The sequence below is a fragment of the Rattus norvegicus genome, chromosome Y (genome assembly GCF_036323735.1).
Source record: "Rattus norvegicus strain BN/NHsdMcwi chromosome Y, GRCr8, whole genome shotgun sequence".
Lineage (NCBI taxonomy): Eukaryota > Metazoa > Chordata > Mammalia > Rodentia > Muridae > Rattus > Rattus norvegicus.
Window position 1 is genome coordinate 28,254,000 of NC_086040.1, and position 60,763 is coordinate 28,314,762.

General features: G+C 36.3%; 1 long non-coding RNA gene across 13 annotated transcripts; it reads right to left on the bottom strand.

Annotated features, from left to right (window-relative positions):
- Window positions 1–4,369: 4,369 nt before the first annotated feature.
- Window positions 4,370–54,278, bottom strand: LOC134484383 (uncharacterized). Of its 13 annotated transcripts, none has more exons than XR_010061821.1 (6): window positions 51,291–51,588; window positions 30,243–30,307; window positions 25,606–25,665; window positions 12,714–12,785; window positions 11,540–11,653; window positions 4,370–4,967 (listed from the first exon to the last, which is right to left on the bottom strand). It is a non-coding gene; the product is annotated as an uncharacterized LOC134484383 (long non-coding RNA). The 13 variants fall into 13 exon arrangements; XR_010061818.1 differs by lacking the exon at window positions 12,714–12,785 and adding an exon at window positions 24,093–24,223 and having other exon boundaries at window positions 4,380–4,967; window positions 51,291–51,578; XR_010061817.1 differs by lacking the exon at window positions 12,714–12,785 and having other exon boundaries at window positions 4,379–4,967; window positions 51,291–51,573.
- Between the last annotated feature and the right edge of the window lie 6,485 nt (window positions 54,279–60,763).

Sequence of the window (60,763 nt, forward strand, 5' to 3'; positions counted from 1 at the left end):
ATCCTAGTTACGCAAGGTATTTCTTCTTTTCAGGTATTATTAACAAGTGATTAAGTTTGTTTTTAGAAAGAAGAGAGTAGAGAGATTACCTGAATTAGGTGGGGATTTTCATCTACTGCTCAGAACTTAGGGAAAAAATTAGGCACTACCAAGTAGAGAGTTGTGATGAAATGTCTGTAACACCAGGGAAAGTGAATGCAGACATATATTGTAGAAGTTATTAAGGGTAAAGAAAAATCTGTGGCTTCCAGTTAGAGAGCTTAACAGATTGAGATATTTTGGGCAAAAGTCCTGGTTTAAAGTGTTCCTTATTGATATTAGAATTGATAGAAGGTATGAATTACCCCACTATATGGCTCATTGATGACGTCTAGCGATGGTTTTCGGTTACTTTTGATATTTACGACAATAGCAAGCTCAAATTCTCTTAACATGGGCTCCATGGGAATTTTGGGTTTATTTCCTGATATCACCAAGAACGGATTTATATCAGAATCATTTTTACATAAATTCCTTTTTTAAAAATTGTTTAATCTTTATGATGGGTGTGAATTTGAGTTTTATGCTTATATTATTACTCTGGGAGGGAGTGTAAGATACAAGCTTCTCTTGTTTCAGATTAAGTAACAGATTATTTTGGGAGAAAGATTTTGTCCTTGTGTTTTTAAAAATTTTGCTTAGGATTCTGGAAACCTCACAGAGTCATACTGATCAGGTTTGATAGTGGTAGACCGCCTGATAAATATATTCAGGAGAATCAAACAAAAAGATATCTCGATTCTAAACCTTTGTCTTGAGAGTTGTGTTTTGCAGACTGTGACTACTTGGAATCCTGGTCTCAATGACTTTCAGCTGGGACCAGTCAGGACATATCGGCTATTGCATTTGCTTCATTCTTCCTACCCCCTACCCCTAAGGATATCTCAACGCCCATGTACAACTCATTTCCCTGGAATATTTGGGGTGGGGCTGGAAGTGTTTATTCTAAAGTTGTTTTTTATGAAGAATTGAAAAATTGGTTGAAATTTAGCAAGGAGTAATAAGCTAGATTGAGTTATACAGTCATAATCGCCTTTGGTAACTAAGCTTAATCTTTTCTTTGTTTAGGTATAGAAATTATTGGACAGAAAAATTTAAAATTACAAGAGACAGTCCTATTATTGTTTTCATTACAGACTTCTGAGGTGCTTACACCTGTGAGTTAAGATTCAAATAGCGAAGTCATGGCTCTGACTTTGTAAGAGTACTATCAAAACAAAATTAATATATAAAGACAACAGTCCAGATTGTCTTAGATAGATAGATGCTTTTCAAAAATGTCAGAAATCCACAAAATTTGAGATTTAAAGTTATTACTTATCTTTTGTTATTACTTATCTTCTCCTAACTGTTCCCCTTTGGCAGATTTAATGATGAATTTGAACATCTCTACCTCCAAGTGAGGCAATACTTTGTGGCTAGGCAGTCACTGGAAAAAATGCCTGTTTCATCTGCAGATTAATACTATCCAGAAAAGGACAAATTATCCAGAGGATTTGACTGATAAACCCTGCCAATACAGGATAGTGAGCCCTTCCGAGTCTACATTTCAGTAGGCTGTCAGTTGATCTTGTGTCAGAAGGCTGAAGACTTAAACTCACCTGTTGCTAACAGGGGATTGTGCTAGTGGAGATTTGTCTCTACAACCTCTCAGTTCTAGAAGTCCTCTTAGGCTTCCTATGTGTATAGATATTTGGTCATTCTCAGATTTCTGACAGGGTTGGATACTGATTATAGTCTCATTGTTTATCAGGCTGTATAACTCTGACTATACATATTTTATTGGATAGTTATCAGATAGTATATAAGCTAGCCAAGACATAATATAGATTTTAAGCCTTGATGAAGCTGGAATGAAAAACTAAATGTACTTTCTAACTGGTATAGTTTTGGACTGGGTGTTGAGTATATCAAATGCTTTATAAATTGCAGAACGGTAATTATCTTACTAAATTGATATATAAATGACAAGTCTGTTTAACTGGACAAAAAGGGAGAAACGTTGTTTACAGTGAAGTTATCTGTATTTTGATCCTGATCCACTGCTTCAAGGACAGCTGCCTTGTCCTGTACTCAGAACTCAGGTGAATTCCCCAGAACCACTTTCCCATTAAATTTGTGAAGTACAGGTGAGGGGCAGGTACAGGATAGAAGGAGGCCTATCATTGGAGGAAAAGGAAGGATGGGCAGGAAAGAAGTTTGAAGGAAATAGAAGAGACTAGAGGAAAAAGGAGAGACAGGAGGAGAGGTGAGAAGCCATGGCAAGTGAGGTTAGGATTCTGCTCTGGGTATTTACTGGTTGGAATTAATGTTCCTAAGGTATGGATGGTACCAGGTTTTGTATGCTTAAGTAGGGTATTAAATCTTATCAATTGGATCAAAGTTTATTGTGTTGTGTGTTCTTTCATGTGAGGTTTTGAGTGTAAGATCATGTGTGGGACTATGAGACACTGGGCAGCTGAGGAGTGGGGATGTATTCAACCAAGATATTTAGCAGAGACTTGGGAAACTACAGTGCCAGAGATAGCGGAATATAAGACAATTTTTTTTATTTTTATATTTTTGCAACAACACATTCACTTCTGTATTTGACATGCTCTTGGTGTGTCCCTTAGGAAAGATCTATATCTGGTTCCTGACAGAATGTGCTTCTTAAGATCATCAATCTTATCTAGTTTTGGTGGCTGATTATGTCTAGCTACAGGAGGCAGACTCTAGTGGTTCTATCTCTTTGCTGCTTGGTATTTCAACTACCATCATCCCATTAGGTTTATCAGAACCTCTTGCATACCTGGCACCTGTGACTTTTCTGGGGATACCCAAGTTCACCCCCAACCACTTATGTTTATTGTCATTTATTCTACTTTTCCTACAGCTATGAGATTAGATGGAATTTAACATGGACTCTGAGCAGGTATATCAAGAATGTAGAATCCACAAATGGCAATGCCAAATAGACTCGCTCCTGTTCTTATGATACTAATAAAGTTGAGGTTTCATTGGAATTCAAATTCTTCCCTCCCTGGCAATCCTCCTGTATCTTATCTTTGGCCTGAAAAAAGAATCATCTTAAAACATCCAAAATCCTGAAATCTCACCCTTGGAACAAGGGAAGGTAGATTTTACAGAAATGATATCTAATGGGACTACATAGTCCACGCTGTCCTTTGATTTACTCAGGCAGTTATTTTTTTGCATAAAATAAAAATTTGGGAGTTTATCATTTTAAGTAGGTACACAATATTTACACTGTTAAATTCACTTCATAGTTTGGCCATGTTTGTTTCCAAAATCATTGCCAAAAAACTGGGATGTGAAAACAGTATATTTGAGTACACATTCAGGAAAATCTATAAAGTCCCCTTTCAAGGAATGAACAATTAGAAAATGAAATAAAAAATTCACTCAATTAAACATCTGTAGAGAAAAAATAGCCTGTGGGAAACAGGGAAAACCTAGGAAATTGAACTGTTTGTCACAGGAATGGACCTGGGAATAGAATTATTATCCAGAATAATCTCCTACATCCCATGTTTCTAGATCTTTTCTACTCAATACAAGCCCGTAACTGACTTTCTCCATGTAGATCCTGTAACCACTGATGAAGCAAGAGAAGTTTCCAGCTGTAGAGAGGTGTAGTACATAAATGTTACCACTGTGTCACAGTAGACATTCCTGGAAAAGGCAAACTTGAACCTGGTGAATGTAAAGAAAGCTGTTTAGCAGGTAGGTCATGGCAGTTCTAAGTGACATCATCATTTGGCCCTCCCTGAAAAATATCTTGTACCCTGGAGAGCCCTAGCTTTTGTGATGTCACAAAAAAAATGCATAACATATATTCCCGCAGTACCTCTAGGGATTACTAAATGGCCTCTATTTCAGTGCAAACAGCCATTTGGGAAAGAGAACGAAGACGATGTACATAACAAAATGAGTAGAAGAATGTTGGCCTTCTGTTTCAGTTTAAAAAAATGAAGAAATATGTGGAAATATTTGGGAAATACATGGGAAAGCGCAGTGAGTGCTGAGCAGGGTTTGTGAGGGTTCACTGAACACACAACCTTGATTTGAGCCTTTCACATATGGGATTGAGGAAGTGGTAGCCTTTTAGTAGCATCTGGATTTCCTTGTTTGTTATGGTTCCTGGAAGTCAGAGATTTTATTATCATTAATTTCATTATTACAAAAGCCAGGTGTTAGGACGGGTACAGTTTTTTTTTTTTTTTGGTTGTTTTTTTTTGTTTTTGTTTTTGTTTTTTGTTTTTTTTTCTTTCTGAGAGTGCATGAGTTTTATTTTTTCTCCCAGAAGGAAAAAGTCCCAAGGAAAGAGGGAAAGACAAGTATTGTATCCTCAGCTCATAGTAAACTCCTCCATGTTTTTGATTCCTACATCGCAGTTTGTGTCTGACACAGATATCTGGGAGAGAGAAATACTTCTAGTTGAGAGTTCATCATCTCAGTCTTTCCACTAGTGTTATGCTGACTACCATTCCCTGACAGTGTCCCTCTAGATTTATGAATCAATATGTCTGATTACCTTGCAGTTTTATTTACTTTTATTTCTTTCATTTTTTTTTAATTTTAAGCTAATTTTAATACTTTTTGGATATTTCTATATCTATATTTAAATGTTATTTCCATTCCCAGTTTCCTCTCCGTAAGAGACCTAAATGTTTCCTTTCCTTTACACTTAAACCACCCTTACTACCCGTTGAAATTTCCTTGAACTGGGAGTGAAACCTATGGAGAACCAAAGGCCTCTCCTTCCTTTGGTGTCCAACAATGCCATCCTCTGCCACACATGCAGTTGGAGCAATAGGTCTGTCCATGTACAGTCTTTGAATATCTTTATAGTACCAGAAGGTTCTTGTTCATTCGCATTATTCTTCTGATGGGGTTGATAATGTCTTCAGCTCTTGTAATCCTTTCTAAAAATTTAACAACAAGAGGTCCGTTACACTTCTCTGGTTTGCCACTAGCATTCACTTCTGTAATTGACATGCTCTAGCTGTGACTCTCAGGGAAGATATATAACCTGTTACTGGCAGCATGCACTTCTTAGCTTTATTAACCTTAATCGTATCTAGTTTTGGTGTCTGATCTATCTATCTATCTATCTATCTATCTCTGTCTCTGTCTCTGTCTCTGTCTCTAGCTCTATCTCTTCTCTATCTCTATATCGATTTATCTATAATATATATGTATATATATATATATTTGGTGGCTTATACATCTATGAATTTAGTTGAAATTTTAACATGGATTCTGAGGTCCTAGGTCAAGAATGGAGAATCCACAAATGACAATATCAATCCTGGTCTTATGTGCCTATTGAAGTTTAGCTTTTACTGGACCTCAAGCCATTCCTTTCCCTTCCCATCATCCTGTATCTTTAGTATGGCTTGAAGAAAGAATCATGGTAAAACATCCAAAAGCTTGAAGTCTCACCCTTGGAACACAGGAAGGTAGATATTACTGAAATGATATCTAATGGGACTACATAACCGCATTGTATAGTCCATGCTGCCCTTTGATTTACTGATATCAGGTAATTTTTGCATAAAATAAAAATTTGGGAGTTTATCATTTGAAGTAGTACACAATATTTACACTATTACATTCACTTTTTAGCTTGGCCAGCTTTTTTGCAAAAATCATTGCAAAAAACTAGAATTGCAAAACGGAATTTTTGAGGACACATTCAGGAATATCTATAAAGTCCGCTATCAAGGAATGAACAATTAGAAAATGAAATTCAAAATCCACTCAATTAAATATCTGTAGGGAAACAAAGGCCTTTGGGAAACAGATAGAACTTAGGAAATTGAACTGTTTGTCACAGGAATGGAAATGGGAATAAAATTATAATACAGAAGAATCTCCTACGTCCCATGTTCCTAGATATTTTCTACACATGCCATACCCTTTATAGCTTTCTTCATTCAGAGCATGTAACCACTAATAAAGCAAAGAGAACTCTCTAGCTTTAGAGAGATGTTCTACATAAAGTTTTCCACTGTGTCAAAGGACACACCTGGAACATCACCCTAGAATCTGGTCGATATAAAGAAAGCTCTTTAGGAGGTAGGCCATGCCAGTTCTCAGTGACATGATCATTAGGCCATCCCTGAATAATCTCTTGTATACTGGAGAGCCCTAGCTTCTCCTGTGATGTCACTAGTGTTTTCCTGACTGCAACTTCCTCTCAGACATTCATTCAGTACCTCTAGATTTTATTAATAGGCCTTTATTTCAGTGTAAACAGCTATTTGGGAGGGAGAACAAATAGAATGTAGATATCAGAAATGGGGAGAAGGAAGTTGGCCTAGGGTTTTAGTTTAAAAAACGAAAAATATATGGTACATGGAAAAGCACAGTGAGTGCTGTGTAGGGGTTGTGAGGGTTCACTGAACACATAGACTTGATCTGAGCCTTCCACATATGGGATACAGAAGGTGGGACCCTCTCAGTAACATCTGGATTTCCTTGCTTGTTATGGTTCCTGGAAGTCAGAGATTTTTTATCATTAATTTCTTTATTCCAAAAGTCAGGTATTAGGAAGTGTACAGTTGTTTTTCTGATAGCTCATGGCTTTCATTCTTTTTGCCCAGGATAAAAAGGTCCTAAGGAAGGAGGGATGACAAGTATTGTATCCTCAGCTCAATGTAAACTCCGCCTTGATTTGGATTCCTATACTGCACTTTGTTTCTGACACTGATATTTGGGACAGAGATGTGCATCTAGTTAATACATCGTCATCTCAGTCTTTCCACCTGTATTACTCTGATTACCATTCCCTGATACATACCCTATAGATTTCTGCATCAATATGTATGATTCATTGATAGTTTTCTTTTCTTTTACTTCTATCATTTTTTTAGGAATTTTTAATGCTTTTTTAATTGGATACTTCTTTAATTACATTTCAAATGTAATTTCCTTACCCAGTTTCCTGTCCATAAGAGCCCTAACCTGTCCCCTTCCCCTTTTTCTATAACCCATCTTACTGTCTCTTTACATTCCATTGAACTGGGAATCAAACCTAAGGAGGATCAAGGGCCTCTTCTTTCATTGGTGCTCACGAAGGCCATCTTCCGCTTCATATGCAGTTGAAGCCATTGGTCTGTCCATGTGCAGTCTTTGAATATTGATTTAGTACCAGAAAGGTTTCATTCATTGGCATTGTCCTTGTGGGGATTAAAGCCCCATTCAGATCTTGTAATCATTTCCCAACATTTACCACAAGAAGTCCATTTTCATTCAGTTCATGGGTTTGTCACTATCATTTACCTCTGTATTTCACATATTCTAGCTGTGTCTCTCAGGAAATGTCTATATCCGGTTCCTGGCAGAATGCACTTCTTAGCTTCATCAATTTTATATCATTTTGGTGGCAGATGTATATATATACTTTTTGTGGCTCCTACAGCCAGGTGGTTAGTTGGAATGTTAACATAGAATCTGCCCAACTAGGTCAAGAATGTAGAATTCAGAAATGACAATGTCAAATAGACTCCCTCCTGTATTATGAACATATTGAATTTGAGGTTTGACTGATAACCATGCCGTTTTTCTCCCTGCCTATCCTCCGGTATCTAAGGTTTCTACTTAAGAAAGAATAATGATGAAACATCCAAAACCCTTAAGTCTGGCCATAGGGACACAGGAAGATAGGTAGTGCAGAATTGATATCAAATGGGACTATAGAACCGAATTCTGTACCCCATCTTGCCCTTTGCTTTGCTGATGCCTTGTAATTATTACATAAAAGAAGCATTTAGGAGTTTAATATTAGAAGTGAGTACACAGTATTCATACCGTTATGCTCACTCTAAAGATGGGCACACTTTGTTGTCAAAATCATTGCAGAAAATGGAATTGGAAAACAGAATTTTTGAGTACACCTTCAGGAATAATTATGAATTCCCCTGTCAAGGAATGTACAATAAGAAAGTGAAATACAATATTCATTTAATTAAAGGTCTGCACGGAAAATACTGGCCTTTGTGATACATAGATAACGAAGAAAATTGAACTCTATGTCTCAGGAATGAACCTGGGAATAAAAATATTATCTAGAATTATCTCCTACACTACATGTTCCTAAATCTTCTACCCATGGCAAGCCCATGACATACTTTCTCCATCTCAAGTAACAGCTAATAAAGCCAAGAGAAGTCTCTACCTTTAGAGAGAGGGAGTACATAAAGGTTTCCCCTGTGTCACAGGAGACATATGTGGAATGGGCACCTTTGAATCTGGTCAATGTAAGGAAAGCTTTTTAACAGGTAACATCTCAATGACATAATCATGAAGCCCTCCCTGAAACATCTCTTGTAACCTGGAGAGGACTAGCTTCTTCAGTGATGTCACAAGTGTTGTTGTTACTGCAACTCCATCCAGATATCCCTTCAGTACCTCTAGTATTTACTAATTAAACTCTAATTCAGAGTATCCATTGTGGAGTGAGAAGAAAGAGGATGAAGAGACCAGAGATGGGAAGGAGGAAGCTGGTCTTCTGTCTTGGTATAAAAAAGGAAGAAATACACGGTCCTTGGGAAAGGTCAGTGAGTCCTTGGTAGGAGTTCAGTAGGATCACTGAAGAGATAGACTTGTTCTGAGCCTTCCACATATGGGAATCAAAAGCTGTGAGCCTCTCACAAACATCTGGACTTCGCAGTTCTTATGGCTCCTGGAAGTGAGAGATTTTATATCATTCATTTCTTTATTCCAAAGTTTTTGGAAGGTCACAGATGTTTTCCTGAGAGCTCATTGCATTTATTCTTTTTGTCAATTATAAAAATGTCCTAAGTAAGAAATGAAAGACAAGTATTGTGTTGTCTGCTCAGAGTAAACTCCTCCATTCTTTGGATACCAATAGTGCAGTTTCACTCTTACACTAATTTCCTGGAGAGAGAAGTGCTTCTAGTTGAAACATCATCATCTCAGACTTTCCACAATTATTTCCACTGAATAAAACTTTAGATTTCTGAGTCAATTGGTGAGATAAGCTTGCAGTTTTCCTTTATTTCTTTTCTTTCCTATTATTTCTTTCTTTTTTTAAATTTTTTAGCAAAACTCTCAAAACTCATCCTTGGTGATGATGTACATTAGACCCATCAGATGAAATGAATTGAAAAACTCTCTAGGGAATGAGAGTGGTAAGGAAATCACATTGATGTATCATAAATGCAGTGCTAAGAGCAATATTCAGACTAGTCTGTGGAGATGCTGCCTTCATCAGAGACCACAGACCTTTAGTGGAGAATGATTCAGAATTAAACTGGGAAGGGAAAATGATGGTTGATATTGTTCTAGTAGATCTCACAACATTAAATAAGTGTTTCTTCCAGATCACTGAATGATTACTGTAAAGCAAATCCCGGAATGAACTTATGAGACCCACCATCAGACTGTGAAATAATTTGTGAAAGAAGAAATCTGTGTCTCTCCAGGGACAAACTGTTGCTTTCAAACCAACAGTAAAGTGTCCATTCTATGAATGATACATAGATATATACATATTATAGCAGGATGGATACAGAGTTTCTTCAGGTCCATGAATGAAGTATTCAGCAATTGTCCTGGCTCAGCAATAAAGGTAATTTTTGCCAACTCTTGAGAACTGAGCTCCTTCACTAGGAGCCCCATGATTGAAGGAAAGAACAAACCTGAGACAACTTGTTTCAGATTTTTATGTAGTTCAGGTTTCCTGGTCTTGGTCCTCAGAAGGAAGGACATCTTGCTTTCCAATTCTTGTTTATCCTATAATCCTTCTCTCTGCTGCACTCATGCAAATAAATTACTGTGCATTTCTTTAATAGGATACAATGCTCTTTTAATTCGGTTGACAAGAACTATAGAATATAAGTAGGACTGTATCAAAGCAGCGTATGAATATCAGACTAAGGGTATGTGGCCATTGGAAATTTGTAACTGAGCTGAAACTCTTGCTAGACTCAAACTGCAGTAAAAGGTCTTCTCTAGATACCTGGTGTAGTAGTTCGTGTTCCCTAAGAGATAGTAAAGGATGAATCTCTCTGTACAGAGCTATCGAACTAGTCACAATTATCACACACTATGGACCACATACTTTAACACTGGCTGACTATTTTTAAAGTCCTAGAATCCATTATTTTATTAGTTCAAAAGGCTAGATGTCACATCTGGTCATTTGTATATGGATACATCTTCAGTATGCAGGTTCTAATGTCTGTGAGTGTTTGGTAGCATTGTTAGTGCAAAAATGAAAAAGTAAATGCTTCTTTCTTCCATGTTTTCTATAGGGATTCAACTAGAATGCATGGTTTAGAATACATTGGGTTTGCCACTCTCAAACAGACCAGTATCTTCAACTGAACATTCTATTCTGGGAAGCTGCACCCTGTCAGCATGGCTCACGTGTATGTGAACTGCAAGATCTAGTCTGAGAAAGCGGTCCTGTTCATCGATCCCACCTGCCCCTATGAAAGAAATACCCAAGACTTCCTCAATCAACTCCTTTGCAAACATGGTCTTCTGGGATTTGAAGACATTACATCTACTAACAACACCAATGCGATTCAAAATTACTTTCAACAGCTGCCTGGAGTGAGATTTGTTCCTTGGGTCTTTATATGTAGAGAAAGACTGCATAGGCAGACACAGTGATCTAATCTACCTGCAACAGAATTAAGAGATGATGATGTGGCTGAAGCAGATTGGAGCTCTGCAGTTATAAAAGGGATGTCAGTAAAAGCCCATGCTGACAGCAGACATTCAGACATCCTGAAACCATGCTGAGAGTTGATGTTTGTCACAGATGATTTCAGTATTTTCTTATGATTGGGATTTTCAACAAATTGGCTTTTATTCTATTCCTCAGTGCAAAAAATCTGTTGCTGTTGGCCTCAAACCATGGGTTAGGGAAACTTAAGAGACAACAGTGGTTTCATTATCCAGTCTTCATGTGCTGACATGTCTCTACCTCTAAGTCCATGTTTCACAATCCAGTGGATTTAAATCTCCAGGGAATCAGTTACTGTTTTTCTACCATGCTGGTCTGCTGAAGTCATTTTACAGAAGTCTACTTCCTAGTAATTATTAAAGTATTGAATATTGTGAAGTTGTTTATGATTTACACACAGGCCTTTCATGATCCAATCATGTACCATCCCACTTCTGCATTTGCAGCTCTCAGCCAGTGTTCTCAACCTATCCATCCAACGACCCACAGAAGTCCACAGTTGCATGAGGATGCTGTTTGAAAAACAGATGAATAGCTTTAGCATAGTTGCTCTTCACTGTAGCCATATTAACACATACCGCAGAGCACTGATTCATTCAGCTCTGTTTGTAGTATTTAATTGCCCATAAAGCCCCAAACAGTTGTGAGTTGATTTTGTCAGAGTACCAGCAAAGTCAAATATGAAATGCAAAATTTCAGAATTCTCCTTCCAAGGCTGTTTGTGAAAGAAGTTGTTTGCAAAACACTGTACTAATAAATTTATTCCATTCTCACTTTGATATTTTGATTTGATATCTTGAAGTGCCATTTAATTATCATTGAAGTGCAGGTTCCGTCTATTGTCTCCTGAGAAGGATTCATTCCTCAAAAGGTAGTATCTGCAGATGCCTGAAAAAATAAATATAAAGACGAGATATTGATGAAGTTCTAGGTTAAAGAAGCAACATCCCACCCCAAAGATCCATATAAGAAATACATTTTACATTGACCTTATATTATGCAGAAATTATTCACATATTCCCTCTATCTATGGGGTTTAATTAATCTCAGATGAATAGTTGACAACCAAGAGTAGCCTTTAGTATCATTTTACCCTCTTCACTAATAATTTTGAGCAAATGGAACACTAAAAGATCACAAAGAAGAAATGGTTATATCAAAAGATACATGTGGGTCAGCTTTAACTCTCATGGTCAAGGTGACTTTGGACACGGTCGTTATGGTCATGGATTGCTCTCATAAGACTCTGCAGAAATTGTTCCTACTGCCTCACTTTAAGCTCAAGGAAGTCCAAGCTCCCAGAGCTGATCAGGTTCCCTTATAATGCACTTGAAAGCCAAATACGCTTAAGAACATTTGATGTGCTTTAGCTCTATTTTCAGGATTTTTAAGCCTCTACCAAATAGCAAACTGTCCTTTTTACTCCCTTCTCAACACCTCTAAATCTGCCCTATCTCAATTGCTCAGTTGTCATTAGTCATAGCGCAGCACCCCAAATATGAGCTTATCTTACTGTGTTTTTAACATCCTGCCTGCTACACCAATGGCCACTCCATACTAGATCTCACATGACTGGTAGCTCTTACTCCACCCTTAAATCCTTTCTCCACCCTTGTGTCTACTTGCCTGTTTGCAGGAATACTAGATATCCTCACAACTGGTTGGCCAAGAGCATCTTTATTGAACTATAGAGAATCAATTTGGGAACAGGACCTTCAGTGTTTGCAGGAAGATTCCCGATCTAAGAATCAAAACGTGACCAAACAAGACTCAATCCATGTCTCTGGTTTTGTGTGGGAGATAGAGGAATTAGAATTTCAGAGTTGAAATTCAAATAATTGTAATATACATGTAGTATTAATTATGCCAGGATAAAAGGATCCAAAAAGTGGAAATGGGCAATATGAAAGGCAAGAGAAAAATCCCTAGTACAGCAAACAATGTGGACCTGTTAGAGAGACTGGGCTCTTTCCAGCCATCTGAATTTGTACTTGAAATTCTTCTGACCACTTCTTGATCTCTGCATGTAGAAAAGAACAAAAAGAAAAAGAAAACATAATAAAACAAAAAAAAATCACCAAAATGAAACTAAAAGCAAAAGCAAAAGCGAATCAACCCCAATCCTAAAAGAAGAGGACCAAGTGAAGATTGCTTGAGGTCCTCATTTTTAACTACAACTACAAGCGACCAATAGCTTTCAATTCAAAATTTTTTTCATTATTTTATTTGAAACTTCTCTGTGGGTCAAAGAAACAAGGTTTATAAGCTGCAAAAACAGGAAACAGAAACAAACCATACTATAGAGCTCACCACTGGTATTACTATGGTGACTGTGGGCAATGCGGAGAATACTGCTGTTTGACAATGGGTCTTTTGGTTTTATATATGCTGGCAATATCTATGATTCTGAAATGAATTAGAGTCATCACCGAATCATGACTAAATCAACTGTTCCTTTTCTTTGGATAACAAGATATGGCAAACTGTTGACTGACTATCATTTGTATTTTGGACCTAGCCTCTGTGGTAAAGCTAAGGTTTTTGATGGAAAATCCTCCACCAAAACACTGTTTTGTCAATGGTGCTGCCAGCCAAAAACCATTTCCTGAGGCTAATCTGCAATCTCCAGAAGAGGAGATTTTATTTCTAATAATAATCTTCTACCAGAGAAGCTTTCTTCAAATCCCAGACATACAAGAGAGAAAAATTTAAAGCAGGTCCACTACAAGCAGCAAGAAGACAAGAATATACACTGGTTTCACAACTATGTATTACAGTATTTGGAATTTTAGCTAGAGGAATATGACAACCGAAGATGATCCAGGGAATACAAATGAAAAATTAAGAAATCAAAATGTTCTCGTTTGCAGATGTCATGACACCATTTTAAAAACTCTAAAAATGTATCAGTCTCTTAAGACTGAAAAAATACGGTCATAAAATCAGAATATCATACGAACACACAAAATTCCTTAGCCTTCCTTTATTAATTAATCAAAAATTGACATTATTATACTATCTACTTATTCTTAAAACTATAAAAGTTTGATTTATTCAAGTCTTTAAGGTCCTTCAGAACATCAGCTGGAATGTTCTTATATGTTTTCTGGATGGATCATTGTTACTTCGTATGTCTTCTCATAGTATGCTTTATATCTATGCGAATTCAGGGTATTTTGTTATATATTTTAAGAGTGTTTCAAGTGGAATACTTCCCTTGTTTCTCTCCCATGGTTTGAAATTGGAAAACAAAAACGATAACGTGTTTTGAGTTTTCACTTTGAATTGTGAATATATTTTCAGCTTTAAGAAACTTAAACTTTTAAATAACAATTGTCTCTATTCAGGATCACGTCTAGCTAATTCATAGTGGTCTTTGCATTTTTAATATTTTCATCCACAATATTTTATTTTATATATTCAGATTATTGTGAGGGGAATTTGACCCATATTTCCTCAAAGTATGGTTTGGATTGGCATAAAGGAAGGCTAAGGAATTTTGTGTGTTCGTATGATATTCTGCTTTTATGACCGTATTTTTCAGTCTTACGAGACTGATACATTTTTAGAGTTTTTAAAATGGTGTCATGACATCTGCAAACGAGAACATTTTGATTTCTTAATTTTTCATTTGTATTCCCTGGATCTTCTTCGGTTGTCATATTCCTCCAGCTAAAATTCCAAATACTGTAATACATAGTTGTGAAACGAGTGTATATTCTTGTCTTCTTGTTGCTTGTAGTGGACCTGTTTAAATTTTTCTCTCTTGTATGTCTGGGATTTGAAGAAAGCTTATCTGGTAGAAGATTATTTTTAATGTTGACTTGAATCTGTTCACAAGTATTTTATTGAGAATATGTGTGTATAGGTTTAAATTAGTGTGTAAAATACTCCCTCTTCCTCTCTTTGTGTCAGTGGTCCGTACCTCTTTCTCCGTCTCTCATTACCTTCCCTTTTGCCAGATTGTCCCCCTGTCTCACTCTCTCTCCTTATTTTCTCTATCATTGTTAGATAATACCAGATTCAAAATAGAATTTTAATGTATTAAATCCTTTTGTCTACTTTATGAAATAGTCCTAAAAACTTTAAATGCTATTTAAATGTATATTCATTTCTTTTCAACTGAATACATGTGAATCTATGATATTTGAGGTGGAAGAAATTAAATACCTGATTCTATGTAATTATTTAGTATAGAGCTGTTTTAATTATGCAAAGTGAGCTGATTTAATATTGCTATACCCAATACATCTAGTATATACTCTCACTTCCAACCCCGACCAGCAGGAAAGGAGCAACACCACACGTTCTTCTCAAAGCAGTTTATTCAGGAACCCTTTTGTCTGCAAGCAGAAACAATGCCTCCATCCAGCCCCCGAGGCCACTCCCTTATATCCTCCCTCAACCACCTCACCAGTCTGTGTAACCTCTGTTCATAGGTCCACGTCATATAATGTTATGGTGTGCCTGCGCAGTTCTCACAATGGGGCATGGGCTTAATTTCAGGTGCTATTCGTGAGACGTGGCAGCAGTCCCGGACTCCATCTTGGGATTGCCACTACGCCAGCTCCCCACAGTAAATCACGAATGCTTTAAAAAATATTCTAGATTTGGGACTGTAAATCTAAATAATCTGTGTTTTCTCCATGTTTCCTTTATTCTCTATCATTTTATTAATTCAACCCTTTCATTACCTAACATGGCCAGAGGTTATGACGATCTTGTTAATACTTTCCAAGAGTGACCCCTTCCTTTCATTCATTATATAGTTGTCTACATTTTACTGATTTCAGCCATGATGAGTTGGATATACATGTTATACACCTTCCACAAGGCCAAAAAGCCATTCTGAAACAAGGTGAAAAGAAACTTTAGGTGTAGAAAATTGTGGGAGGGATCAGACATAAAGTGTGTCTTCTGGATACAAGAAGTATTGCCCTCATGTCACATAGCAGCTGTTGTTTCCTGCACAGCTTCAAACCAGTCAACAGGGAAGAATGCAGGGAAAAGGCCTGAAAACTGCTATACCTATCTGACATACTATGGACAGTTAGTATCTTCAGTTGGAGGATTGAAAATTATTTGTAAGGGTTTATCATAGAGTTATTAAACAGTACTTTAATGTAGAAGATATACACAGGAAGGATTCAAAGAAATAGAGTGATGTGGAAAAAATAAATGGAAAATTATCATCAACATTCATTGGTGGAAATTCTCAAAGAGTAAAATATATAAACTATATTCCTCAGTATAATGTATGTAGAAAATGTTTTATTATATAGGGATATTTCATAAAGCGACCTTATGATTTCAGTTGGTTAAAACAGATCTGCCAATTCTGTGAGTTTAATGAGTGCATTATGTAATTTGATCTTAATGATTTTAAAGTGGCTATTTTCAAAAATAGTAAGCATTATTTCCATGTACATGTTCAAAAACGTGCTTCTATAAATAATATTAGAAAAACTAAAACACTATATATCAAGAAACTAAATTAAATTAGGCTACATATCTAAACAAAATATTCAAAAGTGAAGAAACTCAAGTGACTAAGAATCGAAAGTGAAATATTTATCATACTTATACAATACAGAAATGCAAAACAAAATTATTCTGAGAATTTTTTCCTCCCTTTCAGAAATTTTAGTTTTATAACACATGAGTCAACTTATGTTTGCTGTGTTATGGAGAGAGGGGAACATTACTATTCTCCTGGTTGGAATGCAAACTTCTACAGCACCTTTGGAAATCAGTATGATGTTTCTTCAGGAATCCGGAAATGGATGCGCCTAAAGATATAACTCGAGGAAAATATATCCAAATTTTGATTCATCCTAGTATAGAGACCCTTGAATAATTAGAAATATTCAAGTTGTTCCTTTACAAATGAATGCATAAAGAAAATGTGGTTCTTTTACAGATTGAAAAAGGAAAGCATGTAATTTTCAGGACAATGAATGGATCTTGTGAAAGTCATCATAGATGAGATAATCCATATCAAAAAAGAAAAATGGGAGACATTTTCACTTTAATCTGAATATTAATTCTCCACACTATTTCGGTTTGATTAGTTTAGTGTAAATTCAAGGGATGCGGTCCAGACTGTCCTCACTTTGGGACGTACAAATGAACTTATGGATTGCAGAGGAACACTGTCAAGAACAGGAATGTCAAACGTGAAGAAAGAGGGAAGAGGATGACAATGGAGGGAATATAGAGATGTACAGTTAAGTTGGGAAACATTTGAGGCATGGAAAGGAATCCCAATGCAACAGAAATAAAAAATATTTTTTTTGTAGTGGTAACTAAAGATTTATAGCTATAAGGACAGGAGATAAAACATTGATTGGGTGTATCTATGTGATTTTCAATAGTAAGAAACTCACGAAAATTATGGATTTCAACTCTCAACAAACCTATAGTACAGAAAATGAAATATATAGTCCTTAAGGAGACAGATGTGAATATCTCTGTTGTAAACATAAATGTGTTATATTATACACATTATATGTATAAAATAATATATTTATTTGTTTACATTTCAAATGTCATTTCCCAAACTGGTTTTTCTTTCTTAAATTCCCTAAGCTATTCCGATCCTCATTTTTCTAATATGGTGCTCCCCACTTCGACTTTTGCCCTCTAACATCCCCCTTCTCTTTGATATGACATCTCCACAGGACCAATTGCTTCCCTTCCCAGATATGGCAGTTGAGGCAGTTGTCTTCCCCATATGCTCTGGTATCTATGTAGCAGAAGTCTTGGACTGGCCAAAGCATATACTAGAAGGTGGAAAATTTCCTGAACCTCTGAAGGGTAAGCTTAATTGATACTGTTGTTCTTCATATTGGGTTCCAAATCCCTCCAGATCCTTAAGTCATTCCCCTATCTCTTCCTTTGTGGCTGTCAGGTGCTGTCAAATGCTTAGGTGTTTCTGCATCTGTCACGGTCAGGTGATGGCAGAGCCCCACGGAGGACAGACGTATTAGGCTCTTATCTGCGAGCACATCTTGACCTCAGGAATAGTCTGAGGATTTGGAGTCTCTGGAGGAAATTGTTATTCTGGTCGGGTGGTCTCTGGATTGCCTTTCCTTCAGTCTCTGCTCCATTTTTGTATTTACATTTTTTAGATTGGAGATTTATAGGTAAAAAAAATGTGAGCTGTGTGGGCAGCACCACCCCTTCACTGGGGGGCATGTCTAGCTACAGGAGGAAGTCTCTAGTTGTTCTATCTATTTTCCTGCTCGGTATTTAAACTACCACCATCACAGTAAGTTTCTGGGATACACTTGCATCTCTGGCATCTGGGATTTTCCTGGGGATACCCAAGTTCACCACCCACCACTGACGCTTATTGTTATTTACTCCACGTTTCCTCTGAATTTCTCTCCTGTCTCTTTTAATTGGTGCAACTCCCACCACTTTATCCATCATTTTCCACATCTAGCTAGATTCTTCCACTCCACTGCATTCCATGACTATTTTGTTCTCCCTTCTAAGTGGGTTCCAAGTATCCGCCATTTGGCCTTCTCACATGTTACCCTTCATGTTATAAAAGATTTGTATAGTGGGTATTCTGTTAGCAGGGCTAACATCTACTAGTCACTAAGTCCATCCCATGTTATGTCCTTTTCGATTTCTGTTACTTCACTATTTTCATGTTCCATCATTTGTCTACAGAGTTCTTGGTGTCCTCATATTTAATACCTAAGTAATGTTCCATTGTTTACATATAGCACACTTTCTGTATTTATTCCTGAGTGGAGATGAGGTATATCATGGTTCTTTCCAGCATTCGACTGTTATAAGTAAGACTGCTGTGAATATCTTCAACCACATGTCCACGTTATGTATGGATCAAGTTTGAGTATATGTGTTGAAGTGAGTGGTAAAGCTGGTTTTCAAGTAAAGCTGTTTGCAATTTTCTCTGGACCTCCACACTGATGATATCCAAAGTGGCTATCAGCTACTAATCCCGCAAGCAGTGGAGGAGTATTCCACTTTCCCTACATCCTAGCCCACTCTGCTACTGCATTAGTTTTTTTGTCTTAGCCAATCTGATTGTTTTAAGGAAGACTCTTATGTTCATTTTGATTTGCCTTTATGTGAACTAAGGATGTTAAACATTTCTCGATATGTTTTTCACCTATTGAGATACCTCAGTTGAGAATTCTTGGTTAGCTCTCTAATCCAGTTTAAAAGTTGGGTTCTTTGTTGTATGGGAGTTTACCTTTCTGAGTTCTTATATTTTTAATTTTGGCACTCTCTCAAATGTAGGGTTCGTAAAACTCTTTTCCAAATGTGTAGGTTGTTGTTTTCCTATTGGTAGTGTACTTGGCTTTAAAGAAAGTTTTCAGAATGATGGGATTTTGTAAATTGACTGGTGATCTTAGAGCCTTTGGTGTACTGTTCTGAAAATTTTCTCCTGTGCAAATGTGTTCTAGGCAATTTCTGACACTGCCCCTTCTATTGGCTTCTGCATATGTGATTGTGTGTGGATTTCCTTGATGTGATTTGACTTGAACTTTGAAGAAGGAGATAGAAATTGTTCAATGGGCACACAGCTATATACAGAACAACAGTTAGGGTAACATCATATCTTAGAACGATTTGGTTTATGTATAACCTACTTAGTCATAAAGGAAATGCAAATCAAAACAACCCTGTGATTCTATCTCACATCAGTCAGAATGGCTAAGATCAAAGACTCAGGTGACAGCAGAGGCTGGAAAGGATGTGGAGAAAGAGGAACACTCCTCCATTGTTGTTGGGATTGCAAACTGGTACAACCTCCCTGAAAATCAGACCTGAGTTTCCTCAAAAATTGGTCATTGCACTTGCTGAAGACCCAACTATACCTCCCCTGGACATATACCCAAAAGATGCTCCAACATACAACAAAGACAAATGTTAAACTATGTTCATAGCAGCCTTATTCATAATATCCAGAAGCTGGAATTAACCCAGATGTGCTACACGAGAAGAATGGATACAGAAAATGGCCTATATTTACACAATGGACTAGTACTCATTTATCAAAAATAATGAGTTCATGAAATTCATAGGCAAATGGATGCACCTAGAAAATATCATCCAGAGGGTGGTTACTCAATTACAGAAAAACAAAGTATGCACTCATTTTTAATTGGATATCAGTGCAAATGCTCAAGTTAACTATGATACAAGGCACAGACCACATGAAACTCAAGAAGGAGGACCAAAATGCAGATGATTTACTCCTTCCTTGAAAGAGTAAATAAAATATCCATAAGAGGGGTAGGGAGATATTGTTCTTTGGAGACTGAAGGAATGACCATTCAGAGTCTGCTGGACATGTGACACACACACACACACACACACACACACACACACACACACACACACATATGCACCAAAACTATTTTGGATAAAATAAGGCTTTCAGAGTTTATCATTTGAAGGAGGTACACAATATTTACACAGGGAACTAGGAGAATTCAGCTGAAGGACCTTTTTGTTTTCTGGCTGTACTGAGAGCTGAAAACCAGTTGGTAAGAGTGCCTACACACTTGAAGGCAGAGATAAGACCATCTTTTCTGCTCCAAGTTACCTGTTGTTTGGACTCAAGGACACAATGAGAAGATCGAGTGTTAGAATAAGAAGTATAAAAGAGAGTGAAGAATCCCAACTTATAGGGCCAGTAAATATCTTCAAAAAAATTTGAAGAAATCTTCCCCAACCTAAAGACAGAGATGCCGAAAAACATGCCAGAAGCCAAAAGAGCTCTAAGTAGATCTTACCAGAAAAGAAATTCCTCACATCGCATGATAGTCAAAACACTAAATGCACAAAATAAAGAAAGAAGTTTAAAGGCAATAAGGGAAAAAGGTCAAGTAACATATAAAGTCAGACCTATGAGAATTACACAATGTTTCTCACCAGATACTATGAAAGTCAGAAGATCCTGCAATGATATACTCTAGACCATAAAAGAACACAAAAGCCATTCCAGTCTACTATTGCCAGGAAAATTCTCAATTAACACATATGGAATAACGAAGATATTCCATGACAGAACGAAATTTATACAGTATCTTTCTACAAATCCAGCCCTACGAAAGATAATAGGTAGAAAACTCTAACACAAGGAGGGAGACTACACACTATAAAAAGCAACAAACTAATCTTGCTATGAAACCAAGAGAAAAGAGACACACAAACATGATTTTACCTCTAACAACAAAGATGACAGAAGCAACAATCACTATTCCTTAATATATTTTAACAACAATGGAGTGAATTCCCCAATAGAAAGACGTAGACTAAATGAATGGATACATAAAGAGTACCCAGCATTTTGTTGCATGTAAAAAGCACAACTTAGAGACAAAGACAGACACTACCTGAGAGTATTAGGCTAGAAAACAAATTTTGAAGTAAATGGTCTGATAGACGGAAGCTGGATTTGCCATTCTACTATGGAATATAATCGATTATCAACCAAAAGTTTTCCAAACAGGTGAGGAAGGAAATTTCATATTTATCAAAAGATTATCACAGCAATAGGAACTCTCACTCCTAAATATTTTTGCTCCAAATACATGGGCAACTGCATTCCTAAAGGATACCTTACTAAAGCTCAAAGCACCCAATGTTCCTCACATAATAAGAGTGGGAGATTTCAACACCACGTTCTCTTCAATGGACAGATCATGGAAATAGAAATTAAACAAAGATCTAGACAAACTAACAGAAGTTGTGAACAAAATGGACATTACAGATATTTATAGAATATTTCATCCTAAAACAAAATAATATGCCTTCTTCCCAGCATCTCATAGTATTTTTTCCAAAACTAATCATATAACAAGTCACAAAACAGGCCTCAACAGATCTAAGAAAACTGAAATATGTCCATTTATCCAATCAAACCGTGACAAACAAAGGCTGATCTTCAATATCCACAAAACATCAGCGAGCCCACACATACCTGTAAGTTGAACAGTGCTCCACTCAAAGATAACTTGTCAAGCAAGAAATAAAGAAAGATTAAAGACTTTTTAGAATTTAATAAAAGTGTTGGCACAACATACATATGCTGTACTCAACAATAAAAGAACCTCTGGGAGAATCACCATTCCTTACCTCAAGCAGTATTACAGGGCAATAGTGATTAAAAAGCAAAGGACAACGACAAAAAAGTTGTATTTGTACAGATCTAGGAATGTTGATAAGTGGAATAGAATTGAAGACCCCAAGACAAACACACACACATCAATGGTCACTTGATATTTGACAAAGAGGCCAAAACCATCCAATGAAAAAAAAAATTAGGATTTTCAACAAGTGGAGGGCAGCATGTAGAAGTATGCAAATCGATTCATTTTTATTGGTCTAATCAAACCTTAAGTCTGAGTGGATCAAAAACCTCTACATCAAACCCAATAAACTGAAACTATAAGTAGAGAAGAATCTTGATCACATGGGCACTGGGAAAAATTTCCTGAACTAAACACCACTGGTTTGTTCTATAAGATCAAGAATCAGAAATGAGACTTCATAAAACTGCAAAGATTCTGTAAGTCAAAGGACACTGTTATTAGGAGAAAACAGCAAACAAATGATTGGGAAAAGATCTTTATCAATCCTACACCTGATACAGATCTAATATCCAAAATATACAAATAACTCAAGAAGTTAGACACCAGAGAGCCAAATAATCCTATGAAAAATGGGGTGCAGAGCTAAACAGAGAATTCTCAACTAAGGAATAACAAATAGCTGAGAAGTGTGTCAAGAAATGTTCAACATCCTTAGTCATCAAGGAAATAAAAATAAAAATAGTCCCGAGGTTCCACCTCACGGCAGTCAGAATGGCTAAGATCAAAAACTCAGGTGAAAACAGATGTTGGTGAGGTTATGGAGAAAGAGGAACACTGCTCCATTATTGGAGGGATTGCAAACCTGTATGATAACTCTGGAAATCATTCTGAAGTTTCCTGAGAAAATTGGATAATGCCCTAACTGAGGACCCAGCTGTACCTGTACTCTGCATACACACAAAAGATGGTGCAACATACAACAAAGACACATGCTCCACTATGCTCACAGCAGTATTATTTATAATAGCCAGGAACTGGAAAGAATCAAGATTCTCTTCAACTGATGAATGGATACATAAAATGTGATACATCTGTACAATGTTCTACTACTCCACATTAAAATCAATGAATTCATGAAACTCATAAGAAAATGGATTGACCTAGAAAGCGTCACCCTTAGTGAGGTAACCCAATCACAGAAAAGGACACATAGTATGCACTCTCTGATAAGTGCATTTTAGCCCAAAAGTTCGAATTCGGCAAGATATAATCCACAGACCACATGATGTTCAAGAAGAATGATCAAATTATGCAAGCTTCACTCCTTCTTAAACGGCGGAACAAAAAACATTCACGGGAGTTTATGTGGAGGCAAAGGTAGAAGTAGAGACTGAAGGAATTCATGCCCCACCTGTGGGTCATGTACATATATACAGTCACCAAAAGTATATAAGATTATTGACGCTAAGAAGTGCATGCTGACTGGAACTGGATATAGATGTCCCTGAGAGACACAGCCAGAGCAGGTCAAATTCATAGTTGAATGCTAGCAGCAAAACATTAATCTGAAAATGGAACACCAGTTGCAGGAATTAGAGAAGCGGTTGAAAGACCTCAAGGGGCTTGCAACCTCATAGGACAACAATGCCCAACAACGAAAGGCCCCAGGGAGAAAAGCATCACTCAAAGTATATACATGGATTGACTCATGGCTGTAGATGTATATGTAGCACAAGATGGCCTTTTTGGGCAACAAGGGGAGGAAAAGCTCTTAATCCTTCCAAATGTGGACTCTTAATATAAGGAAGGTGAGAAAGATTAGACGGGTGGATGATGTGGATGGGAACACCATTATCGAAGAAGGAGTGAGATCAGATAGATGACGTATGAACAGGAAACCAGGAAATGGTATATTTGAAACTTAAATTAAAAAATCATATAAATGAAAAGAGGATCCTCAGATTCCTTTGAATAGGTGGAGGAATATCTAATTTCCCTGTGTGCAGAAGAGGAATTTTTGCTGTCCCTCCAGGAAAAGGTGATAGATTTTTGATGTTTTAAAGTATAAGGGTGAAATAGGATCTCCCCTGGACTGTATGGAATGTGCATAGCTTCTCTTCCTCTTATGTCTGGAGTACTATTGAGCAGAAGTTGAAGGTTGATTGATACCTTGGAAATTATAGAACATTCCAGCCACACACTACTTCAGCAACTCCAAACTGAAAATCACAGTAAAGAATACACACCTGAATATCCATGGTAGGCAGTCAACAGTCTTAGAAGTCTTGTACGAGGCTCTAATGCAGTAGTCTTAGGTTCAGTATCTTATTCAAATATATGTCCATCTACACATTCCTCTGCATGTGAAAGGACACCTCTGTGTAAGGGAACACAATGAAGATAGTAGTCTGATTTGTGCTGGCTTTTAGACTCTTGTTTGAGAACTCAGTCCAGATTTCTCTGAGATCTCTTCGTCAGAACAGTGTTTCTCAGGACAATAAACTTAGAAATTTTAGAGAGGAAATGGATTTGGCATATGGGGAATGTGTCGTAATTCCTTGGCCTTCTGGAGTCCTCCTAATTGTATAAGTCTAAATCTTACTCAGTAAGATGGTGGAGGTAGGGAACTTGCACAGAAGTAGGACTGTTGTGTCAGTCATCAAAAAGGTAATATACCAGACTTCATGGGAAAAAGTTGTTATTGCACCGTGGCCATCACCGGGATTTCTGAGAAAATGTGCAAAGGAGATATTGTATACCGGTTTGTTAGAAGTTTAAAATCTCTGGCTACTTCAAAAATTATAAGAAAAAACATTTTATTCTGGAGAAAATGTTAGTACCTCGTGGAGCAGAGGAAGATCCAGTATTGCTTGATCAGCTTCCTATTCTTTATCAGTATTTAGAATGTCAATATATTTTCATGGCATTTGAAAGTCCAGGTAGCAATTCTTCCATCAGTCCTATAGGTTGCATTTCATTCCAGCAGTTGTCTTTGGGCTTTGAAGACTTTTTTCAGACAAGAAAAGATCAACACCCCTTTCTTCCACGGAGGAATGTCTCAGAATACATGTAGCAGAAATAAGTTTGTATGTAATCCTAAAGAGTTGGGATATAGCAGGCTCACAAAATCAAGAGAAGAAGTGCTAATGATGGCCACAAGAGAGTGCAGGCATGAGTACGCCTTGGGCAAAAGAAGATATTTCAGGCCAATGTGGGCCTTTGGTGAAAGTGTTCTTGCCCACTATACAGAGAAAAAAGGTGAAATACTTGTGAGTAGATGTGGAGTGTTGATGCTCCCATAGGGAAAGGAGAGACACTGAAGTTCTTCTATGAAATGGTGACATTACAGACCCCATGGACAGAAGATGTGAATTTGAGAACAACTGGAGCAAAAGGTATCATTCTGATGTCCCTCCTAGAGGAAGTTTTGAATGTGAGACTCAGTTAAGTGTTAATTTTGTGACATCTTTCATCAAAAGTAGCATGGTTCAGAATCATTCTTTGTCAAATAGGTTAGCTGCTGAGGACCTTTTTGAGTGGAAGTGGAGTTTGAGACCTGGGTGCCAGAGATGACTTCAGGAATTGTAAGTCTTATAAGACAGATATCGGACACTCTTATATACAGAATGTACATTTGATATATACTGGACATAAATCAATGATCTAAAGTAATGACGTTTAAGAGTAGAATATTAAAGAAACGTAGAATCTGCTTAAAGTGACAAAACTATTTAAGGATAATGGAGTGTTCAGGCCTACCTTGAGCAGGCAAGCTAGGGCTACTTCACATATCGTATCTTCAGTTACACCATGGGAGGCCTGTCAGGGATCCAAGCATTAGTATTATTCAGCAGTCATGATTTTCAGTCTCTAAATCCTCTTGAAGCTAATCATCGACGACGGTTATAAGCATGAAGGATGGTATATAGGACAAATAATGAAAGTTTCACGATTTACTAACATAGATCATAATTAAGTGAAGTGCCTTTGGTCACATCTGTATTTTCTTAGTGGCCATAATTAGATGGACATGATCTAAAACTCCCTATTAGAGGGTGTCATTTGATCTAAACATCCCTATTAGAAGGTTGAGTATGCTCTAAGAACTCTTTAATCTTGGTCCTCTTGGGCAAAAAAAAAAAAAATTCTGAGATCTCAATAGTAAACTATAGTCATTCTTATAACTGATCTTGGACAGAAGGGGATGGTGTAAGGTATTATTTGTCAAAGAATAAAAACCTGAAGGCTACCAATCAAAGTGAAGTGCTGATTTCCCTTCATCTAAAGTGGATGGTGTTGAGATGGCTTGGAAATAGGTGCAGTTTGAGTAACCTGTGTTCATAACTGCAACTTATGGGGTCATACTGAACTGTTTTGCTAAACAAGAAAGTGCCTGGCCATTTTTAACCAATTACCAAGATCCAGTCACCTAACTGTGAAGAATGAAAAATTCTAGCTCACCTTTGGTGGTGGGAAAACATATGGTATTGCATAATTTTCTTTCAATTATTCTTTCCAGCTTCCATTAGTCAGCATGCTCTTCTATCAGGGTGATTGTCTGAACTGTGATGCTCCATTGATACACACACACACACACACACACACACACACACACACACACATATGTGTGTGTGTGTATGTGTATCTGTACATGTACGTATATGCATATGTATATGTATATGTATATATAAGATGTATACATGTATATATATATCATATATGTATGTATATGTGATGTATATATGTATACCTATGATGTATATATATAATGTATATATACATATATACATATATGTGATGTATATATGTATATATGATGTATATATTTATAAGTGTACATGTGTACACATCCATAAATGAGAGATGGAAAAATTGCATTTCTGAGAACCTTCTGTAGTAAGGTTGCATATATTTTAATTTTAGCTATCTGTACTCTGCCCTCTGATCTACACCAAGAATCTTATGATGTCCCACTGGGAAATTGGAATTATGATTGCCTGGCAATCTTGGTCAAGTTTGGCAATTAAGAAAAATGAAGTTAAATCAGGTATAAGATGTCCTTGTAATTAAGTGATGCTCTTGGGGCATCCAGAGCTAGAGGCTACAACTGAAACTCCTCACAAATATAGATGGAATCAATGAGACTTGTCCATAGGAGCCAAACCTGAGATTTCTCTGTGAGCATCAATCCATACCAATACTCCCTTGGCCAGGAACTGGATGTCTATAGTTTTTGTGGATGAAGATCCCATTTTGTACTACATTGAACTGCATGTTATTGAATCTGATTCTGGCTTCTACAGAGGTATGCCATGAGACCATGGGGCCTCTTTCGTCAGAAGTGAAGTGAATTGAGCCCACTTTCAAATAATCAAAGTTTGGGGGTCTTTCCTTTATATGAGTACTTGAGAGGACATAAGGCAACCAGGGAATGTGTAGAGTAGGCTCAGTTGTAGGAGGGAGGTCAGACATTCTGTTCAATGACTTAGGTAATTGATGGAAAAAGGAAGATCTTGACGCCTTTAAGAAAGAGAAAACTTTGAGTTCTGATTGTGCAAAGGTATGTGTTAGAAAACCCTTGGAGTTGGGGTTGGTAATATGAAACATCCTGTGACACATGGATGTCATTGTAACCTGATTTGGTAAAGGATTTTCCCCAACAATGCCGTTCAATTTCTATACTTCTTTAGTTGGTAGGAATTTTACATCTTGTATTTAATATGGGGAAGTGCAGGTAACATCCCAGGCCTTTTTTAAACAGCCTGCATGACTGTCTCTGGATCTTTTGCTCATTCAGTTTGTCTTAATATGTCCATATATTGGCAGCAACAAAGGGTGCTCTTGATTTCTAGTGATTGGATTGATTCCATCAATCAATGATTCTATATATAGGAACTGGGACCTCAAACCCGAGTGGAAGAACATATTTCTCTACCCACCATGGTAAAAGGTAAAAGCCTTGAATTTCTATTATTTAGAGTATATCCATGTGAGGTAATTCAAATTCGTGAGGGACTGCTTTAGAATACAAGGTATGGCATACTATTTTTTGGAAAAGCATGTCTCATGTCACCTTGTGAATAAAGGAATGTGTGAATTTCCTTTGGTCAAAGGAAGTGTACTCCATCAAGAGGTGAGAAAGATCCAAGGCCACACTGATGGGGAAGGAGTCACATCATCATTCAGGGTGGTTCTCATGGCCTCGTCAAAGAGGAATGAGTCTAGGACGTATATCAGAACAGTAGAGTTCTGAGAAGAGATTCACAGAATGGGAAGTTCTGAGAAGATCTTTAGCAAAAGTGAAGTCCTGAATGTATTGGTTCAGAATGTGGAGGTCCCTAGTCATATTTTGAAGAAAAGAAGTATCCACTTCACCCATGGTCAGCAGGGGAAGGTTATCGGCTACACTGGGTCTTGGAGAAATGTTCTGCCTCTATCTCAGTAACTTCTAAGTATGTTCTCTATATGTATACCCTATATATCTTTTAGTCCAGGCAATGGTCACAACAACAGTATAAGTGGTTCAGGAAGCGGTGATGTTTCTTCATGGATGTGTTCAGCTACACACATATGTGAATAAAATATAGGAATGGTGTATATTTTGATGACCTACTTTAAGGCACATAGTATAAGAGTCAATTTAGCTTTGTGTCTTCTGAACTAGGATTTAGAAGCAGAGGAATATAAGATACCATTGTTTGCATATGTGTTGTATGAAGACCTTGAATAAAGAGGTTAGTTTTAAGCAAACTTTCTTAATAGCTGTGTTCTGTGGCATAGGACGAAGGGCAGCTCTAGTGATTCTTTAGTTCCACAGGTACTCCAAAATTCCCATAGTACACAGGGAGGAGGTCTGAGACAATTGATGTGCACTGGGAATAATTTTTAGAGCCCTTTCAATAGAATTTGATTTCCCAAGCCCCCATTCGCAGAAGCTGAGGGTCTAAAATCTACTGGGTGGATTGAAGTAGAAAATTGACCCACAATCCTACTGGAAAGACAGGGAATGTTAGATGATCATTCATGTAGGATGCGTGGTATAACACTCCCTTGGTCTGGAAGCTCTTTAAGGAGAAAAGACAACACCACTTGATGGGAATAGGAATATAAAAGGGCCATGTAAGTCTTCAAGCAGGTTTTAAGCCTCTTTACCATAAAGGATCTAGGGCAATGCTGTACTTTGGCGAGTACTGACATGCTCTACAATATAAGAAGAAGGAGTAAGTTAACACTGGGTAAAGTGAACCCCATGTAAGAGAGGAAAACTCTAAAGCACTATTGAAAATGAAGAGAAATTTCTTCAGGCATAGTGTATATAGGTGCCATACACACTTCTGTCAACAGAAAAGGTCCCTGGTACCTTATACCAGGATAAAGTTTCCAGCAGTAATCATAAGTTTCAAATTCTCATTCAGAGTTTTATATATTCATAATTTCTGTTAATGCAAGAGAAAAGACAGGAACATATTTCTTCTGCCAAAGGCTTTGGATAATTGTTTCTGGCTAGGTTAATCCTTCTGGTTCGTTCAGCTGTTAAGATCTAAGCAGAAATGTTGAAATTATTACATTTCTATTGATTTGCCTGATTGCAGTTTGCAAGGGTTATATACTCTGATTCCAAACTTCGACTCTGGGACTTCAAACCGGAGTAGAGTCGAGTCCCTGGATTATAGAAGGAGTCACTTTTGAAAATATGTCTGATCAGTTAGGTATACAACTACTTTGTTGGAAATTCAAGGGCCCAATATTCAGAGAGAACATTTAGGAGGACTGGAAAGAGTGAAAAGGTCACAGAATCCTTCAGGCAAAGGTTTACCTGGGGTACTGGAAGAAGAGAGTCAAGTGCAACTGTTTTCACAGTCCAGAATAACCATGTGTCTGGGGACTATGAGGCGTGCTTGCCAGAAATTAGGGAATTTGCTCTTACATATTGGGTGGTAATCTCTGGATTTATCTTTTCCTCAAGCTGTTAAGCAGCAGGATAATCATGGACAACAAAGATGAAACTGCTCCATTTTATGTTACAAACCTTAAAGGCAGAACGTAGGTTAGGGCTCAGATTTGCACTGACATGTCTGAGGACATCATGTCCATGTGGTCTGCCATTCCTTAAAACATTTATGTATGCCTGGCCACCCAGGTCAGAAGGAAACATTAAGACCTCTTAGAAGAATAGAACTGAGATTCTCTGGATAGAGGTGGATTCTCGGAAGAAACCATTGTCAGGGGATATTAATTTAAAGTTTCCTTAAGAAAAAATAAACATCTGTATGAGAATTCATTTCATTTGCTTCTCTGTATGTTCTTTATCAGAAGAATTTGTATTAAGCCACGTTCAACTTTAAGGGTATGTCTAGATTTTCTTATTCAAAGAAAGGGGAATATATTCATCTTACTTTGAAGAATATGCTTGTCAGGGGCTCTTCATTGCATCCCAAGTGAACCTCCAGTTTACCTTGAACTGACAGAGAAACCAGGGAAAAATTAGGAAACATATCTGTGGCACAGTCCATAATATCAAGAAATAGTGTGGGTTTCCTCACCCTAAATTAATATCTAAACTTCCTTTGGACAAACTAGAATGATATGAAGTAACCTTTCTTTCAGGGATAACATATGACACCTCCTTAATCAAAGAAAGAATAGATGAGTACCCCCGAGTAAAGAAGAGTTGCTGATGTCCCTGTGACAGGAAATTGTTTTGAGTATTCAAATTCCCCTAGTATTTGAGAAAAAAATTAAATTGCTTACAATAGCTCAAGAGGTCCTACATTGCTTCATCTTCTAATGGTACTTCACAGTCTAGCATATACACATCTTTAGCTGAATCTGCAAGAGACTGAATATAGATTCCATGATTCAAGAAAAGTTGGGGGTGTCCTAAGCCTGATTGCCTCCTAAAAACTATATTCAACCAAAAAGAAATGAGCACCAGACTGATGACTTCACAACATATCATGTGACCTTACACAAGGAAGTAGCATGAGATTCCAGGATTTGCTCCCTCCTTTTGGATTTCAGTGAACCTTCAACAGAGGGATCAATGCTCCATGGTCTGAGGTAAAATATTCCATGGGCCCCAAGCAAAAGGGATGGTTCTGAGAGACCATTTGGTCAAATGAGTAACTCTAAGTCCTAATCATCCTGAGCAGAAAAAAATACCAATGTTTTTGAAAGGAGAAAGTTCTTAAACCAGTTTGAAAGTAAGGGACTATTCCTGATTACCTTCTATAGAAGACTATGGTCCCAGCACTCCAGGGCTCCATATTTTCAGAGAACTCAAGAAAATTCTTATCTCCAAGGCCTCCACTACAGACTTGACAGCAATCTGAGATTTATTCTGAAATCTTGTGTCAAAGTCACTCGATCTAAACCCTATTTAAACTTACTATAAGCCGCACAGGTATGGGTGTGAGGGATATTGGCCTTTCTGGTGAGAATCTTAGATAAGTGGCCTTGGATCCAGGCTGGAATTTTTATTCATTGGCCAAGGGACCTCAATCCATTGTTCTTGGAGATTTTTTGGTGGTCAGAGTTGTATTGGCTATGCAATAAGGTTTGAGGAACAAGTTCTGGTCAGCCACAAACAAAGTGAGAATCTTCTATGGATTCTTGTTCACAAGGATTCAGTTTCAGGTACACTACAGCAGAGACTGAATGTTTGAGACACTCCTCAGTCACAAGGTCAATTCTAGATTTTGGTCCATCAGATGGCCATGTCTCTGACCCCTCCATTGCAGACAGAGGAAGAATAAAGTGTTTTTATTCCAGGGCAGTTGACTTCTAGTGTTTGTCGTTTTATAGGTATTTGAGTCCTTTGATGTTTAATGATATCGGACAAATGATTGGTTTTGTCTATTATTTTTCTTGTTAAATGTCGAATTATGTTTCTGTGGCTACCTACTTTATCTCTTTTTTGTGTTTTTTAAAAGTAGATTGTGTTCTTTCTTTTTCTGGGTGTAGTTTCCTGCCTTGTACTGGAATTTTCCATCTATCATCTTTTGTAGGACTGGATTTGTGGAAAGATATTGTGTAAATTTGCTCATGACATGGCATATCTTGGAATCTCCATCTATGGTAGTTGAGAGGTTTTACAGTAGCCTGGGCTGACATTTTTTTTCATTTAGGATCTGTGTGATATATGCCCAGGATTGCTAGCTTTCACAGTCTATTTTAAGAAGTGTGGAATACTGATTGGTCTCCCTTTTTATGTTACTCGACCTTTTTCCCTTACTGCGTTTAACATTTTTTCTTTGTTTTGTGCACTTTATATTTTAACTATTATGTGATGGAAGAAATTTCTTTTCTGCTCCAATTTTTTTGGAATTCTTTTTGCTTTTTGTACGTGCAAGGTTGTCTCTTTCTTTAGGTTAGGGAAGATTTCTAGTATAATTTTGTAGAAGATATTTACTGACCCTTCAAAGTGGGAGTTTCATTCTCTTCTATACCTATTATCCTTAGGTTTTATCTTCTCATTTTGTCTATGATTTCCTGGATGATTTGGGTTAGGAGTTTTTTGTTTTGTATTTTTGGACAATTGTGTAACTGTTTTCTATGGTATCTTCTGCCCCTGAGATTCTTTTCTATATTTTATATTCTGTTGGTTGATGCTTGCGTTTATGACTCCTAATATCTTTCCCAGGTTTTCTATATTCAGAGTGTTCATCTTTGTGTGGTTTGCTGTTGTTATTGTTGTTTTTGTTGTTGTTGTTGTTGTTGTTGTTGTTGTTGTTGTTGTTTTCTGTTTCCATTTTTACTTCCTGATGGATTTTTCAATTCCTCCAGCAGCTTGTTATGTTGTAATGTAATTCGTTAAGGGATTTTTGGGTTTCCTCTATGAGGTCTTCTATCTCTTTACATCTGTTGTCTTGTATTTCTTTGATGGAGTTATTTATGTCCTTCTTAAAATCCTTTAACCTCATCATGTTCAGTGATTTGAACTACAAACTTTTCTATCTCTTTTCTGGTGTGTCAGGGGTATACTGGGCTAGCTTTGGTGGGAGAACTGGTTTCTGATGATGTCTAGTAACATCAGTTTATGTTCCTTAGGGAATTATACTTGCCCCTCACCATCTGGAGTTAGCTGGTTTTGCTGTCTCTGAAAGTGGCATGAATTCTCTCTTAGCCTGTGTGTCAACAGTAATGGGACCGTTGTTCTCTCTTGAATTATCTTGTGTGCCAAAAACTGTGGATAAATTTCAGCTATATGGAATAGATAGAAACAAAAGTATGCTGTAACAGACTGCACCTCTTTTCGTGGGTTCTGAGCACTCCAGGAAGTTACCTCTGAGAAGAAAAAGTCTTTCCTGTGATCTTGAGTGTGTCAGCACTCCTGGAAGTCCATCTATTTCCTCATTGGATCTGGGGACAGAGAGCTGAGGTACAGGTTCAGCTCTGGGAACACAGCTCTGGGTCCTCTTGGTTTTTAAACTTTCACTGGAACAGCTCACAAAAGAAATTTTACTCCCTGATAAGTAAGTGCCTAGGAATCATCATCTCTCTGTCTCTTCAGAGATGGGACCACAAACATATGGCAGCTGGCATTTTCACATGGATGCTGTGAATTAAACTTAGGAATCTCATTCTTTCATGTCAAATATATTCCCATCTGAGATAATTGTTCAGTGAACAAAGTATTGTTTTGAATATGACAGAGACTATCTGTGACAAATTAAAATGTTTAGGCAATGTCAACTAGGTCATTGAATTGAAGAACTCACATAATTACTACATGATGGTCTAACCAATGCACGGGATGCATATTCATTAAAATGAAGAATAGTATAAAGTTTATTTATGCAACTTACTGAATCATGTAATAAATAATAAGTCTCCACTAATGTACCATGTCCATAATAGTGTATAGATTAGGAATGAATAGAAAGTATTATGAACTTTCTTCTATAAAGATTGCATTATAGTACAAGAAAAAAGAAAAAAATGAATGCATAAATCAGTGTGTTGGAGTTGATAGTATGCAAGTAGTTGAAGAATCTATTTTAGAAATAAGGTCATGGAGATTGTCATGAGGAAGTGACATTTAAGTTAAATTAGATGAAAAATAATTGATCTATATTTTGGGCAAAATTACAGTAAATATAAGGATGATAAGAGGATAAAGACCTTGACATATCCAAAAAAGTAAATATGAGAGTAGTTTGCATTGATTAAGAGATAGAAGTACGGTCCAAATAAAGCTGAATCTCAGGCAATGTCTCATATGGGAATATAGAAACAATGTTAGACATATAATTTTTATTTACTGAAAATGTCTTAGAAATCATTGAATAGTTTTAAATAAGTTTGTTTAACTCACAATGTATATAGTAAGGGACTGTGGTTACTTATGAATTATGATATGATACAGAGAATGATTTTAAGGATGTTTTTGAAGTCTATCTGGAAGTAGTGTCAATGATAATGAAAAAGAGTCATATCAGAGAGCTATGATGGAAATTGTTGTGTTTGGTAGTAGAATGAGGGTGGGTTGAGTAGGAAGAAAAGAAACCCAATGACTTTTTTTGAGAAAATGAAAAGATGTTGGTGTTATTTACTCTGATGTGGAATGTTTCATGATAAGTGGATTTAGGAGAATTATAAAGGAATTTATTTTAGACCCTTGAAGATGCTTGAAAGAACCTCTAACTCACTAGACATTCCTACTTACTGTTCATGGTTTGTTGATTTAAACCATTACTCAGACCATTATTAGCTGTTATATAAAAAAAAAAAACTTACATTACTATCTGTATTTTTTCAAGGTGTATCTGGGAGTACTTATTTAATTAAGAGCAAACCTATGATTATACTACATGCTTATTTAGTATATTCAGACAAATTATTTGCCCATTTACTTACTACAAACATTTTGTATTGCAATTAGAATTTAATCCAAGTTTATTGGTGCTGACACACTGTTTGATTAGAATATAATAGCTCATGAATGTGAATTTCACAGAAAGAAATCATTTGCTAAGATTTTGTAAACTTACAAACCCTAGAAGAGTAAAAACGTAATAAATTCTATCTCTTCTACTTTTAATCTTTAGTATTTTAGTGTGTTATGATATACATGCAAAAATTCCTAACCCAGATGATTTTAACTATAATATCCAGTACTATTAAACATATCAATAGTATTTTACAAATATGAATAATCTATGCTTTCAGAAAATTTTCATCAAAGGAGCAAGAAATTCTTCATAACTTCAACACAACATGGCCTTTGGGAACAGAATAAAACACAAATAAGGAAAGGCGGAAAATGATTGACACATGCACTGTTCTTGGTTTGAAATTTAACAATCATGCTAGTTATAGGATACAGCTTTGAAATTCGAGTCAATGAGAGGATGAAAAATACTGAGGAAGAGTAGGTAAATTGAATTCTTGCTACATGAACAAAAACACTGGATCTGAAGGTAAGGTACATTTTATATAATGACCCTCGTCTTCTGACACTATTTATTCAATGCTTTGGTATTTGTTCGTATATTATGTTCCAAAAACATATCAATGATTCTGGTTATTCTTAATTAATGAACATGCATTTCAGCTGATTTAATATTCCACATTATCTTAATATTCTTCTGTATTTTTCAGTATGAAAATATAGATAATTATTTTGATTAGAGTAAAATTTTATTTTTTTATCTTATGAGAGAAGAAATTATTAATCAAGAATGGATATTTGATATTTTCTAAAAGATGTTAATAGAGGTTGAAACCGTATATCTAAGATCAACCATTTATACCTTTTCCAAATGAAACTCATTGAAATGTCAGTACACATGTAGTACATAAATGGAATGATACATAGGAATAAAAACATCCCCTATGTATCCAGAATCATCTATTATCACCATGATGAAAGCCAATATTAGGAAGAGAAGATGGTACAGCCACTTTGCAGGAAAATCAGCTTCATTCAAAATGAAGATTGAGCTGGGAAGTGATTTGACTAAGTGTAGTTAAGAATAATGTAAATGCCCAAAAATTGCAATCTCACTAAGTGGTATTTCCTCGTTTCAGGAGGTATGTTGTTAGGGGTAGGCTTTGAGGTTTCAAAAGACTGAAGCTATTTCAATCTAGTTTTCTCCACCTTCTGCTTATGGTCTGAGATGTAATCTTTCAGCAACCTCTGCCTGTTTATCTTTACTCTGATATCATCCATCACTGACTCTGATATTCTGGATTATAAGCCCAAATAAAGTATTTCTTTTTTAAAGGAAAGAATAATATAAATGAGTTTAATGTTATGAGAAGCAGACCTTGTTTACCTGATATGGTTGCCTTTTCCTTTCTTAGCTTGGGCCATCAAACTTCTGCTATGTTGAATGAGAAATCTCCATATTCTCTACTCTCACATATTGCAGTTTGTCACTTGGCCCTCAGGACCCCCTTATACCTGGGGCTGTATTTTTGTTCTTGGAAGTTAGAAAGTTTGGACTTCCTGACTTTGGAGGCAGGGTTAAAAGTAAATGGGAAGTGAGTGATATACATACCACAACTCTTCTATTTTAGTATGTAAATGGGGGTTATTAGAGGATGGGATTACTGAGGTGAGCAGAAAGGAAAGGTGCTGCTTTATTTGAAATGTTTTCTTACCTCATTCTGTGCCCTTGTAAAGGACCAGTCTTATCTCTCAGGCCTGGACATGTTCCTGTCACTCCTCACCTGCCTATCTCTTGCAGCTCTTAATTCTAGTTCCTACTTCTCACTCTAGGTTTCATCTTGACCAGATTTAGTTCATTTTTCAGTGCTCCTGCTCTGAAACGTACACAAGTTCTTTTTCTTTTGTTTTATTTTCAAACTTTCAATGTTTATATTCGTTTTTGTTTTACCTCTTTTATGGAAGCCTTAGAGGAGAATCATTCATGGATGTCTCTTTTGATTGGAATGAGAAAATAATGAAAAAAATCTTTTTTTTTAAATTACAGGACATTTTCATGTCTAAGTTTTTCTCTTACATACACCTGCCATGCTAGTTTATCTCCCTGTCTTGTCCTTAGTCCTTTCCTCCCCTTGCTACTTGGATACTGCCTCTTAGGACTTACTGCAGAACCATAAATGCTGGCATACACAAGGGAGGTGTTGATTCTTCATCACTTTTCTAACTTTTTTTCTCCCTTCTCTCTTGATCTGTTTGAATAAATTTGGATCTCTGTACTCAATAGTATATTGCTATAGTGCTTGGGCCATGAAAATATCTGTTATTGTTGCCTTGTCATAGTTTTACAGCTCAGGTTTGGCCTAGTTACACTTTGGGATCTAAGTCCAAGAAGTTTGAGGACTTTAATAAAAACTTGTCAGGAGCTAAAAATACTTTTAAATGATTTCTTAATACATGACGCCTAGAAAACCCTTTCATAAATCATGGATAAAGCAATCTGAGATTCTTGTTTCTGTAAAGTACTTAAAAATATGAAAGGGAGAAAGGCCATGGCTTGCTCACTCTTGTCATTAGATAGGGCGCTCAGATATGAGTTTTCCTGCGATTTCTGGTTAGAACATAAAGATGTCTTTGGTAGTTTGCATTACCAGATTGCTTATATTAATTCCCCCTTTTGCTATTGTTTTGGTTTTCTGTCTTCATTGTTTCCAATAGGACCATAGCTCCCCACTCTGTGTAGATAAAAGGTGGGTCCAGTACAGCTGTTATTGTTCTGGCACACAAACTACTTTTTGGGAACAAATGTTCACCATTGTATAGTTGACAGTGGTTTGAAATTCTTTCCTTGTCCTCAGTTTCTTGTAACAACATATTCTTTACATCTTCTTTAATTAATTGTATTGACCTCCCTGTAATCGTATTATGTATCTGTGTGTATGGAAGAAAGATTTTCTTTAAATATTTTGTGGTTTGTGGGTTTATTCTTCCATAAAGTATTTCCCAACACCACATGACCTCAGGCCATTACTAGGAATTACTGTATGCTGGGAACATTGGGGGAGGATAGTGTGAAATTAATCACTGTCCTTTGTTTCAGAGATTTTTATTTTTTAATAAGTAACCAATACTATACAAATAGCTAACTAACTCTTGTGTTCCCCTTCCTGTATGGCTGCTGGTGTAAATAAAATGCATTTTTTCATTGATAAACAATAATAAAATCTCATAAAGGCACAAACATACTTAAAGACAGAAAATATTCACAAAGGAAAATCCATTTAAAATGGAGATAAAATATAAACAAAATGAGATCAAAAGACCCATTCAGAAACATGATATTAAAAATGTCATTGTCAAGTTACAAATTTTTAAGATGAGATAATAATAATATATACTTAAGAAGAGATGAAAACCATTAAATGCACTGTGTGCCCAAAATGTTCACTCAAAATATAGTATATACCAAAGAATGGAATGGAGCTCTCATTCTTGCTACTATAGAGGCAAAATGGAAGAATTACTATTAGGCTAAACCCAACCTAGATTTCATAGTGCCAAACTATCAAGAAAGCTAGTGTTTCAAAAATACCACATTAAGCAAATATCGATAATAAAAACAAATATAAAAATAAGAAAGTATTGAAGACCAGCACTAGTCCATGATAATCTGATAGGGTGCATGGGATTATTTCAATATTCTGGTATCTATATGGACCTGTTTAGTGACACAGTATATGGTAAGTTTGGAGAAGTTACTTTTAGGTGCAAAGAAAAAAGGTATATTCTCTAGTTTTAGGATGAAATGTTATTTAAATATCTGCTAAATCCATTTGGATGATTATTTCTGTTATTTTTAATGTATCAGTTTAGTTTCAGTTGCCACAAACGGTCAATTGATGAACTTGGGTATTGAAATCTCCTACTATTATCGTGTTGGCGCCAATATATTCTTTGAGGCTTAGTGATTTTCTTTTGGTGAATTTAGGTGCCCTAGCATTTGAAACATAGTTGTTCATAATTGATAGTTCATCTTAGTATTATTTTTTCTTTGACAATTATTTTGTCCTTCCTTATCATTTTTGATATCTTTGGTTGAAAGTCAATTTTATTCAATGTAAGAAAGGCTATTTCCGTTTTATTTCTTGGGACCATTTGCTTGGAATTTCTCTCCAGCCTTTTACCTTGAGATAGTGACTGTCTATATAATTAAGGTATATTTCCTGTATGCAGCAAAATGTTCGGTCCACTTTATTTATTCAATCCCTTAGTTTATATATTCTTATTGGAGAATTAAGTCCATTGATGATAAGAGATATTAAATAAAATTTATTGTTCTTTCCTGCTATTTTTATTGTTAGAAATGGAATTACTTTTGTGTGGCTATCATCTTTTGGGTTTGTTGAAAGATTAATTCCCAAATTTTTCCTAGGGTGTAGTTCCTTTCTTGTGTTGGAAGTGTCCATCTACTATCCCATGTAGGGCTAGATTTGTTGAAAGATGTTTTGTAAATTTGGCTTTGTCATGGAGTATCTTGGTTTCTGCATTCATGGTAAGTGAAAATTTTACCAGATATCCAAGCCTGGAGATCCAGAAATAAATGCAAACACCTACGGTCACTTTATCTTTGACAAATGTTCTAAAACCATTTAATGGAAAAAAGACAGAATTTTCAAAAAATGGTGATGGTTCAACGTGAGGTCAGCATATAGAAAAATCAATTATTTAAACAAACTCACAGGGTGGGGGAACAAATGATCACATTGTTAGATGGTGACAAAAAATGAAAACAATCAATACCTCTTCATGTTAAAAGATTTGGTACATATTATAAATTCAAGGTCCATACATAAACTTAGTAAAAACAATATTACAAAAAGAGTACCCAACATCAACATAAATGGAGAGAACCTTGAAGCAATTCAACAAATATCTGGGAATAGAAAAGGTTGCCCAATCTCCACTTACTTCTTTAATATAGCACTAGAAATCTTATTCACAGAAATTAGACAACCAAAGGAGATCAAAGGGAATTCAAGAAGTGAAAATATCATGATTTGTATATGATATGATAGTATATTTTAGTGACCCCAAAAATTCAACCAGAGAACTCCTTCAGCCAATAAACAACTTCTGTAAAATGGCTGGATATAAAATTAACTCAAACAAATCATTACGCTTCCTCTACTTCATGGATAAACAGGTTGAGAAGAATTTAGGGATATGACAATTTTCACATTAGTCACAAATAATAAAAAATACCTCAGTGTGACTCTAACCAAGCAAGTAAAAGGTCTTTATGACAAGAACTTCAACTCTGTGAAGAAAAAAAAATGAAGAAAATCTCAGATGGAAAGATTTTCCATGCTTATGGATTGGTAGAGTTAATATTGCAAAAATGGCAAACTTGGCAAAAGCAATCAACATATTCAAGGCAATCGCTATCACAATTCCAACTCACTGCTTCATAGAGTTAGAAAGAGCAATTTGAAAATTCATTTGAAATAACAAAAACCCCATGACAGAGAAAACTCTCCTCAACAAGAAAAGAACTTCTTTACTTTTTCTTTTTTTTTCTGCTTGTAAAGTTTATTCACCACAAGGGCACCCCTAAAGGAAGAAGCAGGAGCTGATATCTGATCTGTGTTCTTCTTGAAAGCCTTGCATCGTAACACAGCATAAGGATATCAAAAGGATGGGAAGGTTTGCTTTTCATTTGTGGAACATTCCGTACATGTAATACAATGTGCTCTGATCAAGTGCACCCACAATCCCTCCTGCTCCTCCTAGACCTGCCCGCATCTCATCTCCCTTCCAAATTTCTGTAGTCTTTCGCTTAATTTTTTTTTGCATATTTCTAACACTGGATCCTTTCATTTCTTTTTTTTAATTAACTTGAGTATTTCTTATTTACATTTTGAGTATTATTCCCTTTCCCGGTTTCCAGGCCAACATACCCCAACCCCTCCACCTCCCCTTCTTTATGGGTATTCCCCTCCCCATCCTCCCCCCATTGCCGCCCTCCCCCCAACAAACATGTTCACTAGGGGTTCAGTCTTAGCAGGACCAAAGACTTCCCCTTAAATGAGTGATCTTACTAGCATGTTCAATGCTACTATGAGGTCAGAGTTCAGGGTCAGTCCATGCATAGTCTTTAGGTACTGGGTTAGTCACTGGAAGCTCTGGTTGCTTGATATTGTTGTTCATATGGGGTCTAGAGCCCCTGCAAGTTCTTCCAGTTATTTCTCTGATTCCTTCAACGGGTTTCCTGTTCTCAGTTCAGTGCTTTGCTGCTGGCATTTGCCTGAGTATTTGCCATATTCTGGCTGTGTCTCTCAGCAGATATCTACAACTGACTCCTGTCTGCCTGATCTTCTTTGCTTCATTCATCTTGTCTAATTGGGTGGCTGTATATGTATGGGACACACGTAGGGTAGGCTCTGAATGGATGTTCCTTCTGTCTCTGTTTTAATCTTAGCCTCTCTATTCCGTGCCAAGGGTATTCTTGTTCCCCTTTTAAAGAAGGAGTGAAGCATTCACATTTTGATCATCCATCTTGAATTTCATGTGTTCTAGGCATTTAGGGTAATTCAAGCATTTGGGTTAATAGCAACATATTAATGAGTGCATACCATATGTGTTTTTCTGGGATTGGGTTACATCACTCAGGTTGATATTTTCCAGTTCCATCAATTTGCCTATGAATTTCATAAAGGCATTGTTTTTGATAGCTGAGTAACATTCCATTGTGTAGATGTACCACATTTTATGTATCCATTCCTCTGTTGAAGGGCATCTGGGTTCTTTCCAGCTTCTGGCTATTATAAATAAGGCTGCTATAAACATACTGGAGCATGTGTCTTTTTTATATGCTGGGGCATCTTTTGGGTATATGCCTAAGAGAGGTATAGCTGGATCCTCAGGCAGTTCAATGTCCAATTTTCTGAGGAACCTCCAAACTGATTTCGAGAATGGTTGTACATTCCCACCAACAATGGAGGAGTGATCCTCTTTCTCCACATCCTCGCCAGCATTTGCTGTCACCTGAGTTTTTGGTCTTAGCCATTCTCACTGGTGTGAAGTGAAATCTCAGGGTTGTTTTGATTGGCATTTCCCTTATGACTAAAGATGTTGAACATTTCTTTAGGTGTTTCTCAGCCATTTGGCATTCCTCAGCTGTGAATTCTTTGTTTAGCTCTGAACCTCACTTTTAATAGGGTTATTTGTCTCCCTGCGGTCTAACTTCTTGAGTTATTAGTACATTTTGGATATAAGGCCTCTATCTGTTGCATGATTGGTAAAGATCTTTTCCTTCTTTGGGAATCACTATCCCTTACCTCAAACTGTATAACAGAAAAATAATGATAAAAATTTAATGGTTATGGTACAGAGACAGATACCCACATCAATGGAATAGAATTGAAGACCCAGAAATGAAGGCACATCCCAGGCACTTGATATTTGACAAAGGAGCCAAAACCATCCAATGGAATAAACATAGCATTTTCAACAAATAATGCTGGTTTGACTGGAAATTAGCATGCAGAAGAAGGGAAATCAATCAATTCTTATCACCGCATACAAAGCTCAAGTCAAAGTGGATCAAGGATCTCCACATAAAATCATATAACCTAACACTAATAGAAGAAAAAATGTGAAAGAATCTTGGACACTTGGGCACTGGGGAAATTTCCTGAATATAAAACCAATGGCTTATGCTTTAAGATCAAGATTTGACAAATGGAACTTCATAAAATTGTAAAGCTTTTGTAAGGAAAAAGGCACTGTCATTAGGAAAAAGGAGCAACCAATCGATTAAGAAAAGATCTTTACCAATCCTACATATGATAGAGGGCTAAATTCAATCTAAACAAAAACTCAAGGAATTATGTTACAGGGAATCAAATAGTCCTTTCAAAATGGTGTATAGAGCTAAACAATGAATTCTTAACTAAGGTATATCAACATCCTTACCCATCGGGTAAATGTAAACCAAAAAAAAAAAAAAAAAAAAAAAAAAAAAAAACCTGAGGTTCCACAGCACACCAATCAGAATGGCTAAGATAAAAACAAATTCAGATGACAAATGATAATTAAAAGGAGGTAGAGAAAGAGGAACACTCCTCCAATGTTGGTGGGATTGCAAGCTGGTATAACCACTCTGGAAATCAGTCTGGAATTTTCTAACACAATTGGTAATACATGAGGATCCTGCAATACCACTTCTTGGTTATTTACCCAAAAGATGCTCCAACATGTAACAAGGACACATGATGCTATATGTGTATAGCAACAATATATATATATAATTATATGTGCATATATACATATATATTGTATTATAAACACACACACAAACATATTCATAAGAAAGAATCCACAGGTCATATGAAGCCCAAGCATAAAGAAGACCAAAATGTGGATGCTACATTGTTTCTAAGAAAAAGGAACTAAATATTCATGGGAGGAAATACAATGATAAAGAGTCAAGCAGGGACTGAAGAAGGGTTAACCAGAGACTGCCCCACGTGGGGATCCATCCACTATGCCGCCACCCAATCCAGACTTTATTGCTGATGCCAACAAATCCTTACTGATACAAATCAGATATGGATGTCTCATGAGAGGCTCTGACAGATCCCTACTGATATAAATCAGGATGGTTGCAGCTAACCATTGGATTAAACAAGGGGGTTTCAATGGAAGTTTTAGAGAAAATACTTAATGATCTGAAGGGATTTGCAAAACCCCAGGAAAAACAACACCACCAACCAACAAGATCCCACTATAAATTCGGGGGATTAAACAACCCACTAGTGAGTACAGATTGAGGAACCCACGATACCAGCCACATGTGTGGCAGAGAAATGCACTGTCGAGCATGATTGGAAGGAAAAGCCTTTAATACTGTGAAGACTTATATCCCCAGTGTAGGGTAATGCCAGAGGATTGAGGTTGAGGTGGGTGGGTGGGAATGGGAACATCCTCAAAGAAGCTGAAGTGGGGGTTTATGGGAAAGGTAGGAAAGGATATACCATTTGAACTGAAAATACATAAAATATTCAGGAAAAATTATTAAATAAAAATGACACTATGTCTCATTAAATTAATAGTAAAATATCATTTCCCATTTCTGATATTGGCTCAAATATTAGAGTTTAGCATTAATTTCTTTGGTCTCTTTTGCTGTCTATAGCCAATATGTCCCTTTTTTCTATGCCTTATTTTAAAAGAACTGTATTTTACAATTTAAATAAATATAGAATGGAAAAATACTGACATCATTTGTGATTCAAAGATAATAACAATTTTACTATATTTCCTTTTAGTAAAAGTTAGACATCTCCGTGAAGACACTTTGATGGATAATATCAAAATATGTTTATAGGAATGGTACATCAAGTACTTTTTGTTAATAGCGTCAGTCAGGAAATGGTTCTAATATTTATGCATTATGGTAGCTGATTATGGAAGAAACTAAATGTTCTTAGATTTTGTAATAATGCATATAAATAATTAATTCTTAATGTTTGTTGACAGAAGGAAGTTATCAATGAATATATATATATATATATATATATATATATATATATATATATATATATATGGCACACGTTTCTAATATAAATAGAGCAAATTAAATATATAATTTATGAACTAAAGGTGAGTAAAAGTAAGATCTATCATTGATTCTACCTACAGTTGGAGTTAAGACATGATTCATGGATCCATGTATTTCTTTCTAGACATCCAATGAGATAAAATTAGTGTGGAAAAAGATAAAAATGCAATTAGCATGTGTGATCTAGCGTACATATTTAAAAATTGCTTTTGAAAAATACTCAGAAAATATTTTCAAGGTTATATATACATCATATACAAAAATTAACTATGTCCATAAATTATCAATATCACTCAAGCTACTTTCTCTGGTCTTATTATATTTGAATTATCAAATGAACATGTATATGTATGTATGTATACTCAAACAGGCACACTCACACACACACATACACACACACACACACACACACACAAAATACTTCTAAAAATTTAAAACAAATTAGTAAATAATAGTCTTTCAGAGAAAATAATGAAAAAGGATGAACTAAATTCCAGTACTCCCAAAAGTGTACATTTTAGCATATAAAACTTTGCCTTATAAGTTTTAGAAAAATACATATGTGGCCAATATATGTAATCAGATCCCATTTGGACTTATTACTCAGAGTTAAAGTAGATAATAAAATGGAGTGGGAAAAATATTAAATAACAAGATTTAGCTATACTTTTTCAATTATACAAAAAAATCTGAGAAACAGTTAAATGACACAACATTTAAAATTGCTTTCTATTAAGCATTGATATCTACGTTTAGTCTTCATAGTCTAAATAATAGAGAGAACTAAGTCTCACAAGTTGTTTCCTGGCTTAAATACAATTTTCTTTGCTTGTGAATGTACACAGAACCAATTAATATAATAAAAATGGATAGATGTTGTGTTACAAAAAGTAAAAGACCTTTTGTTTATTTATTCGGTATGAATTTATTTTTGTAGAATGTCTTCCCATGTTTCTGTTGGATATTTTATAAATCCTTACTTTGGTGCGGTTGGTGCTTAAATTTAACTGAACATGGCTGCATATGTCAATATAGTAGAAATGGATTCTTGGGGCAGAGATTACCTTTGTGTTAAACCTGATTAAAATGAATGGTGGTCACAGTGTGCACAACCAAATAGAAGGTAATAAACTGTGGCTTTGAGTACCCATCTTTTTATGAGATTTCACTTTGTAGTGTTGAAAGAATTGTTCTGTGATATCATGAGATTGTGCAGTAAACAGTCCTTTTCTTTATTCCTGTAATGAAAGCAAACATTTATTGTTTTCAGTTCCTTCAGAGAGCTTGCTAGGAGACTAGATCAAGGAGGAACTTGGGAAGAGGGACTTAGATATGCAAAATATATTTTTGGTATTGGATTTCTTCTAGGTACTTTAGGGAACTAACTTCATAAGATTTGGAATATAATCAGAAAAGAGCTTGTTAAAGATGTAGAAAAGCACGTGGTGTGGTTGCACAGGCCTTTAATCTTAGTACTAGGGAGCAGAAGCAGGCAGAACTCTAAGTTCAAGGCCAGCTTGGTCTACAGAGAGAGAAAGAGAGAAAAGGTGAGAGAGAGAGAGAGAGAGTTTTCTGGTACTGCCAGGGATATAAAAGAAACACTGTCAAAAATTGTTCAAGAATAAGTTCCGTATTATACAGAGAAAAAAATTCTCATTTTATTTTAGTAAGATGTTAATAATTTTTTCTTCATTCTAATGAAATGACTTAGCTATAAAATAATCTGAAGGCACCGAAAATGTAAGAAAAGGTGCTTTACATCACTATTCCCCTTAAACTATAAGTTGAATTTTTATTAAATAAACCTATGTAAATACACTTTGAAGGCTTTTCTGTGATTAGCTAAAGGGCTTTTACATTGTGAATTAAGAATGGTGAATTTCAGGCCAATCTTGAAAGGTCATCACTAAGGTGTAGAAGCATATTAAGCATACAAAATCAAATATAAAATTTTGCACAATAAAGAATGAGAACCTTTAATTGGTTTTCCTCTAATGTAAACACTTTCTTTTTGTTGAGTGAAGATTTTATGATTTGAACTAATTTTATGAGAAATACCACCTGCTTTCAGAAGATAAGAAACAGAGAAAGATGAGGAAAAACATATGCTAAGGAACAATGAACTGGGATAGAGTATTCTAGGTAATATATAGATCAATAAATTTGACCCGTCTGTTACTGGTAAGGTGGGGACTTCATTACGCATATTTATGTACTTAAAAATGTTTTCTTTTCTTCTTAAGTTGTATGGTTGCTCTGAAAACACTAGGTTTTGTGTTAAGATCTTTGCATATTTAATGATAGTTTTGAAATATTATGTTATAATCAAAAGCCGTGCTTTGTACAAACTTTTTAAGCAACAAAAAAGAGAATTGTCCGCTTGAGTTTTATGAAGAAAGTTAGTATGTTAAACATGAATAAATTTTTCTGATATATGCCTTCTCTTCATATACCATGCTTATTGATGAATCCTTAGCACATAGGAATGAATAGTAACCATCTTAGTATAGTTTCAGGATTTTATAGTATATTGTTTGACACGTGCATTTCTATTAAAATGCTATCACTTTTCTAATTCTCTTAATTTAACTGAAGAGGTTTTCCATAACTTCTAGTCCGTTTTTAATTAATTTAACAGGTCTTTGGTGTTATTATTGAATTTTATGACAGTATCTTCTTAATGTTCTTTATTTTTAAGGTAAATAGGTAAATATATATATATATATATAACAAAAATATTTTATAAAAAAATTAAATTATTAGTGGAAAATCACTTAGTGATGGACAATTTTATAAACATTCTCTAAAGTATGAATATTCTACAATTTTAATTAGTATTAAAACATTATATATACCACAACCTTTATTAACCTTAGCATACACTGATCTAGTTAACATAACCACAAATTTTTATCTGTAAAATTTTTTTCTTAGTTTGTCAGTAATTAATCTTGACTTCTCTATCTGAGCTTTCTCATCATTATTCACAAAAAAATCTATTGTTGTTTTATTGAGAATAGTAAGGAATGTTCATTGATATGTAGATACATAAGAATATGACAATATACGAAATGGTATTTCATTAAGCCCTAGGAAAACTAAACTATCATGGTTTCAGGAAAATAAACATAACTAGAAAATATACCGAGTAAGGTAGCAAAGACTCAGAAAGGCAAATACCATGTGTTCTTCCTCATATAGATCATAGAATCTCCTTCTAATATACTTGTATTTATGAGAAGCTGTGGATGGTTTGAGTTTATTTAACTGATATAGGTCGCAGACATTAGAAAGTTGGGTTTTAAACAGTGTGCCATGGAAGATATTGAACATGTGGGATATGGATGTAGATGTAAGAATAATGAAGTGAGACTAGTATAAGTGGTGAGGGACATAGGACAGGAAGGAATAAAGAACTGAAAATGCGAGGATGAGGTTGAATGTCAACAAGAATAAAATAAGACAACCTGTTACTTTATAGGTTAGGTTAAAATAAATATTAAAATTTAAATCTAATACCATTATGTTTAATGCTATATACATCATGTTTGAGGAAAAGTGCCAGCAAGTGATATCAAAATGGAAATAATATATTTATCTTATTTGATCTTAGTCAAATTATCCATAATTATTTGGTAAAAACATCATTTGTCTGCCAAATTTATTGTACCACTTAAAAAATTGCCTGTGATATAATCAAACTTTATGATAGTAGACAATTTTATTATTAGGTCAACTTTTAAAATCTGTGATTTGATCTATGTTTTAAGTTTTTTTTACTTAAATTTGTTCCTCCAGACATTCACACATATTAAATTATCATTTTCAAAGTTGAATACTAATATAAAAGTATGATCCAGCAGGGTTTTTGAAATTGCTCAATTATAAGTTATATTATCCATAAACTACAGGACATTCTCCACTAAGCTCATAGAGACAAAGAAGATACACAAGAAGAATGCCCCAAGTGCATATGATTGAGTCTCATGTAGAATGGGCATAAAATTGTCTAGGAGGCCGATTGAGGGAAGGAACTAGATGGGAGATGGAAGGAAGAGGAAAATGGATCCTGTGTGGGAAGGGAGAGGAGATATGACCCGATAGTCAGGAGAAGGAAAGGATATCTTGAACTTTTAGAGATGAGGAGGTAGGGGAAATCTCCAGGAAGAGAAAGAGTCCGGGATAATGAAGGTACGCACGAATCAATGGGGTTTAACGAAGCTGTGACTTACATTGGTGATATGGAACATTAAGAGGCCAACTCCTGTAGCCCGGAAGGACACCAGTGGAGGGATAAAGACACAAATACAACTACAAAACTTTCTAGGCAAAATTTTTCAAGCCTAAAAGAAATTTAGAACCGTATTCTAGGGTCTATGTTCTCCTTTGCTTTATTGATGGCTGGTAATTTTTGTATAAAATAAGGATTTGGGACATTATCATTAGAAGTAGGTATACAATATTTATATTGTTATATTCATGCTTTAGCTGGGCCCACTTTGTTGCCAATAACATTACAAAAATATAAAATTATAATTAATAATTTTATAATTATAATTTTATAATTATAATTATAAAATTAGAAAACAGAATTTTTGAGTACACATTCAGGAATATATATAAAGTCCTCTTTCAAAGAATGTACAATAAGAAAATGTAATACAATATTCATTCAATTTAACGTCTGGAGGGAAAATATTGGACTTTAGGAAACAGAGAAAACCTAGGAACTTGAATTGTATGTCACAGGAATGGACGTGGAAGTGAAATTATTATCCAGAATATTCTCCTCCACACCATGTTCCTAGATCTTTTTTACCCATGCCAAGCCCCTGACCAACATTCTCTATTCCGAACATGTAAGTACTAATGAAGCAAAGAGAAGTCTCTAGCTTTAAAGATATATAATATGTAAAGGTTTCCAGTATGTCACAGGAGACACTCTTGGAAAGGGCACCCTCAAATCTGGTCCATGGGAAAGTTCAGTGAGTCTTGGGTACGTATTGAGTGGGATTGCAGAAGTAGTAGCCTTTATCTGAGCCTTCCACACATGGGAATCAGGTGCTGCGATCTTCTTAGAATCATCTGGACTTCCCTGCTTGATATGGTTCCTGGAAGTCAGAGCGTTTATGTAATCAATTTCTTCAATACAAAAGCCAGTTGTTGGGAAGGGCACATTTGTTCTTCTCAGAGCTCGTGGCTTTTACTCTTTTTGCTCTGAAGAAAAAGGTTCAAAGAAACAAAGGAAAGAAAAGTATGGTCTCCTCAGCAGTGTAAACACCTCCATGCTTTGGATTCCTATTGTGTAATTTGTTTATAACACTGATATCTGGAGGAGAAGAGCTTCTAGTTGAGACTTCATCATCTCAGTCTTTCCACTTGTATTACTCTGAATACCATTCTCTGACAGTGACTCTTTAGATTTCTGAGTCAATAGGTTTGATTAGCTGGCAGATTTCTTTTCTTTCTTTCATTGTTTTTATTTTTTATAAAATTTTATTGCTTTTTTAACTGGATATTTCTACATTTGAATTTCAAATGTTATTTCCTTTCCCAGTTTCTTTTCCATAATTAGCCTATACAATTCTGCTCCCCTTCTTCTATAACCCACCTTACTGCCCCCTGACATTGCCTTGAACTTGGAGTCAAACCCAATGACTTCTCCTTCCATTGGTGACCCCAAGGCCATCCTTTGCAACATATGCAGTTGGAGCCATAGTTCTTTCCATGTACAGTCTTTGAATATTGGTTTATTACCAGAAATCTCTGTTGCATTTGCATTGTTGTTCTTATGGTGTTGAAAGCACCTTTAGCTCTTTTAATCCTTTTTCAAACCCTACCAACAAGATGTCAATTTTCAGTTCACTGGCAGCATAGACTCCTTAGCTTCATCACTCTTATCTACATCTGGTTGCTGAATGTGTGTGTGTGTGTGTGTGTGTGTGTGTGCGTGTGTGTGTGTGTGTGTGTTTCTGTGTCTGTAGAGCTAAACAATGAATTCTCAAATGAGGAATATCAACATCCTTTGCCATCAGGTAAATGGCAATAAAGAAAAAAAATCCTGAGTTTCCACAGCACACCAATCAGAATGACGAGGATATATTTGGTCCCTTGTACAGCTATGGTGTTTGGTGGATTTTTAACATGGATTCTGCACTACTAGGTTAAGATTTTAGAATCCACAAATGACAAAGCCATATAGACTCCTTCCTATTCTTATGAACCTACTGAAGTAGAAGATTCACTGGACTTCAAGCCACTCTTCTCCCAGCCCATGTCATGAACTTTATGTTTGGACTGAATAAAGAATCATGGTAAAACATCCAAAACCCTCAAATCTGGCCATGGAAACACTGGAAGGTAGATATTAGAGAACCGCTATCTAATGCCACTGCAGAACCACATTATATAGTCTATGTTGTCCTTTCCTTTACTAATGTCAGGTAATTTTTGGATAAAATAAGGATTTAGGAGTTTATCATTTAAGTAGATACAGAATATTTACACTATTATATTCACTTTAGAACTGGGCCCCCTTTTTTCTAAATTCAGAGCAAAAAAAATGGAATAGGATAATAGAACATTGGAGTACACATTCAGCAATATATATAAAGTCCACTATCAAGGAATGTACAATAAGAAAATGTAATAAAATATTCACTCAATTAAAGGTCTGTAGGGAAAATATTGGCCTTTAGAAAAGAGAGATATCTGAGGAAATTGAACTATAGGCCAGAGGAATGGAACTGGGAATAAAATTATTATCCAGTAGAATCTCCTGCACTCCATATTCCTAGATCTTAGAGACCCAAGCCATGCCTCTGGCTAACTTTCCCCATTCAGAGCATGTGACCATTAGTGGAGCAGAGATAAGTCTCTACCTTAAGAGAGATTGAGTACATAAAGGTTTCCAGTGTGTCACAGGAGACATACCTGGAAAGGACACCTTCGAATCTGGTAAATGTAAGGAAAGCTGTTTAGCATGTAGGAGATGGCCGTTCTCAGTGACATCATAAATAGGACCTCCATGACAAATTTGTTGTAACTAGGAGAGCCCTAGCTTCTTCTGTGATGTAACAATTACTGTCCTGACAGGAACTGCCTCTCACATATTCCCTCAGTAACTCTCCGGTTTGCTAATTGGCCACTAATTCAGAGTAAACAGCCATTTGGGAGTGAGAACAAAAAGGATAAAGAGATCAGAGATGGGGAGAAAGAAGCTGACCTTCTGTCTTTGTATGAAAAAAAAAAGGAAAAGTAAGTGGTACTTTGAAAAGTTCAGGGAGCCCTTGGAAGGGTTGGAGTGGTATCGCTGAAGAGATAGACTTGATCTGAGACTTACACATATGGGAATCAAGAGCTGGAAGCTTCACAGAAGCATCTGGACTTCCCTGTTCTTATGGTACCTGGATGTCAAAGGTTTTATATCATTCATTTCCTAATTACAAAGCAAAATTTTGAGAGGGCACAGTTGTTTTTTGAGATCTATGGCCTTTTTTTCTTTTTGCCCAGAAGAAAAAGGTCCTAAGGAAGGAGGTAAAGACAAGTATTGGGTCCTCAGGTCAGAGTAAACTCCTCCAAGCTTTGGATACCTATAGTGCATTTTGTGTCTGACACGGATATCTCGGAGAAAGAAGTGCTTCTAGTTGAGACTTCATCATCTTTGTCTTGCTACAAGTATTACTCTGAATACCAATTTAGATTTCTGAGTAAATAACTGTGATTAGTTGGAAGTTTTCTTTACTTTTATTTCTTTCTTTTTTTAATTTTTTATCAATTTAAGTGATTTTTAAACTGGATGAGGCTATATTTACGTTTAAAATATTATTTCCTTTCTCAGTTTCCTGCCCATTAAATCACAACCTGTTCACAATCCCTTCTTCTCTAACCATAATTCTGCCCTTTGACATTCCCTTAAACTGGGAGACAAACCAAGGTAGAACCAAGGGCTTCTCCTTCCATTGGTGCCAAAAAAGCAATCCTCTGCCACATATGCATTTGGAGCCATATTTCTGTCTATGTTCATTCTTTGAATATTGGTCTAGTACCAGAAAGCTCTGGGTCATTGAGAATGTTGTTCTTTTGTAGTTAACAGCACCTTCAACAATTGTAATACTGTCTCAAAATCTACCAACAAGATGTCCGTTTTCAGTTCACTGGTTTGCCACTAACATTCACTTCTGTATTAGACATTCTCTAACTGTGTCTCTCAGGAAATATCTATATCCAGTTCCTGGTAGAATGCACTTCTTAGCTTCATAAATATTATCTAATTTTGGTGGTTGATCACCATATATATATATATATATATATATATATATATATATATATATGTATATATATATGTGTGTGTGTGTGTGTGTGTGTGATATACGTATGATATATATATATATATATATATATAATGATATATATGTATATATATACATATACATATATATATATATAATGATATATATGAATATACTTTTGGTGGCTCCAACAGTTATGAAGTTAGGGGGAATTTTAACATGGATTCAGTGCAACTAGGTCAAGAATGTAGAATCCACAAATTGCATTGGCAAATAGATTCCCTCCTGTTCTTATGAAACTATTGAAGATGAGGTCTCCTGGTCCTGAAGCCATTCTTATCACTTCCTATCCTTCTCTATCTTATGTTTGGCCTCAAGAAAGAATCATGGTAAAACATCCAAAAACCTCAAATCTAGCCCTGAGACACTGGAACAGAAGAACCGAGATCAAAACGGACCTGAGAACCAAATTCTATACTACATGTGGTCTTATGCTTTACTTATATGAGGAAATGTTAGGATTTAATAGTAATTTGGTGTTTACCAGTTGAAGTAGGTACACCCAATTTACAGTGTTATAATCACTCTAGAGCTGGGTGCCTTTGTTGCGAAAATCATTGAAGAAAATAGAAGTGGAAAAAAGAATTTTCAGTACACATTCAGGAATATGTATAAAGTCACCTATCAAGGAATATACAATAAAAATTGAAATACACATGCATTCAATTAAAGGTCTGTAGGGAATAACTGGCCTTTGGGAAAATAGAAAACGAAGAAAATTGAACTGTGTCACAGAAATGAACCTGAGAATGAAAATATTATCTAGAAGAATCTTCTACACTCCTGTTCCTAAATCTCATCGACCCATGCCAAGACCCTGAATAACTTTGTCCATTCAGAGCATGTAACCACTAATGAAGCAAAGAGAAGTCACTAGCTTTAGAGAGATGGAGTATGTAAACATTTCCACTGTGTCACAGAAGACATACCTGGAAAGGGCACCCTCAAATCTAGTCAATGTAAGGAAAGCTCTTTAGCAGATAGGCCATGGCAGGTCTTAGAGACATCATCATTAGTTCATTCATGAAAAATCTCTGGTATCCTTGAGAGCCAAAGCTTCTTCTGTGATGTCACAAGTATTGCTGTGACTGCAACTGATCTTCAGATGTTCCTTCATTACCTCTAGGGTTTACTAATTGGCCTCTAATTCAGAGTAAACAGTTATTTGGACGTGAGAAAAAAGAAGATGAAGAGATATGAGAAGGGGAATAGCTGGCTTTCTGTCTTGTTTTTTTTTAAAAAAAGAAAGGCATATGTGGTCCTTGGAAAGCTTAGTGAGTCCAAGGTAGGATTTGTGTGGGATCGCTAAAGAGATAGCCTTTTTTGAACCTTCCACATATGGGAATCATGAGCTGCAAGTCTCTTAGAAGCATCTGAACTTCCCTGTTCTTATGGTTCCTAAAATTCAAATAGTTTATATCATTCATTTCTTTATTACAAAACCCAAGTATTGTGAAGAGCACAATTGTTTTCCAGAGCTCATGACCTTTACTGTTTTTGTCAAGAAGAAAGGTACTAACGAAGAAGGGAAGTACAAATATTGTGTTGCTATCTCGAAGTAAACAACATGCTTTGGACACCAATATTGATTTTTTTGTCTGCCACTAATATTAACGTGACAGAAGTGCTTCTAGTTGAGACTTCATCATCTCAGTCTTTCCACTAGTATTACTCTGCCACTTCACATTTACGAGTCAATATGTGTGATTACTTGACAGCTTTTACTTTCTTTTATATCTTTCTTTTTTATTTTTAGCAAATTTATTGTTTTTTTTTTAACGGGATGTTTCTATATTTAAATTTCAAATATTATTTCCTTTCTGAGTTTCCTGAGCATAAGATCCCTACACATTCCCATTTCCTTTTTCTCTAACCAGCCTTTCTCCCGCATGACATTCCCTTGAACTGAAAGATGTACAAGGGAGGACAAGGGCTTCTCTTTCCAATGTTGATCAAAAATTACATCCATTGCCATATATGAATTTGGAGCCATTCCTCAGTCCATGTACTTTCTTTGTGTATTCGTACAGTAAGAGAAAGCCCTGGTTCATTGGCATTGTTGTTCTTATGGGGTTGAAAGTACCTTAAGCTCTTCTAATCCTTTTTTTAAGTTTACCAAGAGCAGGTCCGTTTTTAGTTCACTGGTTTTTTACTAGCATTCACTTCTGTATTTGACATGCTGTATCATTGTCTCTCAGGAAAAATCTTTTTCCGATTCCTGGCAGAATGCAATTCTTACCTTCACCTATCTTATCTAGTTAGGTTGGCTGATATATATATATATATATATATATGCTATGATTTTGGTGGCTCCTACACCTATGTGGTTAAGGGGAAAGTTAACATGGGTTCTGCCCAACTATGTCAAGAATCTAGAATTCACAAATGACAGTTTCAAATAGTCCTCTTGTGTTTACCTATTGAAGTAGATAATTTACTGTTCCTCAAGCCATGTTTCTCCCTTCACATCATCCAATATCTTAGGATTGGCCTGAAGAAAGAATCATGGTGAAACATCCTAAACCCTCAAGTCTGCCCATGGGAAAACTGGAAGCTATGTAGTCTGGTACTGATATCAAATGGGAGTAGAGAACTGAATTCAACAGTGAAAAATGTCCTTTGCTTTCCTGATGTCTGGAAATTTTTTGATAAAATAAGGATTTGGGAGTTTATCATTTGTAGTAGGTTCACAGTATTTACACTTTTATAATCACTCTATAGCTGGAGTCACTTGTGACCAAATTCATTGAAGAAAATGGAATCGGCCAACAAAATTTTTGAGTACACATTGAAGAATATTTACAAAGTCCCTTATCAAACAATATACAGTAAGAAATTGAAATACAATATTCATTCTATTCAAGGTCTGTAGGTAAATGCTGACCTTTGAGAAACGGAGAAACCCTCAAATATTGAACTGTATGTCACAAGAATGAACCTATGATATATAGAATAAAAATATTATCTAGAAGAATCTCCTACACTCCATTTTCCTAAAACTTTTTTACCCATGCCATGCCCCTTAATAACTTTCTGCATTCAGAACATGTAACCACTAGTGAAGCAGAGAGAAGTCTCTCCTTTAGATAGATGGAGTACATAAAGGTTTCCTCCGTGTCAAAGGAGACACACGAGGAAAGGGCACCCTCGAATCTTGTCAATGTAAAGAAAGATGTTCAGGATGTAGGACATGGCATTTCTCAGTGACATGACCATTAGGCCCTCCCTGAAAACTCTCTTGTAACCTGGAGAGCCCTGGCTTATTCTGTGATGTCATAACTGTTGCCATGACTGCAACTGTCTCTCAGATATCCTTCAATACCTCTAGGGTTTACTAATTGGCCTCTAATTCAGAGAAAATTGGAGAGTGATAACAAAGTGGATGATGAGATAGGATGGGGGGAAGGAAGCTGGCCTTCTGTCTTGGTATAAAAAACAAGGAAGAAATATGTGGTCCTTTGGAAAGCTCAGTGAGTCCTTGGTAGGAATTGAGTGGGGTCTCTGAAGAGATAGCCTTGATGTGAGCCTTCCACATAAGGGAAATAGGAGTTGGGAGACTGTCAGAAGCTTCTGGACTTCCCTGATCTTATGGTTGCTGGATGTCAGAGGGTTTATATCATTTATTTCTTTATTCCAAAACCAAGTGTTATGAAGGACACAGTTGATTTCCTGAGAGCTCATGACTGTACTGTTTTTGTCAAGAAGAAAAGGTCCTAAGGAAGAAGGGAAAAACAAGTATTGTGTCCCTAACTCAAGTTAAACTCCTCAATGCTTTGGAAACCTATAGGGCACTTTGTGTCTGACACTGATATCTGGGAGAGAGAACTGCTTCTAGTTGAGACTTCATCATCTCAGTCTTTATACTAGTATTAACCTGACTACCACTTCAGATTTCTGAGTCAATATGTGAGATTGCTTGGCAGCTTTCTTTTCTTTTATATCATTCATTTTTTTTTATATTTTAACAATTTTTTCTTCTTTAAGTAGATGTTTCTACATATACATTTAAAATATTTCCTTTCTCCATTTCCTTTCCATAAGATCCCTACCAATTCCATTACCTTCTTCTCTAACCAGCCTTTCTGCCGCATGAAATTCCCTTGAACTGTCAGACAAACTGTGGAGGACAAGGCCTCTCTTTCCAATGTTGCCCAAAAAGGCCATCTCAGCCACATGTGCATTTGGAGCCATAGGTCAGTCCATGTACTTTTTTTGTATGTTGGGCTAGTACGAGAAAGCTCTGGTCATTGGTATTGTTGTTAGTATGGGTTTGAAAACACCCTCAGCTCCTCTATCTTTATTCAAAATTTACCAAAAAGAGGTCCATATTCAGTTCACTGGCTTACTACAAGCATTAACTTATGTATTTGACATGCTATATCTGTGTCTTTCAAGAAATATTTATATCTGGTTCTTGGAAGAATGCATTTCTTACTTTCGTCAATCATATCTAGTTTTTTTGACTGATGTGTGTGTGTGTATATATATATATATATATATATATATATATATATATATATATATATATATTTGATGGCTCCAACACCTAAGTGTTTAAGTGGAATGTTAAAATGGATTCTGCCCACCTATGTCAAGAACATAGAATTCACAAATGACCATTTCAAAAATACTCCTTCCTGTTTTTATAAACCTATTTAAGTAAATGTTTAACTGTTCCTCAAGCCATTCTTCTCCCTGCCCATCATCTGGTATCTTATGTTTTGCCTTAAGATAGAATCATGTTAAAACATCCTAAAACCTCAAGTCTGGCCATAGGAATTCTGGAAGCTCAATAGTGTAGTACTGATATCAAATGGGACAAGAAACCAAATTCATTAGTCCATGTTGTCCTTTGCTTTCCTGATGTCTGGTAATTTTTTTTATAAAATAAGGATTTGGGAATTCATCATTTGAAATAGGTACACCATATTTACAATGTTATACTCACTCATTACCTGGGTCCCCTTTGTGACCAAAATCATTGCAGAGAATGGAATTTGAAAACAATATTTTTGAGTACACATGGAGGAATATTTACAAAGTCCCTTATCATGCCCAACCTCGACTAACAAGGAAGACATGACCAATGAAGATCTTCTTCAAGCAGTTTTACTCAGGAACCTTGATACAATTTTCAGACACTAGGGAACCCCCGGAGCACACTTAAATAGCTAGTGGTGGCCAATCCCAGCAAGCAACGTGGGCCATGCCGGTAGGCTGTCACTATGCAGAAGCTAGCAGACCAGGCAGGGATAGACAAATAAGAACCTGCTTACTACAAGGAGAGCGCACCATTGGGAGGGTGGAAGGTGGAAACCAGTGCCATGTTTGAGGCGGACCAAACACTGCTGCCTATAGTTCCCCCTTTTATTTAATTAACCAAGCAGGCAAAGGAACCACTGAGCATGGTGACCCCCCCCCCAACCACGTGTCTTAGGATCATCTCTTCATTAAACCAGTCTTAGGACAACTCATCGTCCACAAGTTTCCATGCCATAGATAGAAGGTAGGTTGCCCATCACTGTGCACAGTCACTCACACATACTCGGGCGTGAGGTACAACAAGGTCTTCTGAATGACCCTTAGACAGGCTTGAGGGGACTGTCCTGCTTCAATGGCTGCAAACTGTGTGCCACCTCTGAACAAACCTCATTCTAAAATAGAAACCACAGGCACACTAGGGAGACCAGCAGCAAGAGTCCAGCTAGGGTTTCCATACCCACCCATACCCTCAGATGATTCATAGCATTAACAATCCAAGATGACAATCTTGTAGCCAGTCTAGCATCTGCACGTGTGGAGTTCATCTTCAGGATGGCTACATGTAGCTGATCCATTTAGGAGTCGAATTCTCCTGCCCAATTGCCTTGAAGATAACGTGACAACTGTTTAACCAAATTAGAGGAGTGGGCTTAAAAGTCATGACGTATCGGCATGAGTCTTGGGAACACCGGTAGTATCCCCCACCAGGGCTCTGTTTGAACCAGCATTTGGGTCACACCGAGGAGTGTCAGCAACAGCAGGATCATCATTCTTGTAGCACCTCCTGGTCAATCTTTCAGGGACCTACAAAGGATCTTGCAGATCCGGAGGAAACACACAAACAGACCCTCTTGCCCATGCCAACATGGGATCTGGTCCATGCTATAAGCCAGTGATCACATCTTTCCCTTTCACATAACTTTCAATGTGCCCACCCGACACTGATGTCGGTCAGCAGCAGAAAGGCCATCATCATTCAAAATTAAAAAAAAAAATTAAGAATAAAAGGGGCTAAGGATATCTGTTCCTTGCGGCTTCTACCATGGCCTATTCCCCTTTTTGTTTAATTATGCATTCCTTCAAGGTACGATGTGCTTGCTCAACAACACATTGATGTTGGGGATTATAAGGCAGGTCATGGCACATTCATCTGTTTATAAAAGGATTTGAAAGATTTGGCAGTTTATGCTGGGCCACGATCAGTTTTTAAGTGTTGAGGGTTTCCCCAAGCAGCCCAGGCTTAGAGGCAGTGTCCAACAACATTGGGTCCATTTTCTCCACTCGTAGGGGTAGCATGAATGACACCTCAACAAGTATCCACAGAAACATGAATGTATTTTAGGCTCCCAAATCCAGATATGTGAGTTACATCCATTTGCCAAACCTTTAGGGGCAAAAGCCCTCTAGGATTAACCCCTACACTAAGGGGATGGTGAAAAGTGATACACTGTTGACATCCTAAAACTATCTGTCAAGCATCTGCTCAAGACAAGTGAAACTTCTGCTCTAAGGTCTTAGTAAGCACATTAAATTGTTTATGAAACTGTTGGGCTTCATCCAATGATGAGCTTAGGAATATGAACTCCATTCGGGTACATCTATCCACAAGATCATTTCACTCACTGAGAGGAGCAGGCAAACCTTTATGTGCTCTAATATTTTGGACAAAAAACTTGTGACCTCTTTCTCAGATCAATTCCTGAAGTTCCCTCAGCAGCTGGCATACCGTGCTGCTAATTTTAATAGGGCCAGCCACTTCTAATATCTTAACTGCATTAACATATATGACGAATCAGAGAGAAAATTAAAGCAAAGGAACAATTTTGTACACTTCCTGCACAATCTTGAATTCAATTATTTGTGGAGAGCCGGGTTGATATTGGCACAAAATTGTCTCTTGATGGTTAATCACATAAGCTCCACAGCCATTTTTGGATCCATCTGTAAAAATGTTTGGCGCCCCCTATATAGGAACACTGAAAGATCACGGGATGTTCTTTAAAGAAGGATAGCAAAGAGTGTTTTGGATAATGATTATCTATCTCTCCATGGAATCCACAGCATGATATAGCCCAATCATCCACAGTGCCACACAAGATCTTCATCTGCTGACCTGTATAGGGCACGATGATTGAGGTTGGGGAAACAACAAATTATTGTACACACTGTTGGATCGCATTCAGGGCTAATCATGCAACTGCTGTATGGTAATACTCTACTGATCTAGCTGGAGAAGCCTTGGGATAAACCCAAAGCAGAGGACCATCTTGCCACAACAATACTGTGTGCTGCCTGTGGGTGGCTAGAATGCATAGCACCCTCCTTCCATCGATGTAAAATTGTGCCTTGTAATCCTTTTTCAACCTTCTCTAAAGCTTCCTTTGCTTCATCAGTCAATTGTCTTGGAGATTACAAGGCCGAATCCACAACTAAAGTATTATACAATGGTTTTAATTCATAATTTGGTAATTTTAAATGACATCTGACCCAATTAATATCTCCTAGTAATTTTTCAAAATCATTAAGAGTCTTAAGATTATCTTACCTCAATTCAACCTTCTGGGGGATAAAGGTATAAGAACTTAGTTTTGTTCTTAAATAATTTACAAAATTGCCCTTTTATGCCTTTTCTGGGGCAGTAATCAAATCCCCTACCTTCTAGCAATTTAACTAAATTTCCATATACTAAATCTAAAATCTCTTCATACTTTGCAGTTAAAAGTATATCATCTGTAAAATTGGGTGCAGGAAACTTCTGTCTTATTGGGGCAATGGCATTGCCCACAAAAAGTT